This window comes from Xenopus laevis, chromosome 9_10L (genome assembly GCF_017654675.1).
Source record: "Xenopus laevis strain J_2021 chromosome 9_10L, Xenopus_laevis_v10.1, whole genome shotgun sequence".
Classification (NCBI taxonomy): Eukaryota; Metazoa; Chordata; class Amphibia; order Anura; family Pipidae; genus Xenopus; species Xenopus laevis.
The window spans coordinates 30,055,766-30,116,713 of record NC_054387.1 but is presented as its reverse complement, the minus strand read 5'-3'; the positions used below and the strand labels follow the sequence as shown (position 1 = coordinate 30,116,713).

The following is a 60,948-nucleotide window of genomic DNA, read 5'->3' as shown; positions in this document are numbered from 1 at the left end:
TTAAAAACTATAAAAAAAATTATGAAAACCCAATTGAAAAGTTGCTTGGAATTGGCCGTTCTATAACATAATAATAGTTACCACCCCTTTAAAGGAACTTGTATCAAAAATATGTTCCTTGCTTCCATATAGTTGTGTTTGGCGCGGCTCAGTCCTTCCTGCTTTCCATTCTGAATAGCCAGATGCCAGAATTCTGGGGGGGGGGGGGGGGGGGTAGGGTAAAGAAGGTGCCTATGAGCAATGATGTGCAGAATTGCACTTTGATGACTGCACCTTGGGTAAGTGAATGAGCCATATTATCGATTAACTTTTTATGTAAGGCTTGCCATACAGCCAGAGTTGTGAACAGCAGGATATGGCTATATAGAAGCTTGTAGAATTTCTGCAGTGAACACAAATGTTACCGGTACAGCTGCATTTTTTAAGTTCACATACAACCCTTTTATTGTGTTGTTACTGGCCTTTAGCGGCTATTCAAGAAACATTCACATGTTACCCTGTGAAGTGAATGAAAAGAAAAATTCTTGAATAAACATGACATAAAAAGGTGTAGAACAAAGACCTATTTAATTATTTCTTCTTGTTAACAAGTGTATAAAACATTACAGTTAAATGCTCAATATACATGGTATATTCAAAGAAGTTCACACTAGCTCCATATGAAATTTCTGTCCAAGCAGGTATCTTCATGCTCATGACCCTAAAAGAAAGAAAAAAATCAAAATAAAAACACAATATCCTAAATATAGTATGTAAAATTGACAGCACCTGTAGCCAAATACCCGCCTGCTGGGCCCTGTACATTTAACGTTACTGCATTTGTTACTGTGAGTAACATGTGTACAATGTTTTAGTAACATGATGGCAAAAAGTACAATTTTCAACTTTTTTTTGTGGCTTTTCACTTAGTATCTATTGAAAATGATTAGTATTAACTGGTATTTAAAGGAACAGTTCAGTGTAAAAATAAAAACTGGGTAAAAAGGGTAAATAGGCTGTGTAAAATAAAAAATGTTTCTTATATAGTTAGTTAGCCAAAAAGGAAATCAGTGGAAAGCAAGAGAGCTAAAAAGCAGGAAGTAGTGGTCATTCAATTATGTTAGATATTCAGTCACTCCAGCCTTTCTACATTACATTTTTGTCTAACTATATTAGAAACATTTTTTTATTTTGCACAGCCTCTCTTTACACACTATTTATTTTTATACTGAACAATTCCTTTAATTCTGATAGGACTGTAAAAAGTATGTGCCTATTATATAGTTACATTACACAGTTTACAATTCACTTCGAAAATCCCCATTTGAAAAATCATAGTAGTACTTGTAGTCATAGTTTCAAAGATGAAAAAAAGTGTATGGACATAAGAAGATTCAAAAAAGAAAGACATATACAAAATATCGTTGAAAAATGTTTTTGAGAACTTGCCTTTAAATATTCTGTTTTAGAAATCAGAATAATGTTTCAACCTGGAAAGAAAGCCAAACATACATTAGTATTTTTGGTGGCAGAACGGATATTTGTACATGAATTGTCAGTTTAACACATTTTGGATGAACATGGTATTGTCAGATACAAAGGATCACACACACTTGGGGTGTGTTGCATAAACAATTGGCACAGATATAGAGCACAGAGCAACTGCTTTTAGAGATCAATTAAGTTTGAAAGTTTCAATTGGATTACTCCTAAATGCTGCTATTTTTTGTTGCTTCTTTTTCTTACCAAAGACCACTATAATTCACTTAAATTTCAAAACTACCCCCCCCCCAGTTACTAGGTTAATTAACCCCATTTATCTAGCCATCAGTGCCCCCCCCATTTGAAATTTGAATATAGGCATAAGAGAAAGGCACTTTTTTTTTTTTTTTTTTTTTTTTTTTAAAAGTAAAAATACAGAACTGAAAATTTGCAAAGAATAGAAAATTCAATGGCATGGTAAAAAAAAGTTATTAATCAATCCCTTTAAGCTGTACAGAATTTGATTGATCATCCATAGTTTCCATGTGTAAAGCCCATAGGGACCAGTCTTGGCAGATTATGTTATCTAGGGCCACCATCAGAGAGGAACAGGGGGTACTTTTGTACCAGGCCCATCTGTGCTACACTTTTCAAAATAGCTGGGCCCTCCTTGACAGCCTCGAAGTCATGAGAACCGACGAAGTCCCGGAGCCGCGAACGGAGCCAAAGTCCCGGAGCCGCGAACGGAGCCAAAGTCCCGGAGCCGCGAAAGGAGCCAAAGTCCCGGAGCCGCGAACGGAGCCAAAGTCCCGGAGCCGCGAACGGAGCCAAAGTCCCGGAGCCGCGAACGGAGCCAAAGTCCCGGAGCCGCGAACGGAGCCAAAGTCCCGGATATTTTTTTAAATATTGTCTGGGGCTACCAATGTTTTTTTTTTTTTTAAACTTTTACGATGGGCCCTGGCACAAGTTTTTTTTTAACTTATAAAGGGACAACATGTTTCGGCCTCGTATGCCCTTTACCTTGGGCATGCAAGGCCCAAAACATGTTATGTAATTATGTAGTCTTGGAATAAAGCTTGATCACAGCAGACCTCCTTCTGAATGCTCCTCAAACCATTGCTTCATAAGTTAACAATTGGGTTTGCGGTAACCCTGATAAGGATTGATGCACCCACGCTTTATTTAACAAATACAGAGTGTAAGAATATTTTTTTATATTTCCGGCTTTTTATAACTTGTGTGTGGGAGGGTGTTTACCATTTTTTGCGCGGAGGTGTGCCCTTTTTACTGTGGTGTGGGCGGGATCTGGGGTGGGGTATGGGGGCCGGGGTGCGCAGGGCACAGTATGGGGCCCTGAGATATCTAATGACGGCCCTGATGTTAACACAATAAATTCTACCAGGCACTTTTCTGCATTTTTGCAGGAGTTAAGAATTAGAAATGTTTCACATAAAGCAATTTGAATAGGCAGTCATACAAAAGATATTTTCGAGTTGTTGTCCACGTAGGAGCACAATTCACTATTGTTGACAAACTTTCCATGTGCCATTGCCCTTGAGACTATATAAAAAGCAATGTTTCAGACATTTTATTCCTTTGGGAAATAAATGCAACGCATTAATGAGCAACCCATTTGGCTTTATAAAGATATAAGTAAACCTTAAAAAACTACAAGTAATTGGAGGAGGGGCAGATTTTTTTTTGTAGCTGCTTACGTCAAAGGAAGTGGATTGGAAAGCAATCCAACTATATAGAGCACATTTTAAAGCACATTTGCTTGTATCTAGTAAATAGAGGATCCACTTATACAATGCACACACCGAAGAAGTACAGTAGGTTAATCTCCAATTGTTGGTAATTCTAAAAGAGAAAAAAAGCTAAATAAAATCTGTTTTAATACAGTTTACCCACCTGTACAATAAAGCTTCGCCTTTGTTGTTGGCTATAGAAAAGTAGCCACTCCGTGGTGAGAAGTCCATTGCACGGGGCAGATGAATGGATTTTTTATGTTGTACTGGAAAGTTTGAGAAAACACTAAAGGAAGGAATATGCACCTGTAGGCCAAAAAAAAAAAAAAAAAAAAGATTAAGTCTGATTTTTGGTGTAGACTTTAGAGTTAACCTTAACTTCTATATCATGACAATTAAATAACTACCTATTTGTTTCATTTCAACACATACATAGCTTTATTTAAAAAAAAAAAAAAAAAGGTAAACAGATGAACAGATGTGAATTTATTTATATTCTTACACTTAGTGGGAGAGATACTTTAAAGGTGTTGTTCACATTCACTTGTTCTAGTTCAGTGGTTTTCTGATTGTTCCCCAGAAACACTTTTTTTCAATTGCTTTTCATTTTTTACAGTTTTTCCAAGTTTAATGTCTCTGTTTTTTCAGTCTGGCTGCCCAGTAATCCATGTGCAGACTCTGAACAGTTACAATATGCTACATTAGCAAGTAGTGTATCAATTCTAACAGCTGCTTTAATGAAAGGGATTCTACTCAGCAGGGTCAAATAAAAAAACGTATCAACTAAATGTATCATTTCGAACAATTACAGAGTCAGCGACCGGCCTTCCCAGGGCTGCTTTAGAAAAGACATAAGAAGTTGACAAATTAAGGTTAAAGGGGACCTGTCACCCTTAGAAATAATTCCAGATTATTTTTTTATGATCTTAGTTGAACAAAATAAAACTTACACTACATTTATTATTTAAATTTTCTTTCCTTCAGTCTTGGAATTACACAATCACAGCATGCAGGCAGGATCCATTTTGTGAACACTGTTATTAAGGCAAGTTGGGTATCAGCTCAAAATCTTGTGTATGCACCTGAATGGGGGACCTAATGCCCATACACAATTATAGAGTGTGAGGAGGAAGGAGGGATGTGGGGAGAGCAGTGACATTTAGGAAGTGCTGAATGGAAAGTGAAAGTAATTGACTGGCCCATCTCTATGCCACAGGCATAGAGGCAGGGCAGGTAACATTTGATTGACAGCTCAGATATTAAAACAACTTTAACAGGTATAAATGCTTTAATGGAAAAAAACTATGTGGGTTCCATGTTTAATTTGCAAGAGGCTTTTGTTATAAAGCTTTTTATGTGTAGGTGACAGGTCCACTTTAAACTTCTATATTAGAAAAACGGTCACACGTAAATAATAGAAAGCAATAGATAAAAAGTCTTTATTTCTAGTGAACTATCTGAAAACAAATAAACCCGAAAAACGTTTTGGAAGGTGAACCACCCCTTTAAATGGATACCCATCTCTGTAAAATTAGCAACAGCGGTATTCTCCATCACTTATTGCAACTAGTAAACAGAATGTCCAACACAAGCCCTGTTGATTAGGTTCATTTAAAACATTTTTTTTTTATTATTTACAACGGATCATTGATGGGATAAAATTACCAGTTTTACAGCATCATCAGTCTTATTGGAGGCCACTGCCAAAAGTTCAGTTTGTGGATTGAAAATTAGCGATGAAGCCGTTGTCACCAGGTTCATTAGAGCTTTCAGTGGCTTGGGGTTTGTTTGCTGCAAGCAGTCTTCATGGTTGTATACATTAACAACACCAGAGTTTGACCTGAAATTCAAATTAATTGTTGTACCTGTTCCACTGGTTTTAGAACACACACACAAGTTTAGATATTGACCGTATGATATGGAGGAAGGGGGTAAGAATAAAAAATACTTTCAGTAATAGCCTACATATTAGTCTGTGTCCTATCCCTCCATTAACCTTGATGCTAAATAGTGGATTCAAGTTGCTTTTTTCAGTCTATATTAACGTTTCATCATTATAAAAAGACCGGAAAAAGAAGTTAGGTGGAAAAAGTAGGCAGGGGTGTAAGAAGAAAAGGGGGGTGGTTAGTGATGGGCACTCCTGTCTCAAAAAGATAAAACATTTTACAGCAAAGGAAATTAGTCTGCTTTAAAGCACCGTGCTGCCTGTCTTTGAATCAGCCAGCCCACCGTTCCAGATCTTTTCTAACTAGGCAGGAGGATTCAGATTGCCAACTCACTAGGGCTCGTCCAAGTTGTATTGGAGCCTTGCCATTTATTAGGCACAAAAAAATATTTTAGAAGAAATGAATGATCTCAAACAAGAAAAAGTGAACATACCCACATGATACATATCGCCCATCTCTAGACAAAGCGATTGATGTGCCACATATACTGCCATCATCAGTAAACTTGTTCAGACATCTCCTACTTTTCACATCCCAAACATACACAAATCCATCATCTGCAGGAGATAAAAAAAAAAATTTAAAAAATTATAGCACTTTAGAACACAAATTTTAACGGTTTTAAGTTCTAGAACTAAGAGTAGGCAGAAGAGAAGCAACAGAGAAGCCTAGCCTAATTTGTAAGAAACTGAAGTGGAATGTGATTTCAGTTTTTGATTTTACCATGCTTATTCAAAGAAATGTTGAAAACCAAACATAATTAAAATAGGTAATAAAGAATGTTCAGATCAAGCCCCGTTCATTGAGCTAATGTTGAAAAGAGGGGTAGACTGCCTCTTTAAATGCATTTTTGCTATGCCAGGACAATGCTCTTGCATGTGAAAATAAGACAGATATGCGACATAGTGTACATACCTGAATTTGAAAACAATTTGCTGCTATCTGAAGAAAAAACAGCTTTCACAGACTTCCCATTCATTTTCATACTTCCTATAAGCTCCTTTGTCTGTAAAGAGAGTCACTGCAATTACTAATGCAATAATGAATGGTATTGTTGACTGACTACTTAAAAGCAAAAGAGCATTAAAAAAAAAAAATGTTTTTTACATTGAAATATTGAACATTGAGATTCTGTTTAACAGTCTGCACTAACTCTCATTGGCAAATCCCACAACAGCATGGGTGTAGATGGACAAAGTAAACTCCCGGCATACCATGATGACAAAACACACCTCTTATCATATTAGAATATTAATGAGGCAGAGAGAAACAAATGCTCTAAAATCAGTGCCTCCTCTTTCTGCATTTATGCTGCTACATAGAAATGAGTGGAGCAGAGATCAGCCTGAAAACTGCTAAAGTAGACAATTTGAAGGTGATCTCGGATCTGTGTAGCTCCACATAAGCATAACTGTTTTTTTAAATGCTACACAGATTTCAACACATCCGCTGCTCTCTGTCTCATTAATATTCATTAGCCCAATAGACACGGAGGGAGAACTAGTGTGCCCTCAGCATTTGTTTCCAGTAATGCACTAAATATTATTGAGATCATCAATGGGGAACAAAACTGAAAATGTTTCTGGTAGGCATACTTTAATTGAAATTGAGTTACCTTCATAGACAGTAAATGTAAGTACCCTGCTGATCCGTTTAGCAGGAGAATAGAGCCATCTGGAGATACTTCAAATTGCTGAATGGCTTTCTCTTCGAGGCCTGTAAAAAATAAATAAATAAAAATAAATCAGCAACAGTTATTAATACTCAGCCCATGAAGCAGTTTTTGGATAACTGGTATATCTACTCCAGCTGGAAGTCAGCTTTTAATTTTACAGAGAGCAAACTTGCTAATGAAACTAACAACCTTACATCAGGTGCCGCTGTCACATCAATAAGTACTAAAATAAAACCTCTACCTCTAATCCTGGGCACAGGAATAATGTTTCCTCCCATCATGTCGTATATGTAAAACATTTTACTTCGAAGTCCTGTAGCTATAACCTGTTCGCCATCAGCACTAAACTGTGCTTTGTAAATGGGGAACTTTTCCAAATGAATGCTTTGGATCTTCTGATTGCGCTTTCCATCAACCTAAAGGGACAATAAACAAATTAAAATAAACCAGAAATAAAATCAATTTGCCCTGGTCATGTAGTTGGATCAAGGCACTGATGCGGCCTTTGATCAGACTGCTGGCATAGCAGCAATTACAGTACGATCATTGGCACAAGGACCAAATTATGGGATAAGCACTTCCCCACTTCGTACAGTGAAGAGAGATTTAGTCGCGTGACACCAAATCGCATCTTCTTCAGGTGACTAATCTCCCCGAAAAGCCTTCCCGCCGGCTAGAATCTAAATCAATGGCGGGATGGCAGTCGGAGCAATTTGTTTTCTGAAGTAGCCCGAAGTTTCCTCGTGAGGCTACTTCGGAAAACGAAGTGTTCGGAGTGCCATCCCGCCGGCGATTTAGATTCTAGCCGGCGGGAAGGCTTTTCGGGGCTTTAAGTCACCCAAAGAAGAGGCGATTTCTCACCGGATGACTAAATCTTGCCGAATCTTCGCATGTGCACTTACCCTTAAGGTGGCCATACAATATAAAAACCACTTGTTGTCGTGATCACCAAACAAAATATTTTGCTGATCCCATAGATTGGTCCTTGTGCCAATGATAGTAATAATAGTAAGTTTAAGTAATCATTTATTCAGAATCTTTAATAAGCCACAGTGATTCAAGCTATAGTAGCAGAATAACCTGCATGGCCTTCAACTGGACACACATTGCTTATGATGGGAGTTACAAAGACTTCTATCCAATAAGTTTGTGCCCTTATATGCATTGTACCAATGAGAGAGATCAAAAAGGAGATTTTGTGTACTCACTGTTAAATCTTTTTCTCTTCAGTCACTTGGGGGACACAGGGACAATAGGGTATAGCTAGTACCATTAGGAGGCAGGACACAACTACAAAAAAGACAACTGGCTCCTCCCCCACTGGCTATACCCCCAGCAGGCTGGAGAAGAGCTCAGTTTGTACCAAAGTCAACAGGATATGACATAACGCAATGAAAACTTTACAAAAAGCCAATAACTGTTAACAAGAAAAAGGTAACTTGTCTGACGGAAGTGACAGCCTCAATCCAGGGAGGGAAGCCCTGTGTCCCCCAAGTGACTTAAGAGAAAAAGATTTAACGGTGAGTACACAAAATCTCCTTTTCTCAAAGTCAGCTTAGGGGACACAGGGACAATGGGGACGTACCAAAGCTGTCCCCTAAAAACCGGGTGGGAAAAAAGAGGCTTATGTGGTGTCAGCCATCGCGGCCTGAAGCACTTTTCTGCCAAAGCGAGTGTCAGATGCCGCAAAGGTGTCAAAATGATAGAATTTAGCAAATGAATGGACAGAGGTCCAAGTCGCTGCTTTGCATAGCTGGTCAGCTGTGCAGCGCCCTTTCCTTCTGATTTGCTGGAGACGGGCAGAAGGAAGGAACCACGATCTCTTGGTTTATATGAAAATCCGAGACCACCTTAGGTAGGAAGGATGGTATGGTACAAAGGACCGCTCTGTCTTGATGGAAGACGAGGTAAGGCGACCTGTAGGAAAGAGCACCAAGCTCAGAAACCCGTCTTGCTGTAGCAATAGCCAGGAGGAAAACTGTTTTCCAGGTCAGGAACTGAATGGGCACCGACCCCAGGGGTTCAAAGGGAGGAAGTTGAAGGGCCCGGAGCACTAACGTGAGGTCCCAGGTAGGTGCGGGAGCCCTGACAGGTGGAGTCACATGAGCCACTCCTTGCATGAAGGTTTTTACGTCAGGAAGCAGGGCAAGTCTTTTCTGGAAAAGTACTGATAGAGCCGATATTTGAGATTTGAGGGAACCCAAAGACAGTCCTAGTGATAGACCTTCCTGCAGGAACTCCAGTAGGGTTGGTAGAGAAAATAGCCGGAAACTAACCTTGCGAGTGAAACACCATTGACGGTAGGTGGACCAGACCCTGTGATATGCCCTAGCTGAAACCGGCTTCCGAGCCGCACACATGGTGCGTGCCACGGCTCGAGAAAATCCCTTTTGAATCAGAATCTTGGTCTGAAGAGCCACGCCGTCAAGTTGAGGTAGGTCGGGTTTGGATGTAGGATTGGACCCTGAGTGAGAAGGTCTGGAAGAGGAGGCAGAGGCCACGGTTCTGCGACGGAGAGGTTGAGAAGGTCCGTGAACCATGCTCGTCGAGGCCACCTCGGTGCTATGAGGATGAGGGTGGACCTTTCCCGTTGGAGCTTTCTGATCGTTCTGGGAATCAGAGGAGTGGGTGGAAAGGCATACGCCAGATGAAAGGGCCAGTTGGCTGTCAGAGCGTCCATGTTTAGGGCTAGTGGGTCTCTGTAACGAGCTAGGAAGTTTGGTACCTTTCTGTTGTGCCTGGTCGCCATGAGGTCCACCTCTGGAATGCCCCATCTTGAAGTTATCTCTCGAAATACTTCGTCCTTTAGTGACCACTCGCCTGGGTCCAGGGATTGCCTGCTTAGGAAGTCGGCTTTCCAGTTCAGCAGTCCCGGTATGAAGATGGCGGACAGCTGTACGCTGTGAGCCTCGGCCCACTGGAATTGATTTTTATCTCGCTGAGAGCTGCCCTGCTCCTTGTGCCTCCCTGGTGGTTGATGTAGGCCACCGCCGTGGAGTTGTCCGACTGTATTTTCACCGCCTGCCCCGTGAGGTCCTGCTGCCAATGGATGAGGCCTAGGCGAATTGCGCGGATCTCGAGTAGATTGATCTGCAACTTATTTTCGGTGAGGTTCCACTGTCCTTGGGCCGACCTGACTTCCGTCTCCAGGTGCTGAGGATGTTCCACTGGAGCTCCCGGAGATGAAATTGGGCGAAGGGGACCGCTTCTATGGTGGAAACCATGACACCCAGTACCTTCATGCAGAACCTTACGGGATGCTGTGGCTTCTGCAGCAGTGATCGAACCAATGCTTGGAGATGAACAATCTTCTCCTGAGGGAGAGAGATCCTCTGAGTCAGAGTGTTGAAGTTCATGCCTAGAAAGTTCATGGATTGACTGGGGATTAGGGAGGATTTGTGTAGGTTGAGAACCCATCCTAATTCCCGTAGCTTCTCCATGGAGACCTGGAGTGACCGCTGGGCCTCCTGGGGGGAAGGCGCTTTGATCAAAAGGTCGTCCAGATACGGGGTGATCGAGAGCCCCTCGTTGCGGATCAGTGCAGTGGCAGCCGCCATAATCTTCGTGAAGACCCGGGGGGCTGACGTGAGGCCGAATGGTAAACTTGTGAATTGGTAGTGGAAATTTTGGAAGGCAAAGCGTAAGAATCTCTGATGAGGAGGGAAAATGGGAACATGAAGGTAGGCGTCTTTTATGTCAAGAGACATTAGGAATTGCCCTGGGGACATCGCTGCGATGACAGATCGGAGGGATTCCATTTTGAATTTTCTCGGACGAATGAGCTTGTTCAGTTCTTTTAAGTCTAGGATCGGCCGGACTGAGCCGTCCTTTTTGGGGACTATGAACAGGTTTGAGTAGTAGCCCCTGAAGTGTTTGTCCGGGGGGACGGTAGTAATCACTCCTGCTAGGAGAAGGTTGGAGTTGGCCCCCTGAAAGGCTGTACGCTTGCCTGATTCTTGAGGAAGTCTTGACATGAAGAATCGGTGAGGTGGGATAGATGAAAACTCTAGATGGTAGGAACCGCGTCTGAGCGGAGGCCCCTGCGCTGTTGTCAGGGAATCTCTCCCTGCTCGTAAGACTTAGAAGAAACACGGAGCAGGAAAAAAACCCTTCCCTTACCTCTCCAATGAGGTTGCTAGGGGTTGAAAGGGATCCAACCTGCCCTCCATAGTTAGGGGAGGGAGAAGGGAAGGGGGAGAGGGAGCCCCCTGGGACTTACCTGTCCTGGAGACCGCTCTCCCAGTTCTGTCTGCCGGCCAGCCTGGTCTCCTCCTGTGAAGGAAGGAGAGGAAGTGGCTGAGTGGTCTGTGTAAAACACCTGTGACCCCAGAGACAGATCCCACGTTGGAAGGTGCCAATGAGGTACTTTACACAGTGTAAAGGTTCAAGCAACCCCCTGGTGTCAGCAAAGCTGAATAGACAATAAGTATAAAAATAAAAAATTCTTCTGTCCTAACCTCCTGAGGACACAACTAAAACTGAGCTCTTCTCCAGCCTGCTGGGGGTATAGCCAGTGGGGGAGGAGCCAGTTGTCTTTTTTGTAGTTGTGTCCTGCCTCCTAATGGTACTAGCTATACCCCATTGTCCCTGTGTCCCCCAAGCTGACTTTGAGAAATCTGTATTATCTCAGAGTTAGCAGTAGGTAAAATATTTTCTTCCTAGCCTGTTCCATTTTGGAGACCATAAATTAAAGTATATACAAGGTTTCTTAGTTCCTTAGTTTTTTCTTATTTGTGGTTTGAGTTATTTAGCTTTTTATTCAGCAGCACTCCTGTTTGAAGTTTCAGCAATCTGGTTGCTAGGGTCATCATTACCCAGGTAACCATGCATTGATTTGAACAAGAGATTGGAATACGAGAGGGCCTGAATAGAAAGATGATTATTAAAAAGTAGGTATAACGATAAAGTTGTAGCCTTACAGAACATTTGTTCATCAGATGGGGACAGGGACCCCCATTTGAAAGTTAGAAAGAGTCAGAAAAAGCAGGTAAATAAATTAAAAAACTTTAAAGTGGACCTGTCACCCAGACACAAAAATCTGTATAATGAAAGTCCTTTTCAAATTAAACATGAAATCCAATTTCTAATTTTTATTAAATCATTCATAGATGTTGTAAACTCATTTAAAAATCTCAGCTGTCATGGGCATAGAGGCGGGGCATACAATTACTTTCACTTTCCATTCAGCACTTCCTAGATGTCACTGCTCTCCCCACATTCCCCCGTTCTCTTTACCATTTAAGTGTGTAGCCAGGGCATGGGGATGTACATCGGGTCCCCCATTCTGGCGCACAAACAAGATTCTGAGATGATACAAAACTTGCCTTAATAACAATGTCAACAAAATGGCTGCTGCCTGCTTGCTATAATTATGAATTCCCAGACTGAAAGAAACAAGATTCAAATAATTTATATAGTGTAATTAAAGTTCATTTTGCTTGACTAATGTGATAAAATAGGTTTTTGAATAATTTGTTTGGGTGATGGGTCCCCTTTAAGTAAAAAAAATCAAAGCAAATTTAGAATGGGTAATGCTAAGCAATTTTTCAAACATACTAAAAGTTGATTTAAAGGTGAACCACCACTTTAAGTTACCTCCCTTACCTGGAATAATGATACTGAACGGTCAAATCCTGCAGTCATGACAACTTGTGCCAATGGGTGAAACTGGACAGTTGTTAGCGGTACCGGAGTCATCCTTTCATTGTTTGCATTCAAGCATTGTCTTATCTGTAATAGTTTGAAACAGTTATTTACATACAAAAAAAACCCAAAGCAGTTGCATTTTATTGGCATATTTGAAGAACACAAATAAAATACATGGCAACCAAAACTGAATGGTTTGCCTTCAGAGAACTTAGTGCACAAATAAAGCCTTTAAGAGAAACCAGTGTTAACGAGTAAGGGTTAATTTTCCATGGCACATCAGCAGTAAAGTTAAAGCAAGACTTCTTTGCAAGGTTTATGAAATTGAAAAACCCAACATACTTCAAGGTCTTTTCTCTACTAACTGTAACTGAATAAGTAAAGACACAGACACTTACATTTGTCTTCTTTGTAAATCACAAAACATAACGTTAGGAAAGTGAAATCTTACCTGAATAATACCTTTAGGAAGGTAACTTGATTGGGCCAGTAAATTACCAGTCTTACTCAGCAAGTTATCTTCATTTTCTTCTTCACTGTCCTCGTCTGTGAGAAAATAACATCATTCACTGAAGGTTTCATGTTTTATATACCGAGAAAATATAACAGACCAGTACATAAGCAGGTAATCTATTGCAAAAAGAATACAAGCAAGTTGTTTTTTTGCGAAATATAGGATGGGGCAAAATGGTAAACTGGTTACAAATTCCCCACTCAATTCATACTATTGTACATATCCTTTTTCATAAATAATCCTTTTGGGTTGTTTATAACCCTTTCGATGCCAGAGTATCACTCAAATCCTGTAATATCAGACAGAATTGTTTCAGAAACAGTCCTACATATCACGTTTCTTTCATTGGTTTATAATCCCATCAAATACACTGAGGCAACATGGTGGGGACCCCAGTTTGAATCTAGCGAGGGCTGCATCTAAAAAGTGTATGTTCCTGTGCTTGTATGGGTTTTCTCTAGATAACCCATTTACATTCCACAGTGCAAAAACATGCAGGTAGATTAACTTGCTCTTAAAAAATGGATAGTGTGTATGAATGCAAATGTGTAAACTGCACTGGGGAAGGGGCAGATATGAATGATATATAATCTCTGTAAAACAGTGCAGAATATTTAGCAGCTGCATTCATTTTATTATATTAGTTATGGATCCCAATACCTGGTTATGTGTATTTTCACAGATTAGTTCATTTAACGCTCTTCTTGGATAACATCATGGACAACATGAACTTTTCTACAACTACTCTGTCTTGGGGTACGAGACCAGGAAGGCAGAATTGCTTTCTAAATACTGGCAGATTTTTGCACCCATTTTCATCATGTGTTCAATACTTATTCCCTGTGTTATTCCACTTTTTTACGCATAACAATTTCTGGCCTTATTTGTTTTGATTTCTTTGTATATGTGGATTAAATGAGTTGTTACCGACATCTAACATAAATTTCAAAACGGTTGACGTGTTCAGTACTTATTTTTCCTGGTCTGTGCGTATATATTATTTTTTTATATATATATATATATATATATATATATATATATATATATATATATATATATATATATATATATATATATATATATATATATATATATATATATATATATATATATTTTTTTTTTTTTTTTTTTTTTTTTTTTTTAAATAGTTATTTACTTGCCTTCTTTTGATCGCCTCTTCTTACGGTCTTGGCAAGCCCAGGAAGGCACTCCTCCCATAGCTTTCTGAAACCTTTTAAGAAAATTACAGAATTATTCTGGAGAAAGGAAATTATTTCAACGTATAGCTGGTATATGTTCTCTGCGCTTCCCTTAAAGCTGGCCATAGATGTAAAGATTTTTAAAAGATCCGTGAGACCACGATTATCTCGAAACGATCGTACGAATTGTCCATCAACTAAAAAGACCATTTCAGGCGATATTGCCAGGAAAACAAAGGGTAGCTGCCTGCTTGTCCCTGCAAACATAGATAGATTGCACTGGGGCCGATAAAGATTTTTTTTTAATCTGGCCGATCAATTTTCTGACAGATGTCGACCGAAAAATCGATCGTTCGAATCCCACTAACCGCACGATAATTTTGACTTACTGTTCTTGCAGCCTAGTTTGAAGCTTTTCCTTGGTAAGAATCTTTTCAGATTTACTTTTCATCATATCTTTGCGATATCGGTGAGTCATCTCAACACTGAAGGGGAAAAGATGCAAATCAGCAAATCTTACTACAAAACACTTAAAACTGCCCTTAAAAATAATTTAAAACACACACTCCTATTTCAAAGGAAGGACTGCATTTAGTAAATGGTTTTTAGCTTTACTATCAATAGAAAAACTTGATCAGTTTTGCTAAAAACAGTTAAGCTCACTACAACCAATATTATATTTGATAGTTTCCTGTTCTCACTGTTCATCACAATTCAGCTGTTTTTACCTGTGCTAAAAGCTTGGCTCTGGTAGGCAGTACTATATTAATTCCAAAGTAATGATGTGATTTAGATAAGCATTATGCAAAGCCACAGAACGGAACACAAAGGCTAGTTCTCTCATTTACCCAGTAGCATCATAACTAGAGGAAACAAATATAGCCTGCACTGAGGAGGAAATGGAGAATACGTGTAAGTATTGCTATCATAAACCAACTCACTTTTCTTCATCCTCGTCTTCTTCATCCACCCAAGCTGGTTTCCTTGCCAAAGGTGCTGCATTCTTACTTGTCTCTTCTTCTGAGTCGCTCTCTAGAAGATCTCCACTTACAGTATGCCTTGCCTAAAATAAATTCAAAATGTATAAAACTGACAGTTCTACTAATATATCTTAAGAGAATTTTGGGTGTTCTTCAGGATAACAACAGAATAAGATACTATATAATGTAATTAACCAAAAACGTCTCTTGCGTATGTAATACAAAAAGTGCCACATCTAATTGGATAAAACCAAATAATATTTTCACAATTATTAGACCCTGGATTGTTGTGCCTGTCTGCTTAAGAGTGCGGATGTCTCAGTGATTCTCTTTAACTTTAAAGCTGTGGATTTTACACTTCTGCACATCAGAGCAGACGATATCTGGGGCATCACGATAGCGGCGCCAGGACAGTGCACATTTCAGCTGACAGGAATGCCGTTCTAGTCGCTGGGGGGCCTAACACTTGCACCCCCCAAGTGACCCAACAGACAGGCAACCCCCCACCCCAGTGAATAAACATTTCCTAATCCTTTTATGCGGTGCTTTGTGGAAAGTTGCTTAAAATTACATTTACCATCATTATCCAAACTTAAATTTTTAGTTTACATCCACAGCTTTATAAACGTACTGTGAGACAATTCAGTGATATGCACACTTTTGACAATATACAACAAGAAATATAGATGAAAAAGAAATTGGAGTATTACCTTTGAATGACCAATAAGCCTTTCCACAAGTTCATCTTCACCCCCAAAAATGAATTCTTCTAAAATCATTTCTGTCTCTGGTTTGTCTGCCAAAGCCTTTAAATGTTTGGCTCTCAGTTCCTCCTCCTCTCTCAAGTTTTGATCTTGTTCTGGAGATTTATCTCTTTGTCTTTTCTTATAAGAAGCATTTTTGCTTTCATTTGTATTCTCAACAGAAAGCATTTCAACTGCAGGATCTGTAAAATCAGCATTTTTCTTTATTCAAGAGAGTCGAAAACAAAACAGCATAAAAGTTCCATAAAGAAAGTAATATCATGTTGATAGGTCCTCCCCACCAGTATTTCCAATTGCCCTTCTAATAGTGCAGCCATACAGAGCTGGGTAAAGTGATCACAAATAGATGTATTTCTGTATATTTTGATAAGGACTTTTACTGGTGTAAAGGTCTGGAAAAGATGTGATGGCAACATCACAGATATCTATTACCCTAAAGGAAACTTGCCCTTTACTTCATATGGAGGAGAATCCCTAATGGTGTATACAAAGGAAAAACTGGAGACAACATGTGCCAGGTAGGGTTGCCACCTTTTCTGGAATAAAATACCGCCCTTCCTATATATTTATCTTTTTTCCCTATTAATAACATTGGGATCAACCATCATTTTTACCGGCCAAGTGGCAACCCTAGTGCCAGGGCATTTCTTTAGCTTTCCCAAATGGACCGCAAGAGGCAGCAGTAACTTAGTTCATGGAAAACCTAGAGTACTTAATCCAAAATTAAACACACAGCTGTCAAATGGGGAGGTCAATTGACAATTGGGGCTGGACTACATTTTAGGAGTAGCTCTGAGATGTGTGTCGGTGATGCGCTAGATGCCTGGTATAGTACAGACGTTTATCACTGCTAGACACAGGGCCTAAAGGTATCATTACTAGTTAGGGTAACTTTTATTAATTATAGAATGTATTTTTCTTAGTACTTTTTAAAATTAGTCTTCCAGCTTTTCAGCTTTCAAAGAAGAGTCACTGACCATGGCAGCCCAAAAAAAACCTATTGCTCTGTGAGGCTGTAATGCTATTTTTACAGATTATGTTTAGAATTAGGCTCTCTCCAAGTACTGTACTAGTCTCTCATTCAAACCACTCTGGTTGCTCAGGTTACATAAACCAGCTGCTAAAATTCCAAACCATAGAACTGCCAAACACAACAAGCCAATAATTCAAAAACCATCAAAAATAAAAGCTGAAGACCAACTGCAATTTGTTTCAGAAGATCACAGTTTAGAGAATACTTAAAGCCCGTGTAAAGGTGTCTCACTGCCTTAAGCAGAATGCCCACAGATGAAAAAGACAGGAATTATCAGAGGTGAATGCTGACAGCTAAACTGCAAATTCTGCCATACAACAATTCAACTGAAATGATAAATAATCACATTTGCAGCAGAGATTTTTAAGGAATGAACTGTATTTACAGGGCTATGATCGCAGCCTTCTGGCTAATTTGGAATATTCTGCACGTCTGTTTAAAACCAATCTCAGTCACAGCTGGCGAATAAAGGTTTAACAAGGTAACAGCAAGTACATGCCCCTTAAGCCTCAACAATGTTAGGAACCGATGTAAAACATGTACAAGACAATGTTGACTTCTACAGGTTACTATTAATAATAAAGCTGAACGTTCTACTCACTGCGCCCAACGCACGTGGAGCTTCCGGTAACCTTTGCCCTTTACAACCCGGAACTATATGTTTATAGCGAAAAAAAAGGGGCAGTAATATAATTTGCCTTATACCTTTCGAGTGCGCTTACACTTGTATATTCGTATAGCTTACTTCAACCCGCTGCGACTCAACACGTTTTTGTGCACTTTCTAAAGTTTAAAGTACTTCCGCAATACCTACAGGCCACCGGAAGCTACGGCGCCTGAGGCGTGCCAAACTGGCTGTTTCGCGGAGGCACGGCCCTCACTATATGAGCCCGCAGCCAATCGTTGCATGTCTAGCATTGCGCCTGCGCAGAAAGGAGTTTCTGGTTTTGTTGATATTTTGAAGGAGTTCATTGTTTTGCTCTTTTTTAGTCTCTAGTTTCTTGCATTGTTCCAGCCCGCTGACACCGGGGGCTGCGTACACGATTTCCTCATGAGGGTCTAATGGAAAAAACCAAGGATCCGGTAAGTAAGGGGCACGGGATGTGTGAAAGTGCTGCTGCCCTCGTTCCTTTGTTGTCATTTCTGTATGGAACGAGGCCTTGTGATTAGTGGTGGATAGTTTAGGCTGGGGCCAGGTTACCGTGTGTTTGTAATGTGTTTCCCATTAAACCTTGTGTGCTGGGCAATGGAGTCTTTGAGAAGAGGCTAGAACAAGACAACATGATATAGGCATGTTCAATACAACACTCCAGCTTCTCAGCCTGAATGCTGTTTCTACACTGGCATTTCTACACTGGCATTTCTACACTGGCATTTCTACACTGGCACTTGTAAACTGGCACTTGTGTGCAGTCACATTGGCCAGTAAGGTAAAGGTAGGAAATTAGCACCAAAGCCTAATTGACTGCATTTATACAAGCTTTTCATTATGTCTGCCGCTCTTTATACGTTGTTCTCTATTTAATAAAGGGAAACGGTTACATTATATTTTTGTGTTCCTATATTGTGAATATAGTATTCAGCAACACATGCATGCACAACATATGGTACAGATTGCAGGTGATCTCTAGCTGCTCGTGAAAGTGTGGGGAGGTTATATGCAAATATGCAGAAAAAAATTAAGCAGCGGAGTGTGCGAGGTTATAAGGCAGTGATCCCCAGCTAGTGACTTGTGAGTAACATGTTGTTCATAGACCCCTTGGCTGTTGCTCCCAGTGGCCTCAAAGCAAGTGTTTACTTTTGAATTCCTGATTGAAGGCAAGTTTGGTTTGCATAAAAATCATGTATACTGCCAAACAAAGCCTCCTGTAGGCTGGATGTCCACATATTGACTACAGAAGCCAATCAGAGCCCTTATTTGACACCCCCAGGAACTTCTTGCATGCTTATGTTGCTCTCCAACTTTTTTTTTTTTCCATTTAAATGTGGCTCACAGATAAAAATGGTTGGGGACCCCACTTATTAGGCCTTTGTACTCCTACAGGTTTATGAGGGGAATTCATAAATGTAACCATTTTACATCAGTTCTGTAACCCATAACAACTAATCTGCAAATGACTGAGCAATTGGCAGTTTAAAGTGATGTGTTTAGCTTCTCACTGGTCATTGCTTCTAAATGCTGTTTTTATGGACATAAGGGATGAACTGCACACAGCACAGGAACATCTGGCTGGGTCTATAGCCGGAAACTCCCTCTATACAGGGTATTGCTATAACAATAAATTAATGTAGATCATATGTATGCTGTATATTCAAAGCAAGATAAATGTTGTCTCGTGTGACAACATGATCTTGTTTGGCTCGGTGCAAAAACTTAAACTTTGCTGTGTTAAAGGTGGCCATATAAGGGCCAACATAAGCTTTTGAGAAGCAAGTTATTGGACCATGTATGGGGACTGGGGATTGCTTACCAGGTATTTGTAGAGAATTGATTCCCATTATGTGTCGACCACATCAAAAATTGTTGCAGTCCATGCCAAAAGGATCTTTGTAGGTCATCTGTTTGATGGCTAAATCAGGCTGAGATTCATTTGTTTGACAACCGCCCCAAACAGGTGGGTCTCATTGTGTATGGCCATCTTGCAAAAACTTAACTGCTTTCACAGAGTGTAATCTCAGTGCTTAGCTGAGCCTTGTATGTCAGATATATGGTTGAAAGCTAAATTTGTGTACTGTACCAGTGCATGCATCTATGTTTGTGTCTAACATTCATATTTTTTGTCATTATAAGACCTTGACAAGTGTATTTAGCCTGTAAAGTAAGTTGTAGAGTTGGTGATTCCACAGTTCAGTACTTGCAAATGGTGCTGGCTTTTGTTGCTTTCTGTATGGGATACAAGTCATCTGGTTACTAAAGATGCTTGATGCCAGGGGAAAAAGGACAGCCTTTCTTTTTATTCTATAAAATGTGTCAACCTTCAATGAAACATGCATGTAGAAATCTCTGTATTCATAGCCAAAACATTGCCTAAAAGAGCAGTATACACGTAAAAACACCTTTTCTAAAATAGAACACTGTAAATAGGTCTTGTGTTGAAATTGCACTCGGGATGCTTTGTAGATAAACTAGTTAAACAAGGAAGACAACCTGTTGTTCTTGTAGAGTTGGGTGGATCCCAGAACAATCTACCTTTCTGAAGAACAAAATTAGCATTTCTAGAGGAGATTTCGTAATTTTTAATGTGTAATGACAAACAATCTCCATTAAATAGGGATTCTTGTAAATATGCATTGCACAGAGCCATTGTAAATTGTATGAAACCCATTGTCAATGAAGTGTCCTTAATCTCCCTCCTGATAATAAATGTAAGGCAGTATACCTGTAGATATGCAGGGATCTCGGCACAGGTGTGAATTTTTCTACTATCTTAAATGTGCAGGGCCAAGCAGGAGGGTCTTGGCTGCTGTTAGTTTCTAGGGTCCCTGTAGAAATCTTCACAGTCAATAAAAGATTCCTAACAGCAAGTACAGATAGGCTTATGTACTGGTCTTTTCCAGAAGTCATGTTACCTTTTTTTTAGGCCGATCGTTCTTCACGTTCTGAGAGAAAGCGCAGAGACTCATTCGGAATGTTTGACGGATATGATAGCTGCAGTGAGGATACCAGCAGCAGTTCCAGCTCGGATGAGAGTGAAGAGGAGGTTGCTCCCTTGCCATCCAGTCTGCCCATTATCAAAAACAATGGCCAGGTTTATACATACCCAGATGGCAAATCAGGAATGGGTACGTAAAAATATTTATTTACATAAGAAAGGGGGATTGTGCAGTGTGTACAGCAAGTTGGAAACATTTGCACTTGGTTCCAGTCGTTTTTTGAACATTTAGTGCTCTTTCACTTGAGAGGTATTTTATCTGGTTCATTTTTGGTGTAGTTCCACTTCTGGAACAAGATTTAGAGCTCAAAATGCAAATATTTCATGATTTATATAGTGAAAAAACTGATATGGAAAGCCTCTATATTCCACCAAATGCAAAGTGACTAAATAAGTCTTTCTACTCCTAATTACCAAACTTCAAAGCTTTTCTAAACATAGCAGTCTTTATAAAAACACATGAAATCTGAAAAATCGTGCCAAAACTTTCACTTTGCAACTCTCTATAGCCCATATAATTAGGTACCAAGAAAAAACAACTTCCTAAATATGAATGCTTCCTGTCCACCAAACTGCTTGATGCCCATTGTGCATAGGATCACCAAAGTATATGGAGACCCCAAAATGTGCATATATATTTAATGACATTTTTTTCTTCTGCTAAAAAATATATTGCCTGCATCTTGTGTGATATAAGTGGCAAATAATGAACCCCATAAAACCTAGTATGTATCATCCAACCCTCCCTAACACTACAGGTACCCTAGAAAACCATGTATTTTCAGAAAGTACAAGTTCTGCTGAATCTAAAATGGGTGAATATGTCTTTCTACTCTCTCTACCAAGTCACAAAGCTTTGCTATGTTAATAGTTTTGATAAAATATCTGAAAACGGAATAAAACCTCTAAAAATGCAACAACACCAAAAATGTGATATAGTCATTATATGTACACTTGTGTGTACACTTGGCTAACTGTGTGTGTGTGCAAGTATGTGTGGGCGCTGTGCGAACCCCCCCTCTGATCCCCCAAAAATGTGTGTGTAAATGTATGTATGTGTCACTTAATTGTGTATGATGGAGGCTGAAGAGAGGACCATCTTCCTGAGCAGGATCTGGATGGGACAATGGTAGGAGGGGCAGGAAGATGAGGCCGTAGCAAACATATATTTTCCACATGTCTGCTGCTGCTTAGGGGCCACTAGGCGATGGCACACCCGGGGTCACTCCTACACCTCCCCCCTCAGTTGTTGCTTAGGGGCTGTGGAAAAAGATTGTACAAAATATTGTAGAATTTACATTCTGTGGCACTTGAAATCTGCCCGTGCATGGCCACTTTGTCGTCGCTCTCCAAATGATCCTGTCCGCTAAACAATGAACGATTCAACCATTCATGGTAAGTGATATGTGAGGAGACTTTGTCACACACTCTGTGTATTGCCACCTTAGAGACTGTTTTATACTGAAAGTAGATTCAAAAATCTGTAGCACTTCAAGATAAATCTGAATTTGATTAACTGTTTTGTTCCTTGACTTCATTTAGCAACATGTGAAATGTGCGGAATGGTTGGAGTCAGAGATGCCTTTTACTCTAAAACAAAGAGGTTCTGCAGTGTCTCATGCTCGCGGAGTTATTCCTCAAACTCCAAGAAGGCGAGTATTCTGGCCAGACTTCAGGTAATCCATATCGTATAGGTGGAGGTTTTTTCTTTTTTTTTTTTTTTTTTAAATATTCCACTTCTTGTAAAATGGATTAAACATTTTTTTTTTTTTTTTTTTTTTTTAGAACAGTTTACATAGTTGGCAACTTCCCCTCCTCTCCCCCCACTTAGGGGCCCATTTATTAAACCTAATTTTTTTTTGGTGGGGGGTTGTCTTCCAGTTTTAAAGGGGTTAAAAAAGCCTCACATTTTCAGAGATTTATTATACCCCAAAGCTGCTAAAAATCGAAATAAAAAAAAAATATTCTAACTAAAACCTGTCGAGGCCATGCAGAAGTCCACCCTTTTACAATTTGAAAATGTCGTGATCTGCGCTGGTTTTCATACAATAATCCGAAAAAGTCTGGGATTTTGGGTGACAACTCGAATAAATAGTACAATTTTGGCATCCAACTTGAAAAATGTGTACGATTCGAATTGTCGCATGACTTTTCTCGCATTACTTTTGTTGAGCAGATTATTTGATAAATGAGTTAAATTCGTGGATGGGATTTAGGTCGACTTTGTTTTAATAAAAAAGAGATAAATTTGAGTTTTACTAAAAAAAAAAACCCTTAGGGTTTGTGTTTTAGATTCTAAAGTGTTTAATTCAGTTTTAGGATTACTATATTTATTTAGCTAATAAAGCACAGGTAGATTTTCTTGATAAAATCACTTGATTTTTGCTTGTCTTTTAACTCCAGTGAAGGGAAATAACCCAGGGCGAGCTTACATTTTAATGTTGGTTTTAATCTGGAACATAAAAAAAATTCAAATGTTTTCCTTTCTTCTGTAGGGTAAACCACCTACAAAGAAAGCTAAAGTTCTCCAGAAGAAGCCGTTGGTTGCTAAATTAGCAGCTTATGCTCAGTATAAAGCTACTTTGAAGAACCAGTCGGTAAACAAAGCACGTAAGTAGCAGTTATGTTATACTATAAGATTTCTACACTGCGTTCCGTTTTGGTAACTTGTTGTTTGTCTTGCAGCTGTCACTGTGGAAGGATTTAGCTGGGGAAACTATATCACAAGCAATAACGTTATTGCTGCTCCTGTGACTTGTTTTAGACATGTAAGTATGTTCAACAGGATAAAATAAGTTGCTCTATCTTTAAATATCTATTTGCTAAAACCATAACAATTTTGACCCTACAATTTGTTTTCCTCTAACTTAAAATTAATGGGAGAAGCCATAATTTGTTTTGTTGGTCCTTTTTAAGGTGTAATAAAATATTACTATATACTGTATATGTTACTATTAATTAATTTGTATCACTTACTTATAAGGCACCCATGGGAAATTGCTGGGGGGATATTGCAGAGGGTGTAAGAATTGAAGTCCCAAATACAGACAGCAATCTTCCTACCAAAGTGTTTTGGATTTCTGGAATAGTCAAGCTTGCAGGTGAGTCTATGGTGCTTTTGTGGAAGATTGGGGGCCTTTTTATTATAAATGAATTGCTCTTAAATAGAACATCTGGTTCTCCCTAATCCATGCCTACAGTTACACTGTGAGCAGAAATAACATTCGGTTTCGGAGCTGTAGTGCTGCTTGGCATGTGAAGGGGTTTTTCTAGAGATCATTGGTCTGTGGGGTGTTTGTTTCCCAACTTATATTTCGGCCAATAGTACATAGGGTAATTGCAAGATTCTTGCTGCCTTTGTGTTTTCTAGCTGGGCAGGCTGCAAAATGCTGGCAATTGCCCTCCACTAACTAAAAAAATAGTAATCTAAACCTGGCAGGCGCACTTCTAGGTCAGCTGTTTTATCACTCCGAAAATTGGCCATAAGTGTTGTGTCCCACAAGTTGAATTACCTCATTAAAATTATGATGAAATGTCTTGTATATCTCCATCTCTATCTCAGTGGCCAACTGAAAGCTAGGTGGAAGTGCAGAGCAGGATTTAAAGGAAAATTCAGGGTTTTGTTAGACCAATGATATATGGTAGGACACCTCCCTAACTGCACAGAAATATGTATATTAAGCACACAAAAATGTCTCTGATATTTTACAAGGGGTTAGTTGACATCTCTGTGGATCATATTTGAATTACTTGTGGAAGCATTTATATAGTTTGGCACTATATCCATAACTGCTTCTATAGAGGTGCATTGTCTCTAGATATAACATAATTGCTATCCTGCTAAGAAATTTCATTTCCAATCGATTTTTCTTTTCTAGGGTATAATGCATTGCTAAGGTATGAAGGCTTTGAGAACGATTCCAGTCTTGACTTCTGGTGTAACATTTGTGGACCTGACATTCATCCAGTTGGCTGGTGTGCAACGAGTGGAAAACCACTGGTCCCACCACAAAGTAATGGCTAGTAAATGTTCTGTTTTTAAGGATATGCAGTTGTCTTATGAAATAGGGCTAAAACACGCACATAAATAAACTGGCTTCTAAATACATAAACTGTAGGATTTACATATAGCACAATGCTGTCCTGCAATAGTTTCCTTTCCTGAGCACAGATGAAAACCTGCAAAGTTTATGATGCAGTCTATGGATTTAACAATTATATATTTCTAGGTGTAAAGTTTACTGGATTTGATTATTTTGCCTCAAGCTGTTGCCTTTGTTATTAATGTTCTGTTGAATTATTTGCCATTAATTTTAATTGCCTTAAGTTACATCTTTTTGGTTCTGCCTGTTTCTCTAGTTTATTTCAACTTTTTCTTACAGGCATTCAACATAAATACACAAACTGGAAAGCTTTTTTAGTGAAACGATTGACTGGAGCAAAGACTCTCCCACCAGACTTTTCTCAAAAGGTAACTTATCATAACTAAATAATTTATAATCGCTTTTTTATTTGGAGGAACAGTGTATAAACTTAAAAGGGAAATTACTGTCGCTAATTGTGGGCTTGAAATATTTTATTGCTGCTGACATACTACATTAAAAGTTTGTTCACCTTTGAGTTAAATTTTATTATGATGTAAAGAGTGAGATGGGTTGCAATTGGTTTTCCTTTTTTATTATTTGTGTTTTTTTAATTATTTAGCTTTTTATTCAGCAGTTCACCAGTTTTCAATTTCAACTTTCAGGATGCTAGGGTCCAAATTACCCTAACAACCATGCATTTATTTGAATAAGAGACTAGAATAGAAATGGGCCGAACTAGAAAGATGAGTAATAAATAGCAGCAAAAATAATAAATATGTAGCTTTATTGGGCATTTGTTTTTTTTTTAGATGGGGGTCAGTGACCCCTATTTGAAAGATTCGGAAGAAAAAGGCAAATAATTAAAAAAAAAAAAAACTATAAAAATAAATAAATAAGACCAATTGAAAGTTGCTCAGAATTGGCTTTACTATAACACACTAAAGGTTAACTTAAAGATGAACCACCCCTTTAATTCATAGAGTAAGTCATTCTATTTAGATTGGTCCCTCAAATAATGTATTTATGTAAGCAAAGTTTTGTTACGGCTTCATTAAATCATTTAATTTTTTAGCCGGATGCCTTTTGAATTCTTATTTGTCTGAAATGGTTTAATCAATGAAGAAGTGTTTCTATCTGATGTGTACTTTATCTGATTCTGCAGGTATCGGAAAATATGCAGTATCCTTTTAAACCTTCCATGAGGGTAGAAGTAGTCGATAAAACACACCTTTGTCGGACACGGGTTGCAGTAGTAGAAAGTGTAATTGGAGGCCGATTAAGATTGGTATATGAAGAAAGTGAAGACAAAACTGATGACTTCTGGTGCCACATGTACAGTCCCCTCATTCATCCCATTGGCTGGTCAAGAAGCATAGGGCACCGATTCAAAAGAACTGGTAGGATTGTTGTATTTATTGTTCTGAAGTTATAGTATATGCCTTAAAGGGGATTCAATGCAATATGCCTGAACCAAAACCAGCATTTGGCTTGAGATGCGGACTGATAAAAGCAGCTTTGCAGTATTCAGATTTAGCTTAATCCAGGGAGGGATGATTTATCTAAATTCTAAAATCAAATTTTCTAATTTTTTTTAATTAAAAAAACTTCAAATGTCGATTGTATGCTTATTTACCGGTATGGAAAAACGCCATGAAATCACATTCTTCCTTTTCTATGACTCTTCTAGTTTTAAAATTAATCACAAAAACTCAAATTAATAAATAGCTTGAATATTGCTAATACAACTCCCATTGACTTCTACATGAATTTGCCAGCTTTTAGAAGGCATTAAAATATTCCATTCATTAGGGATACTTGTGTCAAAAGATGCTCCATGCACTTTTGTATATTTGCCCCGTACCACTTGGTTTGCCATGCTCCTCTTCCAAGGCAAGGCTGATTTCAGGATAATAGATATATTACATAGCTAGATATTGTAATTTCATAAAGGGAATCAAAAACATAACACGTTTGTGGGATGTACGCATTCCTGGAAATTACAGGCACTGTTCTATTATCTGGAATGCTTGGGACCTGGAGTTTTCTGGATAAGGGACCCTTCTATAATTTTGATCACTATACCTGAAGTTCATTTAAACGTGACATAAATCCGGTAGGATTGTTGCCACCAATATGGATTTATGCAGCTTAGTTACCATCAAGAACAAGGCACTGTTTTATTAAAGAGAATCCTTTTTAAGCAAATAATTGTACATTTTAAAAGGGACTCTATGGGAGATGGTGTTCCTGGATAAGGGATTCCATGCCTGTACTATTATGCATTTGTGACAATAATTTTCTCTTTTTAGATATCTTAAAAAAACAGGAATCAAACTATGATGCACCATCTCACCTATTTATAAAGGTAAGCCTGTTCATTAGAATTCTGACTTTTTTTTTTTTTTTTTTTTGAGCTGTCATAACCCTTTCCATGTCCTCTTTTTCTAATCTCATGAAATCTGTTTGTATTCTATGGAAAGATTTAATATTAAAATAGTAAAAATAAGAAACCAAAGTTTAGTGTATGGTCCCTGCATTATATTTGTGCACAGTGATTGTATCCATTTTGTATCCACAATTCCTATCCACAGCAGTAAATTAAGGGAGAATTTCACTGCATACAGCCAGGTTTCTTATAAAAACGGTACACATTTTTATTTAAAGTATATTGGAGATAGGTTTCTTTTTCATTAAAGAAAGTAAAAATTGAATTTTATTTTTTTGCCTTTACATACCCTTTAACAGCAATATATCTGCCAGGGTTTTTTTTTTTTTTTTTTGTGTGTGTTAATTATTTTCACATTTTGATTCAAACCTTTTTTTCTGAAACAGGTGAAAGACGTTGAACAAGGCAGCGAGTGGTTTAAAGAAGGGATGAAACTGGAAGCGATTGATCCATTAAACCTTTCAGCAATATGTGTAGCAACAATCAGAAAGGTCAGTCCCTTTTTACAGGACAATAAGAAATTTGAAAGTGATCCTACGTTTAAATTTACCTATATAAGACCGAATAGAAAATAAAGACCAACTACCAAATTAAATTGCTGTTGCATAGAGCACACCATAAATCTAGTCCCTTCAGGGAAAATTTAAATTTATAAAATAATGTCCCCTTATTTAAGAATTGTATTTTCAATAAATTGTGGTACTTCCCTATATGCAGTGTTTTTACTTTTATTGAAGTGTAGTATTTAATGCCCACTATAGTGAAAATGCAATTTAGCACAATCTGCATCCAAGGCATCCCCTCTCCTAGTACAGATGGTGGAAGAGTGAGGGTCCCGTTCTAAGTAATGCAGCTGAATTTAGTGACAAGTTTCTATAAAGAAATACAATTTCACTGCCAATTAAGTGATGTGGTTTTCCTGCACACACAGGTGCTAGCAGAGGGATACCTAATGATTGGTATTGATGGTTCAGAAGCAGCAGATGGTTCAGATTGGTTTTGCTACCATGCCTCATCTCCTTCAATATTTCCTGTTGGTTTCTGTGAAATTAACAAAATAGAACTAACTCCACCAAGAGGTAAGTGTTTGTGCATTTGATTTTATGTGTGGTTCTCGCCTATAAATATAACAAATAATATATTTTCTTGTTGTATTATTAATGTACTGTAGCCTGGAAATGAACTAAAATAATAAGATTCAATATCTTATCTGCATTTATCCATTTGTATTAATTAGTTTGGATAAATTCAGAGAATGTCCTTAATTTTATTCTTTTCATGTCATAATTATCTGATTTAACCATTTTGTTGGGGCAAATGAAAAAGATCTACAGGATCTTGGCTTTCAGCTAGTTTTGGGCAAAATGATAATATAGCTATACAGGTATATAGGACCCTTTATCCAGAATGCTTGGGACTTGGAGTCTTCCAGATAATGTATCTTTCTGTAATTTGGATCTGCATACCTTAAGTCTGTAAACATTAAATAAACCCAATAGGTTGGATTTGTTTCCAATAAGGATTAATTATACCTGTATCTGTATGTCCTGTAGAGTTACTTGCTTCTAAAAATATATGTACATATAACAAGACTATGGCCTTTTTACTATGCAGGTGGAAACATTTGTAATACATTGCAAAGGGCCCCCTCGGGGTTCCAAACACAACATTAGGTAACTATTGGTGTACATACCGATATATATTTGTTTTGCAGGCTACACAAAACTACCTTTTAAATGGTTTGACTACCTCAGGGAAACTGGATCTATAGCAGCTCCTGTAAAACTCTTTAACAAGGTAATGTTGTGTTTACAAGTAGCATGATGTATGCCAAAACTCAATCCAATCTGTGCACAAAAGAACAAGCTTTATGAGTAACAATAGGCGTTCAGACATGTTTGTAAAAGGTCCTTGTTGTTTTCCGGTGCAAGCAGTCACTTTTGGCTTTCTTGGCAAGCCGCCACTCCCTTGTCCTCCCATGGAAAATGGGAGACTATATTAATTGCAAAAACTTAAAACATTTTAAATTGCATTTAATTGTTTCTTCTAAAGCTAAACCCATTAAATCAATATAATGCTTTTTAGTAGTTAACTGAGCTGCATATCGCTGACGTTTCTGAATTTAATGTGCTGTGCTTTATTTTTATTTTGAATACCAGGATGTTCCTAATCATGGGTTTCGTGTTGGTATGAAGCTTGAGGCTGTAGACCTTATGGAACCCCGGCTTGTGTGTGTTGCCACAGTGACACGTATTATTCATCGCCTGCTGAGGATACATTTTGATGGCTGGGAAGATGAGTATGATCAGTGGGTAGACTGTGAATCTCCAGACCTCTATCCTGTTGGTTGGTGCCAATTAACAGGATACCAGTTGCAGCCTCCAGCACCACAATGTAAGTCAAACATTCTCAAGCGAGTCTAGCGTTGTCCGTGCTAATCTTCCACTTATTCAGATAATAACATTACATAGTAATTTGGGCTGAAAGACCTGTCCATCAGCTCAACCTCCATGTGAAGCCTCATAAAGGGGTTGTTCGCCTTCCAAAAAGTTTTTTCAGTTCGATTGTTTTCAGATTGTTCCCCAGAAATAAAAACTTTTTTTCAAATACTTTCCATTTTTTATTTTTTACCGTTTTTTTTTTTTTTCAAAATCGAAGTTTAAAGTAACATTCCTGTCTCTAGTGTTTGAGTCTGGAATCTCAGTATTTCACTCTAAACTGTTACAATTTTGCAACATTTAGTTGATACATTTCTCAGCAGCATCTCTGAAGTGTTAGCAACTATTGTATCAATTCTAACAGCTGCCTTTAATGATTCTGCTCATCAGGGACAAAGATGAGACATGTATCAACTAAATGTATACATTTGGAACAGTTTACAGGGTCGGCGACCCCCCCCCTTCCCAGAGCTGATATATATATATATACACACACAGTGGTGTGAAAAACTATTTGCCCCCTTCCTGATTTCTTATTCTTTTGAATGTTTGTCACACTTAAATGTTTCTGCTCATCAAAAACCGTTAACTATTAGTCAAAGATAACATTATTGAACACAAAATGCAGTTTTTAAATGAAGGTTTACGTTATTAAGGGAGAAAAAAAACCTCCAAATCTACATGGGCCTGTGTGAAAAAGTGATTGCCCCCCTTGTTAAAAAATAACTTAACTGAGGTTTATCACACCTGAGTTCAATTTCTGTACTCACCCCCAGGCCTGATTACTGCCACACCTGTTTCAATCAAGAAATCACTTAAATACTGTAGGAGCTACCTGACACAGAGAAGTAGACCAAAAGCACCTCAAAAGCTAGACATCATGCCAAGATCCAAAGAAATTCAGGAACAAATGAGAACAAAAGTAATTGAGATCTATCAGTCTGGTAAAGGTTATAAAGCCATTTCTAAAGCTTTGGGACTCCAGCGAACCACAGTGAGAGCCATTATCCACAAATGGCAAAAACATGGAACAGTGGTGAACCTTCCCAGGAGTGGCCGGCCGACCAAAATTACCCCAAGCGCGCAGAGACAACTCATCCGAGAGGCCACAAAAGACCCCAGGACAACATCTAAAGAACTGCAGGCCTCACTTGCCTCAATTAAGGTCAGTGTTCACGACTCCACCATAAGAAAGAGACTGGGCAAAAACGGCCTGCATGGCAGATTTCCAAGGCGCAAACCACTTTTAAGCAAAAAGAACATTAAGGCTCGTCTCAATTTTGCTAAAAAAACATCTCCATGATTGCCAAGACTTTTGGGTAAATACCTTGTGGACCGAAGAGACAAAAGTTGAACTTTTTGGAAGGTGCGCGTCCCGTTACATCTGGCGTAAAAGTAACACAGCATTTCAGAAAAAGAACATCATACCAACAGTAAAATATGGTGGTGGTAGTGTGATGGTCTGGGGTTGTTTTGCTGCTTCAGGACCTGGAAGACTTGCTGTGATAGATGGAACCATGAATTCTACTGTCTACCAAAAAATCCTGAAGGAGAATGTCCGACCATCTGTTCGTCAACTCAAGCTGAAGCGATCTTGGGTGCTGCAGCAGGACAATGACCCAAAACACACCAGCAAATCCACCTCTGAATGGCTGAAGAAAAACAAAATGAAGACTTTGGAGTGGCCTAGTCAAAGTCCTGACCTGAATCCTATCGAGATGTTGTGGCATGACCTTAAAAAGGCGGTTCATGCTAGAAAAGCCTCAAATAAAGCTGAATTACAACAATTCTGCAAAGATGAGTGGGTCAAAATTCCTCCAGAGCGCTGTAAAAGACTCGTTGCAAGTTATCGCAAACGCTTTATTGCAGTTATTGCTGCTAAGGGTGGCCCAACCAGTTATTAGGTTCAGGGGGCAATTACTTTTTCACACAGGTTTGGATTTCTTTTCTCCCTAAATAATAAAAACCCTCACTTAAAAACTGAATTTTGTGTTTACTTGTGTTATCTTTGACTAATAGTTAAATGTGTTTGATGATCAGAAACATTTTGTGTGACAAACATGCAAAAGAATAAGAAATCAGGAAGGGGGCAAATAATTTTTCACACCACTGTATATATATTATTTATTTATTTGAAACTTAAAATAAATATTCACGGTCACACATAGGAAATAGAAAGTAATTGGAAAAAGTCTTTATTTCTGCTGAACTATCTTTAAAACAACTAGGTGCTTAAAGGTGAACAACAAGCATGATGGTTATCACACTCGTCCCTGTATTAAATTTTTACTTAGTAGCCCTGTATTTTCACATGTGTTAAAAAGCCATCCAACTTCATCTTGAAGTTATTTAATGTATCTGCCAGTATAACCACTTAAAGTGATACTGACACTAAAACATTTATTTCAAAATATTAATCTACATGGAAAGTTACCTATAGGTCATGTTGATCATTTTTCACGGATAGGTCTGCTTTTGTAAGTAATTGTTACTTGAAGTTCCTAAAACCTGACTGTTTTGCCAACCTGACTGTCTCTTCTTAACCTGTCAGTTAGAGCTTCTAATGCTAACGGACTACTGCTGCACAAATATGGCAGCCCCCTTATAGGGAAAAAAGGGGGTAAGAAATGTAAATGCATTAGCATTTCTATTATAAATGGCATTCAAAGACCATGTTATGATAGATATTGATAAAGCTTATTTTCTGGTGTCAGTATCTCTTTAAGGGACTGAATTCCAAAACTTTGCAGCTGTCACTGTAAAAAACAAGAACAACAAAAGTAAACTTTAATATTAAAATGGAACCTCTTGTTCTGCTAACTGGAATGGATGCCTTTTTGTCTGCTGGGAGGACCTACTGGTAAATAAAGCATTAGAAAGTTTGTTATATGGTCTGCTTAAATATGAATTCATAGATATCATATCTCCCCTTAAGCAGCTTTTCTCCAGTGTAAACAATCCCAGCTTAGCCAATCGTTCTTAATAATTTAAACTATCCATAACCTTAGTTAGCTTAGTTGCCCGGCTTCAAACTCTTTTCAGTTCATTAATATCCTATTTGAGCACAGGAGACAAAACTGTATGCCATATTCCAGATGGGTCCTTACTAGTGCTTTGTAAAGGGGAAGAACAAATGTCTCTACCTGCAGATTTATCCCATTTTTAATACAGTTTAAGGGTAGGACTAAGCATTCGACGGAAATAAGGTAAGTGAATGCATTCTCGGATGAAGTCCCAGCGTTGATCCGACGTGACTGTCAGATGCAGACGCATTTCTATCTCTCGCCTTATTTCTGTTGCATGCGATTTGTCACAGGCGTTTTGTTGCAGTGCGACGGATCGTGCCGAAAACGTCCGTGTAGTCCTACCCTTAAACCTTGTTTGGCCTTGTGGCTGTAGCGAGCAATGCCAGTCAGCAGCTGAAAGTACCCCTATCTATGTACAAACAATACAAAAACCAATAGACCTTAGTTTATGTGGCACTGTATCAAATGGTTGAACAAAATCCAAATCCATCACATCTACTGAAACCCCTCTGTCCAAATCCCTACTTACTTCATTATAAAAAAAAAACAATGACATCTGTCTGACATGTAACCATCCATTATAAAACCAGGGTGATTTACTATCTTGAATGTGATCCCTTAACAAATCTTCATATGACTTGCACACCACAGATGTCCAACTTCTAGGCCTATAATTTCCAGGCTGAAATAATAATCTGTTTTTTAAATATTAGATTTACATCACATTTCCTGCTATCCATTGGTACCATACATGATGAAAGTTGACGTAAAACTGTACTCTAAGATTTCTAAGTACTTCATTATGTATTCCATAATGCTCTGGTGCTTTGTTCACATTTATTTTTAGTAAACATTTACGTACCATGTGCTATTGAGCTGATCTAGAGCATCTGCCAGTATAACTGTCTTGAGGACAGAATTTCACAACTTACCAGAAAAGAAGATTTAGTGTACTCACCGTTAAATCTCTTTCTCTTCAGTCACTTGGGGGACACAGGAACAGTGGGGTATAGCTGTTACCACTTGGAGGCAGGACACAACAATAGAAAGAGTAGAACTCACACCTCCCTTGCTGGCTATACCACCCCCCCCCCAGCAGGCTGAGCCTAGGTCAGTTTGTACCAAAGGAATCAAGTAATTTATAGTAAACTGAATATTAACATAACTAGAAGGTGAACTTGAAGTCTGTGATTAACCGTGTCTGATTTAGTAGTGATACCCCCTATCCAGGGAGGGAAGTCCTGTGTCCCCCCAAGCTACTGAAGAGAGAGATTCAATGGTGAGTACACTAAATCTCCATTGTCTGCTTGGGGGACACAGGAACAGTGCGAACGTACCAAAGCTGTCCCCTAATTGGATAGGTTTAAGTGGCAATGACCACCGCGGCTTGAAGAACCTTCTACCTAAGCATGTGTCAGAGGCCGCAAAGGTGTCAAAATGGTAACATTTTGCAAAGGAGTGGAAAGATGTCCACGTGGCTGCTTTGCATAGTTGTTCTGCTGAAGCTTGGTTTCGGAATGCCCAGGAAGTGCTCATCTCTCCTGATGGAATGTGCCTTGAACCTGGGAGGAGGGGTCTGACCCAGTGAGGGGTATGGTCTGTTTGATCCAACTCAATATAGTGCCCTTGGATGCTTGTGGGGTCCCAATGGTAAGACAAAAAGAGCATCTGACTTGCATATGTCTTGAATTTAAGTGCCCGGACTTTGTCCAGTGAATGCAGAGCCACCTCCTTGGCATTAGATGGTGGTGGACAGAAAGTTGGAATAGTAATGTCTTGGTTTAGGTAGACGTCTAAGACCACCTTGGGAAGAAAAGATGGAGTCCGGAGCACCGCCCTGTTCGAGTGGGAAAACAAGGAAGGGCATCTTGCATGATAGGGCGCTAAGTTCCTATACTATCCTTGCAGATGCTAAAGCAAATAGGAATATCGTCTTCCAGATGGGTAGTTGCATTGATACAGACACCATGGGCTCAAATGGTGATTCCTGAAGTGCCTATAGAACCAGTGTGAGATCCCATGTTGGAGCTGGTGCCCCAGGGTTGGATGAGCTATGTGAGCAACTCCCTGTAGAAAGGGCTATACGTCGGGTAGTAAAGCTAGACATTTTGGAAATAGGACCGAAAAGGCAGAAATCTGCGATTTGGGGAAGCCTGGATCGCCCCACTTGTAGGAAATCCAGTAGGGTTTGGGATCGAACATTTTTGAAAGTCCTTTTCCTGTGTACACCATTGCTGAAAAGTGTTCCATACCCTATGGTAGGTTTTTGCCCGAATTACCTTTACCACGTCGTCTGAGAACCTTTTCCGCTTCAGTATCTGTGTCTCAAGAGCCACGCCGTCAATTTGAGGCTTGTTGGTCTTGGGTGGAGAATGGGACCTTGGGAGAGAAGGTCTGGTAGCTGAGGTAGGGTTCAGGGTTCCTCTATCGAAAGGTTGATGAGATCCGAAAACCACATTCCTCTAGGCCACCTAGGAACTATAAGGATAAGCATGGTCCATTCTCCTTGAAGCTTTCTTATTGTTCTTGAGATGAGAGGGAGTGGAGGGAATGCATTGGCTAGCTGAAAAATCCACTCTGATGTTCGAGCATCTGTGCCCAGAGCTAGGGGGTTCTGGTACCTGGCAAAGAAGTTCGGTACTTTCGGATTCTGTCAGGTGGCCATGAGATCCACCTCCAGTCTTCCCCAAACTTCCTCCTTCAGTGACCATTCTCCTGGATCCAGAGACTGCCTGCTTAGGAAGTCTGCTTCCCAGTTTAGCATTCCTGGAATGTATATGGCTGATAGTAGGGTTTGGTTGTTTTTCGCCACTGGAAAATGAGCTTGATGTCGTTGAGATTGTTTGTTGAATACCCAAGAAGCTGATGTTAGACCGAATGGGAGTGCTGTGAACTGGTAGTGCCGGTTTTGAAAGGCAAATAGTAAGAATTTCTGATAGAGAGGGAAAATGGGTACGTGCAAGTACGTATCCTTTATGTTAAGAGAAACCAGGAACTCGCCCGGAGACATAGCCGTGATGACGAACGGAGTGACTGCATTTTGAATTTGCGTTGTCGAATTATCTTGTTCAACTTCTTTAGGTCTAGGACTGGTCTTGGGAATACATCCTTCTTGGGAACTACGAACATGTTTGATTAGTAACCCTTGAAGAGTTCTCCGGTAGGTACCGAACTGTCACTTCTGTGTGAAGTAGGTCGAAGATCATGCCTTGAAAAGCTGTGTCTTTGGTGTGTTCCTGAGGTAGCCTGGACATGAAGAAGCGCCGTGGAGGAATTAAAGTGAAAGCACAGTGTCACAATTTCGTGAACACAGACGTCTTGAGTGAGAGAGATCAGGGCATCTGAAAAGCAGCGTAATCCCCCCCCCTATGGCCTGACGGTGAGGGGAGACTGTCATGCAGAGGTGGGCTTACTGTGGTCTTGGTAAAGGGCTTGTGACCTTGCCAGGAGGATCTGGTCTTACCTCCCCAGGAACCTCTACCAAAGGACGACTGGCATGGTTGGGAAGCTCTTGCCTCTGTGAAAAGAACGGTTGCGGGAGTAAGGTGCTCTTCCCTCCTGTAGCTTGGCTTATCAGTTTATCAAGATCGGGGCCGAAACAGCAACTTTCCCTTGAACGGAATAGTCAAGGAGTTCTTAGAAGAGATGTCTGCGGACCACAGTTTGAGCCAGAGGGATCGCCAGGCCGCGACCGCTAGTGCAGATGTTCTACCTATCACTTGGGTGGTATCCAAGGATGCTTCGCATTTAAAATTGTTTGCGTCTTTGATCTGTGAAGCCCACTGTGACCGCTCGTGGTGGGGTGTCCCCGCTTGAATTGCGTCAAGTAGCAAGTCTGACCAAAATTGGCTCCGCTCCCTCTGTGTCTTACGGCCAGTCGCTTCTACTCCTGTGAAGGAATGTAGAGGTTAGGGATACTGGATGATCTGTGCCAAGACTCCCCTTAGACCCTGAAGACAAGCCCTCATTGGGAGATGTCCATCACTGATCACCCACTCAGTGTAGGGGTTTTGAGCAACTCCTGGTGTTAGAAAAATGACTGTGGTGAACATAAGTCACCAGCACATCCTAACCACAACAAAAAACTGACCTAGGCCCAGCCTGCTGGGGGGGGTATAGCTAACAAGGGAGGAGCCAGTTCTACTCTTTCTATTGTTGTGTCCTGCCTCCTAGTGGTAACAGCTATACCCCATTGTTCCTGTGTCCCCCAAGCAGACAATGGAGAAAATCCTTTCTGCGTCTTAAGATAGAACCTCCTTTACTTCTAATGTGAATGGATACCCTTATGTTCACTGAAAGGACCTACTGGTGAATATAGAATCTATTGTATCACCCCCTTAGGCAACTTTTCTTAGACACCCCAACTTAGCCAACCTTTCTTAACCTTATAAACTTCCATTCACTTTATTGGCATAGTATCTCTTTGGAAATTCTGTTTCATTAATTTCCTTTTTAAGGTTTGGGGACCAAAACTGCACAGTGTATTGTAGGCAGGGCCTTACCAGCGCTATCCTCCTTTTAATACAGGGAAAGACTCTGCTACTGACTGACATTGCTTCACCTAAGTTTATTATCCTCCAGTATCCCCAATTTCTTCTCCCTTAGCATCAAGTCCCACTAATTATATGTTATCTAGGTAGGCCATTCAGACCCTGCACAAATTATTTAGATTCTGTGCCACATACTAGTTTAACTTGAAAAAACAAGTGGTTTTAACATTTTTTTTAAAAAAGTTTCGAAAATAGGAACTACTCTAGTAATTATGTGGCACTGCATCTGTGCACCACCAGACATTTCACTTCAAGAAATATATGTTGTAGGCAGCTGTTCATTAGCAGTAGTGTGTGGACGGTTAATTTGATTTGATAAATAATTATATTTTTTTCTTTTCTAGCAAATAAAGATGGCCAGTCAAATGTCTCAAAACAAAAGAAAAAATCGAAATCGCAGCCATACAAAGGACACAAAAAAAGTATGTATTTTATTTTCTTTCATATATTCACAGTAACATAAAATAGTAGATTAGGCTGAAAAAAGACTCTCATCCATCAAGTTTGCCCCCCTTTTGTCTAAATGAGCCATTCTCACTACTAGTTCACTATGTTACTACAATGGAATCCACATATTTTTTACTGTTGCCTGACTGGCTACTTGCAGACAATAATTCTACAGATATTTTGTAATGGTCCATTTCCCTCAGTTCTTGATAGGGAAACAAAGCTGTCACAAAATATTACCAGGTAAAAAAATGCTTTCTTCTGTCATTGGATATTCCTTGTTTCTTTTTATTATAATGGTAACTGCAGCACCTTTTTTAATATTTTGTACTTTTGTACTTTATGGGGAATGACAAGACTGCTGAGACCAGCAATAAGCATAGAATATAACTGTCCCAGATAAGGCTCTTTGTTTAATCATTTGCTACTGTAGTAGCTGTGGTTTAATGAGTTAATTTTAACCTTTCCTTCTCCTTTAACATTAAAGGAAAACTATACCCCCAAAATTAATACTTAAGCAACAGATAGTTTATATCAAATTGAATGACATATTAAAGAACCTTACCAAACTGGAATATATATTTACATAAATATTGCCCTTTTACATCTCTTGCCTTGAACCACCATTTCGTGACTCTATCTGTGCTGCCTCAGAGATCACCTGACCAGAAATACTACAACACTAACTGTAACAGGAAGAAGTGAGGAAGCAAAAGGCAGAACTCTGTCTGTTAATTGGCTCATGTGACCTTACATGTGGTTTGTATGTGTGCACAGTGAATCTTACGATCTCAGGGGGCGGCCCTTATTTTTTAAAATGGCAATTTTCTATTTATGATTACCCAATGGCACATACTACTAAAAAAGTATATTATTATGATAATGGTTCATTTACATGAAGCAAGGTTTTACTTATGAGCTGTTTTACTCAGTATCTTTTAATAGAGACCTACATTGTTTGGGGGGTATAGTTTTCCTTTAAGTAAGCCTTATCAGAAAGTTCCATCTAAATATACCAGTAAACCCCCAATGTAGTGCTGCTCGGAGTCCCCTGTCAAAAGAAACACTGCATTTCTTTCCTTCTATTGTGTACACATGGGCTTCTGTATCAGACTTCCTGCCTTCAGCTTAAAACTCATTGCCCTGGGCAAGAGCATGCTCAGTTTGCTCCTCTTCCCCCCCCCCCCTTCTTTACTGTAATCTGAGCCCAGAGCAGGGAGAGACTCAGGCAGGAAGTGATGTCACACCACATTAATACTGCAGCTGCTATCCTAAACAAACATTGAGTTTCTAGAGCTTTTTACTCTGGTATGGTAAAACATTCTACAGAATAAATATAGCATTATAGCTTGCACTGTTTACAGCTAATCTATTGGCAATAAAATGCCTCCGTAGCTTTTCTTCTCCTTTAAGGGCACAGGAAAATCCGCAAGGAAGGGAGAGACTTCCACAAAGTTTGTGAAATAAGATCAGATAAATTATGTTGCTGAAAGTGTTCAGAGAACGGACTATCCAATATATTATTCCAGCACAGGGAAGTGTCTCTGCTCTGGAGCCTTTTAACTAGAGGTTGAAACATTGGGGCATATTTATCAAAGAGTGTAACGAAAGCTCTGCCAGAATGAAGTTCACTTTTTTTTTTATCACTTGTATGAGATTTTTTAGGGATATATTGAAAATGAGAGTTAACCATTGATAAATAATTACCTATAAATCCCTTACACATGAATAGAGAGCAATGGAGTTTATTCTAGCGAACTAGTTTACCTTTTGATAAATATGCTCTATGCGTTAAGACACTGGCACTTTAGGCTTTAGGTTTCCAATTCACTGAAGCATTTTCTCTTGATTAAGTTGAGATTACTTGGCTACATAGTTAAAGGGGACCTGTCACCCTAAGAAATAATTCCAAATCATATATTATCATGTTAGTCAAGCAAGATAAACTTTACTTGCACTACATAAATTATTTCAGTCTTGTTCCCTTTAAAGGAATTGTTCAGTGAAAAAATAAAAACTGGTTCTCTTGGTTTACACTGACTGGTTACCCTGGTTACCAGGCAGTAACCAATGAGAGACTTGAGGGGGGGCCACATGGGTCCTATCTGTTGCTTTTGAATCTGAGCTGAATGCTGAGGATCAATTACAAACTCACTGAACAGAAATGTACCATGTGGCCCCCCTTCAAGTCGCTGACTAACTCAGAGTTATAGAGCTGAAAAGCAGGAAGTTGGATTCTGGCTGTTTTATTAGACATCTGTTCACTCCAGCCTTTATACATTACATTTTTGGCTAACTAACTATATTAGAAACATTTTTTATTTTGCACAGCCTATCTATTTACACAGTTTTTATTTTCACACTGAACTGTTCCTTTAATCTGGAAATGAACAATCACAGCAAGCAGGCAGGTGGCATTTTCTAAACACTGTTATTAAGGCAAGCTTTGCGTTATCCCAAAATCTTGTTTATGTGCTAGAATAGGGGGCCTTATGCACATGCTAGTGCACTGGTTACAGAATTAGATAGTAAGGAAGGAGTGGGAATGTGGGGAGTGCAGTGATATCTAAGAAATGCAGAATGGAAAGTGAAAGTAATTGCCTGCCCCGCCTCTATTCCTAAGGCAAAACATCATTGACAGCTGAGATATTTAAATGCATTTATAACCTGTATAGCTTTAATAAAAAAAATGAATTTGGGTTTTATGTTTAATTTGAAAAGGACTTTTATTATACAGCTTTTTATGTCTGGGTGACAGGTCCACTTTAAGTTGGGTTGAAAAAAAGTTTTATCAATTTCAACCCATCCAATTGAAACCCAGTGCACATACTGTACATACTCACACCGACCCCTCCATACACTCACATGAACTATATATACCAATATCTACTAATTGTAGATTTTAGTATCACTATAGCCTTGGATATTTTGCTTGTCAAAGAAATCATCCAAGCCCCTCTTAAAAGCATTAACAGAATCAGCATCACAACATCACCCTGCAGTGCATTCCACTCTGTGAAGAACCACCTACGCTGCTTCAAATCAAAGTTCTGTTACTCTAGAACCCCTTCCTATTAACCAGCTTAGTTGCATGTCTCTGCACTCTCTCTAGCTCATTGATATCCTTCTTAAAGAGATACCGACACCAGAAAATAAACTTTTTTTTTTTAATATCTATTATAACATTATCTTTGAATGCTATTTATAATTTTGCCATAAAAGTATCTGCCTGATGTTTTTACATTACCTTTCTTACCCCCTTTTTTTCCTATGAGGGGGCTGCCATATTTTTGCAGCAGTAGTCTGTTAGCATTAGAAACTCTTAACAGGTTGAGAAGGGAAAGTCAGGTTGACAAACCAGTCAGGTTTAGGAACTTCAAGAAACAATTACTTACAACTATCTGCGAAAAAGTTCAACATGACCTATAGGTAACTTTTCATGTAGATTAAAATTTTGAAAATGGCGTCTGTATCACTTTAAGGACTGCAGCCCAAAAACACACTGGTGAGGCCTTACCAGGGACTTATAAAGATGATAAATTATGTTTTTGTCCCTTTGAGTTAATGCCCTTTTCACACAAGACAGTACTTAATTTGCTTTAGTAGCCACAGAATGACACTGCCTGGAATTAGACAACTTGTTATCTACAAAAACCCCTAGATCATTCTCAATTGACCGTTTTACAACTGCCAATTCACATTGGCAGCAATACTAAGGCATTTTCAGGTGTTTCCAACCCCATGTGCCATTGCCCTAAAAAGCAAACTCCTATGCATTTTTATGTCGGCAAGCAGGAGCATGAGCACTCAAACCAACCCTCATGGTCCTGCCCCAGTGTGTCCTGCCTTGAGGTCAAATTGTCTGGTGTGCAATAGACTTTCAGGGCAGAGACACGCACTTCGTTTTCCAATGTTGCCTAAAGTTGCCCCACGAGGAAACTTACGGCGACTTCGGAAAGCCAACTTTTTTCCAATGACTTTCTATTTTCTATGTGCGACCATTTTTCTAATATTGAAGTGCGAAGTGTCATTTTTCACCTTCTAAAGCTGCCCTCGGAAGGGGGGTCGTCGACCCTGTAAACTGTTCTAAATGGATACATTTAATTGATACATTTCTTATCTTTGTCCCTGCTGAGCAGAATCTCTGGGTTTCATTACAGGCAGCTGTTAGAATTGATACAATACTTGCTAATACTCCAGAGATGCTGCTGAGAAATGTATCAAATAAATATTGCGCCTGAATTACTGAGCTGCCAGACTCAAACACCAAAGATGAAAACCTTTAAAAACAACTGAATTGAAAAAAGTGTTTGGAAGGTGAACGACCCCTTTAAAAACAGACCTTTGAGTAAGTAGGGTTTATAAATCTAAGGGCAGAGACACTCGGTCAGATTCGGGAATATTAGTCGCCCGGCGACAAATTTCCCTCTTCTTCGGGGTGACTAATTTCCCTGAACTGCCTTCCCGCCGGCTAGAATGTAAGTCACCAGCAGGATGGTACTCAAAGCACTTTGTTTTCCGAAGTCGCCTGAAGTTTCCTTGTGAGGTGATTTACATTCTAGCCGGCGGGATGGCAGGGGAGGCAGTTCGGGGAGATTTGTCGCCCCGAAAAAGAGATTTTTCGCTGGGCAACTAATCTCCCCGAATCTGACCTTGTGTCTCGGCCCTTTAAAGAGACAGTAAGAACATGGTTTTTTTTTTTTTGTTATTTCTGGCACTAAAGAATATGAAGCCAGTTTCACTTTAGCACTTACCCAAAGACCTTCAATGGAGCGGATTAAACGAATTAAAGTCTCCTGAGGTAAATAGGAGGCTCTGAACAAATTGCCTCATTTATTAAGAAAGGGGGAAGGCGAGCTCTGTGAGGAAGCTCTGTGGGAAGCTTGTTTATTGTCTCTTGGCCCATTGCCTGAAAACAATGGTCAAGATACTTGTGGAGCTTACTTTTTTCTATTGATCAGATTGGACTGATTCTACCTTGTGTATAGGTATGTTCCTAAGAATCTGGGCCATAAAGCAAGACAGGACTGCTGTTTTGCTAGAGAAACAGATGTCTAATGCGTACCAAAAAAATTCCCTTCCCTGTACAAACCTAATAGTTTTCTTGGTAACCATTTATTTTGATTAACTTTTCCATTTTGGAAGCCATGGCCATCCTCTTCTTAGCAGGATTGGTTATAGCCGTAATACAATTTTACATCTAATTGATTCTTATTTTCACATTAACTTCCAGATTTCAGAAAGCCTGGTAACAGGCCCTAAGTTGGGCACCCTGTAGCTGAAGTGTTGAAAGCTATTTTTTTTTTTCATTTTTTTGGCACTGTGAGAAATATTTCTGTATTTATTTCTGAGAAATATTTTTGTATTTTTTTTCTTGTGTTGAAATGCAATAAAATCGGTCTTTTACATGACCTATTTTATAGTTGCTTGAAATTAATTGGCGGTCTTTGTACAGGTATAGGATCTTTTATCCAAAATGTTAGGGACCTGGGGTTTTCCTGATAAAGAATCTATTTGTAATTTGAATAAACAATAAATAAAATTAAAAAAGAAAACATACCTTAAACATGAAACTAACCCAATAGGATTGTGTGCCACCAATATGCATTCATGCAGCTCAGTTATCATCAAGTGCAAGGTACTGTTTTATTTATTATAATTATTATTATTGAGTAAAGGGAAATTATTTTTTAAAATTAGAATTATTTGCCTAAAAGTAACTCTATGGGAGTTGACCTTCCCATAATTTGGAGCTTTCTGGATAAGGACTTTCAGATCAGAGATCCAATACCTGTAATATATTCATTTGAGATGCACTAACTGATGCATTTTTATGTATTCATGTTTCTTTTTTTATAAAATGGCCTAGCAATCTTATTTTTTTTTTCTTTTCTTTCTTTCTGAAAAGCCTTCCTTTCACTGCAGGAGTTGGGGTTTTGTCTTCCTTCTGTACAGGAAGTACATAATAAAAACAAACTTGCCTTCTCCCTAATCATAACTATACAGTTAAATGCAAAAGTTTGGGCACTCCCAACCAAATGACATTAAGTTAATTTTGTAACTGAAAACTATTACACAACTACTCCAGGAATCACTGTGCTTAAAACAACATATTTGCAAATGTTAAAGGGGATGTATTGTCATCCGATTTAAAGGGATTCTGTGATGGGAATCCCTAAAAGCAAGTATCATTAACAAAAGCATTTTAATAACTACAGTTTCCATAAGGGCGTTTTGTCTCTCTCTAAAATGCCTTCTTTCCTGATATTACATGAAATAATATACATGAAGCAGTGTCTACTAGTTGGCCTATGTGTTACCACTTGTCCACAGTGTTTTATTTTGGAAGCCATGTAGAAGCAGTGACAGGTAGACAGGGGCTATCTTGACCACCGTTGGTTTTCATGGACCGCAATGGCAGACAAAGCACCCTCCCCCCATGTTTTGTAGTCTTTAGGCTAATGGCAAACATGTTGGTTTATCTGCTGGCGTATTTACTGACCATTGTAGGATCAGCCTGCCGGCAAACAATGACAATGACTGCTTGCCATTGCTCACAGGACAAGTTCTCTACCAGCATTGTGCTGTTCAACAGGATAGAAACATGCAACTCCTATCAGTTCAGGTAGCTGAATCCTTGTCTGATGTTTTATAGTTAAATTGAAAATGGAGTCCCTGTGCATTCAGTACTGGAGCACGTTTGATGTGTTTTGAAAACAGCATGTTTCCCATGCGACTGTATCCCTTTAACCTAACTGGTATTTCCAGTTATGTAACATGTTGACTGTTCTATTGTTGGGTACGCTAAACTGCCTAGATTGGCCTTTTCCTTCTGGAGATTGCTGCCATGGATTGGGGGATGTATTTCTGGAGGGGTGGGCGACTGGGCCACCACCACCACTGTTGTTTCCTGCCAAATGACATGCCTTTTATACAGGTTAGTAGTGATGTACAGGTCATAAATCTATGACCCACACCTGATCAAGCCTGCAAACCCTTACTTTTTCTGCAGTCCATACCTGCCAATAATGTCACGGAGGGTCATGGACCCACCACTGACCTCAACAGCAATGCACAGAAACTGAAGGTGGGAGGTATAAGCAATACTGGCACCTGCAACAGCACCCCTTCCCCTTTGTATCTGATACCCACATATCACTACCACTTAGGCCCCTCCACATAGGTCCTTTGCCTTCTTTGGTAGTTTCAAGGCATTATGGGTGTGCAAGAATGTCTTCATGGTATTGACAGTCACCTTAACACAGGGATCCCCAACCTTTTGAACCCATGAGCAACATTCAGAAGTAAAAGGAGTTGGGGAGCAACACAAGCATAAAAAATGTTCTTGGGGTGCCAAATAAGTGCTGTGATTGGCCATTTGGTAGCCTCTTTGTGGATTGTCAACCTACATTGAGGCTCTGTTTGGCAGTGCACCTGGTTTTTGTACAACCAAAACTTGCCTCCATGTCTGGAATTCAAAAATAAGCTCCTGCATTGAGCACACTGGGAGCAACATCCAAGGGGTTGGAGAGCAACATGTTGCTCACGAGCTACTATATTATTATTGGGGATCACTGCCTTAACATGATCACCACCCCCTGCCATAACTAGGTGAACAGCGTTGATTGGAACCTTCTTGTTCATCAAAGTTTTTTGGTGCCTTTTCCCCCAGAGAACTGTAACCAAATGCACAACAGAAAATATAACCAGCACCAGAGAGTCTTGGGGATGCTATCTGTACATGGATAGAGAACCATCTCTTTTGTACAAAGTACCTATAGATGAAAACCTGTCATAGGCACCCACAAGATATTTCCAGGGGGGCAAGAAAGAAGCTAAAATTAACTCAAAAACAACATCAGAGAATAACCACTTGAAATGTTGTTGCATTATGGTCTATCGAGTACCCTGTAAAGCAATATTGGTAGTTCCCTCCAATAACTAGTGTTCAGTATGTATAATAATATAGTACATAGGATGTTCTCATATTGGTGTCGTTGGCTGCCTGATTCTGTCAGCCCCATCGTGTACTGTACATATGAACCAATTAAGTCAGAACCCTCTAACAACTCCATGCAGAAATATTAACCTATCGTGTTCTTAACTAAACCTTAAGCCTACCTACTTATTAGCATTATTCCTGCTACAAACCTTTGCCCACTGTAACAAAGGTGAGCAGGTGTTTGGGAAAACCCGTATTGCTGAACATATGGGCCCTAAGGGATACGTTTTCCACCTTGCAACTACCTCTGGGGCAGTGGTTGCTGATCACCAGTATTAAATAAGATTTTTTTTGTTTTTTTACTTACAAGTTGTCCATCTCCCCAAATCACCATTTATACTAATGTCCAGCAGAAAAAAAATAAACTTGCTGTAAAAAAAAAAAAAAAGCTGCTTAACTTTAAATGGGAGTACTGGGAGTTATTCTTTCTATTTTTTGTATACTAAACATAAGCATGATTTTACGGCACCACAAAGCCTAATCAAACAATGCTTTCAAAGTTGACCACAGGGGGCTGTCATCTTGTAACTTTGTTAAACATCTTTGCCTGACCCTGACCCTGCACATGCTCAGTGGGCTGCTTAGGGATCATCATAAACAAAGCTGCTTGAGTTCTGCATGGTTAGGAAGTAAGGCGGGGGCTCCCTCTGCTGTTCATAAGTATGATTGTTTCCCTGCTGAGCAGTTAGGGACCATCTGACAATTCCTATCCACAGCAGTAAATTAAGGGAGAATTTCACTGTATACAGTCAGGTTTCTTATAAAAACTGTACACATTTTTTAATTAAAGTATATTGGAGATTTCTTTTAAAGTATATTGGAGATATTTCTTTTTCATTAAAGAAAGTAAAAATGGGATTTTATTTTTGTGCCTTTCCTTGTCCTTTAAGATCTATTTTGCTCTGAGAATAGTGATAGAAAAGTGTTGGGGATTTCTATGCCACACGTATACCAGGAATAAAGGCTGTGTTCTCAAAGGGCATTTTTTAAGCTACTGGCAAACAGCAGTTACCTTTCCTAAAGTTGGCCCTGGCTGATGCGCACAGAGCAGAAGCAAGTGGATATCCACCCTAAAATAATTGCTTCAGTAAACTAAGATGTATCAAAATAAGTGGCTGATGTGGAGAGAAGAAAAACTGAGAAACGCAACACCGGATTGTTTAAAAATTCAAAACATCATGGGCCTGACTCGTTACGGGCGCTTCTGCCCTTCATCATAGGTTGGGGCTGATGTACCTTGTCTGTTTGAAAGACCCATTCATTAATCGGCCATGGTTTCATTCACTACCGCTACCAGTGCTGTTCCTAAATAGCATGTAATCAGTGGGATCCTTAGCCTTGATAGTGGGTAAAGCTACTGAGCCATGTGTTTGGAATAAAGGCTTTTAAATGTGAAAAGGTGCTGTGGACCTGTTTCAGATAGAAGTATAGTTAGACATCATCAAACCTTTAGAAAACTCTTTGGCAAAAGTGGTAGGTACAAACTGTGCATGAGGGCGCATTACTATGGAATCGGACTACAGTGCATGTGGAACAGAAGATAACCGATGAATAGGAGATGGAAAGACTAACTATAGGGTATATGGGAGAGAAATGTCGAGAAAGTGTTGGTGTTATCCTGATTCCTCTGCACCAGTGAGATCCCATGAGGAAAACCTAGTGCCACAATTTAAAAATATTAGCCCTGGTTTAGTGGTTCCTGGCCAGTGGCCCTATCAGCTGACGTCTGGCCAGTCAGAAAATCCAGGCGCACAAGGGCTACATAAATGTGATCCTGCAGGTCAACCTATTTCCCACGTTGTTGGCTTATGAGTGAAACAGATGGATCATAGGTATGTTAATGGAGAACTAAACCCATAAAAATGCCATATTTTATATACTAAACGTATTGCACCAGCCTAAGGGTTCAGCTTCTCAATAGCAGCAAAGACCCAGCACTTTAAACTTGTCACAGGGGGTCACCATCTTTGAAAGTGTCTGTGACACTCACATGCTCAGTGGGCTCTGAGCAGCTGTTGAGGGCCCTAATAATCTAATGCTAGACGAGGGCTGAAATCATCCTACTGAGATATGCAGGCCAAAAATCAGCCCATACACAAGCATTAGTGTCCTCTCCCGGGTGCTGGCAGTCAGGTGATTTTGGTGAAGAAAAAGGAGAAAAAGTGCATTCATTTATGAACAAAGTAAAGGGTAAAGGACCAAAGACAGACCGTTTTCAATCCAAGTACACATATTATGCTTCAGGCTAATATTCCTTAATTTAAAGTGGACCTGTCATCCAGACACAAAAAGCAGTATAATGAAAGTCCTTTTCAAATTAAACATGAAATCCAATTTCTATTTTTTATTTAAGCATTCATAGCTGCTGTAAGCTAATTTAAAAATCTCAGCTGTCAATCAAATATTGTCTGCCCCTCCTTCTATGCTTTAAGGTGGCCATACACGGGCAGATAAAGCTGCCGCTATTGGTCGTTTAGACCAATTTGACAGCTTATCTGCCCATGTATGGGGGCTTCCGGGGGTCTTCCCGATCGATATCTGGCCACGATATCGTGATTTTTTACCCGCCGACCCGTCGGAGCCCCTTGGCGTATCGTAATTCTATTGTTCGAATTACCCCCGATATAGCCATGCCGTTAGTTGCATATCGGGGAAACATCCAGTCGTTTGAGTCTATGGCCAGCTTTAGGCATAGAGGCGGGCAGACAATTACTTTGACTTTCCATTCAGCACTTCCTAGATGTCATTGCTCTCCACACATTCCCTGTTGTCTTCACCATTTAATTGTGTAGCCAGGGCATGGGGATGGACATTGGGTCCCCCATTCTGGTGCACAAACAAGATTCTGAGATGATGCAAGGCTTGCCTTAATTAGTGTCCAAAAAATGGCTCCTGCCTGTTTGCTATAATTATGAATTCCCCGACTGAAGGAAACAAGAATCAAATCATTTCTATAGTGCAATTAAAGTTAATTTTGCTTGACTAATGTGATAAAATAGGATTTTGAATAATTTTTTTGGACGATGGGTCTCCTTTAATTGGTAAACTTCTGTGTGGTATTGCATCAAATGCTTCAGCAAAATTTAAGTAGATCACACCAAATGGGGCCAAATGTTAGGCACCCCCAATGACTGTATTTACTTACCTGAAAGCCTGGGCCGGTGCTCCTATCAGCAGAAAACTGCACCGGCCTGGGGTTATTCCAGTGAGCACCACAGAACAATCATCTTCCAGCTTCTTTCTTCTCGCCGGCTATTTCATTCTACTGCGCATGCGTCTGCCCCGGGAAATTTGAAGAAAGAAGAAGCCTGAAGAGGATTGCTCCATGGTGCTCGCTGGAATAACCCTGGGCCAGTGCAGTTTCCTGCTGATAGGAGCACCAGCCTGGGACGTATCTTAGCGGTTGGAGAGTGATGGCCAATCACAGCCTCGCAACCACACAAGCAAAGACAGGCTTCGGTTCTCTATGAGGTCAGCCTAGCTGCTGACTGGTTCATATCCTACAGTGCTGCCTGCTCCCCTGCACAACCTGGGAAAGGAGGGAGCAGAAAGTGGAACGTCAGTCTATATAGAGCTACACTGAGCAGATTCCGTGTAGCTCCACACAGACTGACGCCGTGCCTTATCAATGGAGCTACACAAAGGAGCAGATGATAGCGCATCCACTTTCCGCCACCTGCATACAAAATGAGGAAAGAAAATGACACTCAACTGCTCCACCCAGAAATTTACCTCTGGGTTGATGAGCAATTGAAATGGTTATTAATGGCTGGGTGACTGTGCTGTATTTAAAAGCTGAAGATATTACTGTAAATCAAACTTTTTATTGTGTCCTGCTGAACAATGGAGACTTTGTGCTACGAATGTTATCCAGCTTTTGCTAATTAATGTCCACTAATGAAAAGAGATATCTGTATTGGTGTCTAAAGCTGAAAAACTTTTCATGTCACAATTTGTGAAACCAGTAAATGTAACAACCTTAATTAAACAATAAAATAAGTGCCTGGAACCTGGGCAAATAGACAAATTTAAAGGGTGGTTCACCTTTAAGTTAACTTATGTTGCTACGGCATGTTATAGAAAGGCCAGTTCTAAGCAACTTTTCCAATGGTCTTCATAATTTATTTTTTTTTAATTATTTGCTTTCTTCTCCTGACTCTTTCCAGCTTTCAAATAGGGTCACTGACTCCATACAAATTTATTTTTCTTGCTACTTTTTATCACTCATCATTCTATTCAGGCCTCTCCTATTCATATTCCAGTCTCTCATTCAAATCACTCTAGCGACCAGATTGTTGAAACTGCAAAATCGAGAGCTGCTGAATAAAAAGCTAAATAATGCAAAAACCACAAATGAAAAAAATGAAAATAAATTGCAAATTGTCTCAGAATACCATACTCTACATCACACTATGGGGCACATTTACTAAGGGTCGACTATCGAGGGTTAATAAACCCTCTAATTCGACCCTTGAGGTAAAATCCTACGAGTTCAAATATCGCCCGCAAATCCTATGATCGAGCAATCGAACGATTTTCCTTCGATCAAAAAAACCTTAGAAAAGTAATGGGGAAGGTCCCCATAGGCTAACATTGTACCTCGGTAGGTTTAAACTACAGAAGTATGTAGTCAAAGTATTTTTTTAAAGAGACAGTACTTTGACTATCAAATGGTCGAATAGTCGAACGATTTTTGGTTCGAGTCGTAGTCTAAGGTCGAAGTACCCAAAAAAACCTTCGAAATTCGAAGTTTTTTTACTTCGAATCCTTCACTCGAGCTTATTAAATGTGCCCCTATAAGTTAACTTAAATGTGAGAGAACCTTACAAGCTTTTAATTAATACATTTGCTCTCCTAACGATGATTCTAGCATAGCCATGATCACATCTCACATAGCCTGTTTATCGCTTAGAAAATAAAATGAAGGAAAATAATAAGTGGCCTGTCTAAAACTAAGCTCCGTATTCAAGGGTGTATCCCATCAGGCCATGAATGAGTATGTTGCTAATGGCACATCAGTGGCTTTTATTCTCTTTCCTATTACCCCAAAGAAACCAAGCTGCGACGAATGGAGTACCCAGATGCTTTGCCATTGCAAGCTGTGCAAGGAAGTCATCCTTGTGCCATCAGTCAAGATCTCACAAGCTTTGATAAAACCACAGCAGTATGGCAAATATGGTTGGCATTTACTGAACTACTGACATGTTTTGTGCCCCAATTTATGGCACTTCCTTCTTTTCTTTATATACACTTTTCTTTTTATCACTTAAAAGGGTATGGGGTTTGCCATTATTTAAACAAACAGCTACTTTGGTTTTGTAATGTAAAAATCTACTGCACTTCTTTCTCAAACAGTCTTTCTGTACCTCCCTTGCCCTGTCCAGGTTCACATATTCTGTGTCTTGGGAAGGAAACACTTTAATTTCCATTATTTAATTCCACTACATGTTCTGCCTTAGTTGACATTCTACAGTATTTTCCCTTCCAATGCATGCATCATGTTATTACACCTTAGGGGTCATTTACAACCCCAGGGGGGTGGGAAAAATCGCACCACTTAGTGCTCATTTACTAGCACTTACACATGCGCACACAGTTGTTGCCAGATAAGCGCAGCCCTTACCGTTAAAGGAGACATTTTATGTAAATGAATAAGTATGTGCCAGTGTATTAAACTCTTAGATATAGAAGGAATGTTCTTTAAAAAGTTCTGGTTACTTTATTACAAAATTTCTGCAAAAACACTACTAGTCCCACCCATTTGTTCCACTTCCTGCAGCCTCATTTCCTAGGCTGTGCACGGGAGCCGGCAGGCCCTCAGCACTGTAGGATAGGAACCAATCAGCAGCTAGGCTGACCTGATAGGGAACTGAAGTCTGTCTCTGTGACTGCAGGGCTGTGATTGTCTGTCCCACTTCTACTGTGCGTTTGGCAGGGACCATAAGGACACACCCACCGCTTATTTGAAACACGTCAGGGACTGTAGCAGATCTATAGCGAGCTTTAAAGAAAATATTAATTTTTGGCCAGCACCATATAATATACATTGTTGCCTACAAAATTAGGGGGGGGGGTTATTTATCCTCTATGTCTCTACTGGTAAGAACAGGGCCCCCGATGCGGGTTGTGTCTCCTTCCACTTGCAAATGACAATGTCTCATGGCCATCGTTTTTAACAAAATACATCTCTTTGTTTCCTTACTATTTTTATTTTTCTCTCTGTCTTTAGCCATTCTTTTACTTATAGTAAAACCCCAGAGTACCTCCTTCCTAGTGTATAGTGAACTGTACATTAATACATTTTCTTCAGTATGACGTTCAGTAATGTTTCAGGATAACAGACTGGAATAGTATATTTATTTAACTCTACCTTTGTGATGGTCCTTATAGAAAGATGAGTGGTAAATAAAATACATACACACAGTCATCATTTATAAAAACAGGGTGCTATTTTACTTGGGGTCAATGGTTCCAAACCTAAGAGCCTAGCCCATGGAGGGGGAGGGTTGCTGTTCTTGACACCTAGAATTGTATTTCTGTATCTTTTAACATTGCAAGGAGATAAAGGGGGCTTTTACCACAAGATGGGCACTTGAACCTGTAAAGTCCAAAGCTGTCTTTCCTTTGTATGCATGCTTGCTAGGAACTAACACAGAGATATGGAGACTGCAGACTGGAAGAATGAATTTCCTAGCCAAAGCCATTTTATAATACTATATGTGGGATTTACATAGTAACATAGTAAGTTAGGTTGAAAAAAGACACACGTCCATCAAGTTCAACCTTTTTAGTTTTTTTTAACCTGCCTAACTGCCACTTGATCCAGAGGAAGGCAAAAAACCCCATCTGAAGCTTCTCCAATTTGCCTCAGAGGGGAAAAAAATTCCTTCCTGACTCCAAAATGGCAATCGGACTAGTCCCTGGATCAATTTGTACTATGAGCTATCTTCCATAACCCTGTATTCCCTCACTTGCTAAAAAGCCATCCAACCCCTTCTTAAAGCTATCTAATGTATCAGCCTGTACAACTGATTCAGGGAGAGAATTCCACATCTTCACAGCTCTGACTGTGAAAAACCCCTTCCGAATATTTAGGCGGAACCTCTTTTCTTCTAAATGGAATGGGTGACCTTGTGTCAGCTGGAAAGACTTACTGGTAAATAAAGCATTAGAGAGATTATTATATGATCCCCTTATATATTTATACATAGTTATCATATCACCCCTTAAGCGCCTCTTCTCCAGTGTGAACATCCCCAATTTGGCCAGTCTTTCCTCATAGCTAAGATTTTCAATACCTTTCACCAGCTTAGTTGCCCTTCTCTGTACCCTCTCTAATACAATAATGTCCTGTTTGAGAGACGGAGACTAAAACTGTATGGCATATTCTAGATGGGGCCTTACCAGTGCTCTATACAGTGGAAGAATGACCCCCTCCTCCCGTGAATCGATGCCCCTTTTAATACAGCTCAAGACCTTATTTGCCCTTGATGCTGCCGACTGGCATTGCTTGCTACAGCCAAGTTTATCATCTACAAGGACTCTGAGGTCCTTTTCCATAATGGATTTGCCTATTGCAGTCCCATAAGGGTATAAGTGGCTTGGACATTTTTACATCCCAGGTGCATGACTTTACATTTATCAACATTGAATCTCATTTGCCACTTAGCTGCCCAGATTGGCAGTTTGTCAAGATCCTGTTGCAAGGATTTCCTGGGAGAGAAAACACACGCACATAGCTGAAGAGTGTATATGGCCAAGAGAGGTGTTAAATAATCAGCAGAGTTTGTTTACCATGTTATGTGTACAAATGACTACACAAGACAGCAGGGCATCAGATTATACTTGGCTTAGTTCGATTGTCTACACCACGCCACAATGTGGATATACGTGAATATATCAATACAGGACATATAACTGCTGCAGAATTCGTTCAAAATTACATTTTTGATGGGCAATAGTTTGTGCATATACAGGGTATCATGTTAGCATAACACTGATAACTGCAATGCCTAAAAAAAACATTAAAGGTTCATTAATAGTTAATAGTTAATTTTTTTTCATTTCCAAGATATTACATATTTTAAACAATTAAAACTGTTTATATTCATATTCTACAGTCAGGAAGAAAATATTAGAAAATACCATAAAACTCTGAGAAAATAACGGTACTGTGATGTTGCTCTGCTTAGAAAATTAAGTTAGAAGAGTCATATGATGTTTGTCTAATCTGCCTGAAGCAGAGCAACATCACGTCACATTTATTGTATATGGTATTTTCCTGACATTCAGACAAAATAACCAGCAGGTGACGCTTTAATCACAAAATTCAATATATTACTTTTTTTTTTGTCTAGTATCTTGAAACTGAAAAACAAAAAATGTAAATTATAAACGAGCTTAGAGAAAGCTCTGAACAATTTTATATTAACATTTCTTTTTAGGTTTTACATATCCTTGGAGTATGTTATAGAATGTCCTATTTGTGGCAGCTTTGCAATTTGTCTTTTTTAAGTTGTGGTCACTGACACTGGCAGCCAAACAGCTATTGCTTTGTGATGCTACAATTTTTTTGTCATAGTCACATTGTATTGCTTATCTTTCTGTTCACCCCCTCTCCCATGGATATTACAGTATCCCGTAATTGCCTCACAAGGAAAACGAAGCGCTCCATGTGCCTGCCCCCAGGCAATTTACATTTTAGCCGGTGGAAGGCAGGGGAAGGCAGATTGGGGAGATTAATCACCGCGAAGAAGAGGAGAAAAAAATAGCATCGGCAGAGGGGATCTGGCCCGGCGGGGGCCCATCAGGGTCTGGGCCCACCAGGTTTTTTCCCGGTGCCCCACCAGGCCAGTACGCCACTGAGTAGAAGTGTCTCACTGTGTTGCAACGGTTCACAATTCACAGTGGTTTTCACTACAAATGACGGGGGGTCCATCTCTCATAGACTCCTTTTTAATCGAACAATTCTAACATTTAAAAATGATTTCCTTTTTCTGTAGTTATAAAACAGTAGCTTGTACTTGATCCCAACTAAGATAAAATTCATCCTTATTGGAGGCAAACCAGCCCTCTTGGGTTTTTTGAATATTTAATTGATTTTAAAGTAGACTTGAGAAATGGTGATCCAAATTATGGAAAGACCATTTACCCAGAAAACCACAGGTCCTGAGCATTCTGGATAACAGGTTCCATCCTTGTATTATCAAAAGTGGTGACAAGGGTGTTTTTAACCAGTATTGGTTTTCTCTGCACTACAGGAGCAGTCAAATATCCCCATGTGTTGACCCTTTAAGAGAATAGTAGGTATCATGGATACTTTTGGCAGCAACTCTATTAAAATATGGAACTGTTTATCCGCCCACACATGCTATGAACCCAAAATAAACCAGTTCATTTAATTCTTCAGTAGAGCTATTGTCTTGTTACCAGCCCATTGTTCTGAGGCCAGGCTGACTGACAAGAATCTGTTTATATTGGGTGGGGGGGGTGATACAAACATCAATTGGCAGGGCAGTAGTAAAGAAAGACCGTAGCTTATCAAAGCACAATTCAGGAGATATTTAACAGATTTCAGTGCAGGTAAATTATGCATTTTGAAAATACCATATTTCCCCATGACAGCATCCCTTTAAAGGTGAACTTACTCTTGGTGACACATTGGGAAATTCAGTGGTTTCACATATTTTGTTTGTTTTATACATCTCAGCTCCCGACTTCCGGAATAGACTCTTATAGTGTCCTACATTTGTGCATCGCCCTCCATAATCCGGGGTTTATTCTTCAACATTCCAATTAAAAGACAACGAAAAGTATAATTACTTTTCAAAATGTTAGTCACCCCCCAGTGATTTAAATTGCTTAAAGCGTAGTAGAGACCCAAAGTAACACATGGGCATGGGGTGGAGCAGGTATTAAAAAAAAAAAAAAAAAAACTTTCTATATACCTTTTAATGGTACAGTGGGGGTCTTTGGATCCATTTCCTCTGCATGAGAAATTACCATCTGTAGTCATGAGATCAAAACTCAAATACATACATACAAAGGCCTCACCCCACTGTATAATCTTCACCTACATGACATCCTTTTTTGTTTTCACAGTGACAACACTGCAGCTTAAGGACGAGATGTTAGATGGAGACGACTACACATTTCTTCAAGGAGCCTCTGATCAGGAAAGTAATGGATCTGGCAGCTATTACATCAAACAGGAACCATAATGCAATGCTTAAGGATTTGTGCATAAAAATTTTAAAAAAATTAACTGCTTCATACAAAAGCTGTATGAAACCAGAACTTACAAATGGACTTACATGCAGGGACACTCTGTGAAGTGCAAAAACAAAAAAAACAACAAAAAAAAAAAGAAAATATTTTGGTGAAAAAAAAAAGATTTTTTTCAATTTATTAAATAACGTTAACAATTTTGTGTTGTATTTGAGGTTTTTGAAAAAAAAAAAAAAGAAATGTTGATATTTTCAAAGTTTACAGTTGTGTGTCGTGGGCAAGAATACAAAAATAATCATAGTTTTTCTGACAGAATTAGCAGGGCTAGATATATTTGTTAAAAAAAGTAAAAAACAAAACACAAACTTGGTACAAAAGGTGTTTTCTCCCCCCCCCCCATAAAAATGTAGTGACTTTTTTTATGTTTTTTAATGCATTACTTGTAACCGGAATCTAAAATTCAAATAATTTAATATTAACAGAATACATTGTTTTAATTACTTTACCTCTACACGCTTCATAAAAATAGCCAAGCTTGTTGGATTAAAGTAAAAGATGCACTTGCCTTTGTTTCGAGGGGGGTTCCCTGGACCCTGCAGAGAAATAGGTGCAGATAATAAAAATAGTGAAACATGCAAAACATTCTATTACAGTTGTGTAACGACAAATCTTCGTTTGTTGTTGTAGTACAATTTCCAGTGCCCACTGTCAAATGTGGTATTAAAAACAACTGAAGGGATGTCAGTTGAACTATTCACCAAAGTCTGTATCTGCCACAACTAGGGTTGCCACCTTTTCCGGAAAAAAATACCGGCCTTTCTATATATCTATCATTTTTCCCTTATTAATAACATTGGGATCAACCATAATTTTTACCGGCCAGGCCAGTGAAATACCGGCCAGGTGGCAACCCTAGCCGCAACTAAAGGCAGCCAGTCCAGCATGATATTAGATTCTGTATACGTCTGCGTAAAATACAATGCTATAAAAGATGTACGTTACAGTTCCTTGCTTAGATGTAATATCAGCAGTTTTAGGATAATTGTACCCTAAAACTAGTAAGGTTTAGCTTGTTCATTGTGTTTTCTTTTTGCATAGGATAACAGGTTTGTATTATAATTGCAATGGGCTACTCCCTAAATTAGAAGAGGAAGCAGAGACAAATAGAGAATCATTTCTTCACAGAAACGTGACATTTGCTCTGTACAGGTGATGGGACATCCCAAAACTGTCCCTACCATCCCCTATTTACTTGAATAAGAAACATTTGTCAGTAGCTGGTGCTTTTCAGCACCTTTTCAAACCTTTAAAATAAGTGACTGTAAACTGAATGAGAGTGCTATTCTAAGCATTCTTTATTGATTTTTTTTCAATTCAAAAATATTAAGGGGCAGATTTATCAAGGTTTGAAGTGAAAATTCAAAAATGTTTATGGCCAAAACTGTCAAATTTGACTAGGGAATTATTAAGATAATAAATTAATAAATTTCCATTGGAGAATTTTGAGTTCATGGGAGTTTTAAATAACTTCCATGAACTTGAAATTCGACACTTGTTAAATCTGTCCCTAAGACTTACATAATATGAATTAATGTTGTTATAACAGAGCAGCCTGCTGGTCAGTTTCCAACCATGAAGTAGTCAAGGAAGTTGTCAGGAGAAAGAAAAAGGGCTGGTCTGATGTTCTTCTGGTTAGCAAAAACACCAGAAACCTCAGATAACTTTTTTTCAAATCTTTCCTAACCAGAAAAACATCAGATGAGCCCTCTTTCCTTCTCCTGACAACTTCCTCAATAGTGATATGCGGACCGGGCCGGAAGCGGGCGGCGTGGGTCACTATTCTTTATGGACAGTTGCTTAGTGACGTGGATCTTGAGGAATTATCAAGAAATGGAACTGAAAACAAAATGAAAGTTGTACGGAAAGGCAGGGAGTTCTTTGACAGCAATGGGGATTTTCTTTATCGTATTTGATACAACAAATGCAAAACTGGCCATTTTGTGTATGCATGTTGATATGATACATAGATCACTATTCTTTAACTACTTTATGGTTGGAAACTGACCACTAGGTGATGCTGTTCATATTATGTATCCCTTAATATCTTGGAATTAAAAAAATAAATAATGAACTTAAAGGTAAAGGAAAGAATTTTTGCACTTGGGGGTGCCAAATGTTAGGCACACCCAAGTGATTGTATTTACTTACCTGAAACCCGAGCCGGTGCTCCTATCAGCAGAAAATTGCACCGGCCCGGGGTTATTCCAGCGAGCACCACAGAACAATCCTCTTCCGGCTTCTTCTTTTGTCAAATTTCCAGGGGCAGACGCATGCGCAGTAGAGCAAAATCGCAAACTTTTTAGTTAAAGTTTGGCTTTTCATTCTACTATGCATGCGCAGCCACGAAAGAGGAAGAGGATCGCTCTGTGGTGCTCACTGAAAGAATCCCTGGCTGGTGCAGTTTTCTGCTGATAGGAGCACCGGCCCAAGGTTTCAGGTAAGTCAATCACTTGGGGGGGCTGCATAACATTTAGCACCCCAAGTGCAAGAACACTTTCCTTCTCCTTTAAATTGCAAATGTGCCTAGAATAGCACTCTCATCAATTTTACATTTCACTTTTTCTAAAGGGTCAGCATGGTCTGTTTCATGTGCTTCTTTCCACCTCAAATGCACCAGAGAAAAAAAGGCCTGGTGTGCCATCAGCCTGATAGTCTTCAGTCACACAGGGAGTTTAGGAGGTGTCACTTTAAGCAATTACTTTGAATGCTGTAAAGTGTGCATTTTAAGCCAAGGAGTAAAAATATTGCCAGAATTGGGTTTCTGTAACCTCGTGGTGGAATGGCAGCCCTATAGCACCACAGAAATGAAGGTCTAAAGTTCCTACACCACCTGCCCTGGTATATCCTAAGCTTCCATTCTTCTAAAAGCTCCTGTTGTGTATTGGCCAGTATAAGTGCTTTCATAGAGAGGCAAAATTGTTATTCTGGTTTTATACTGCTTTTCATTGCTTAAGGGCCCTTACACACCAGTGTTTGAACATGCGCCTATGGAATGCGAGTGAAGTGAATCAATTGCATATATTCCGTTTTTATATTATTGTTATATGCAGGTGCATTTTTGTAAGCTCAAACTGCATTTTCCGTATATGAACACCAAATAGCATATTGTGCAATGAATGCCAAAGGCAACAGTGCCAAAATGCAGATCTGATCATGAGCAGAACCAAGCAGAGTAAAATTGAATCAAACCTGCACCTATCTGAACTCAAAGCATCTCAAACGTCCACATGTAAGGGCCCTAATAATCAGCAATGTGTTTATATTGTGAAAAATTTCCCTGTAGTTTTCCCATAGAAATGTGTTTTTGGGAAATTGTAATGCCTAGGTGCTGCAAATATCTATTAAGCGTCAAGAGAGTGAACCAAATGACTTGCCTTGACGTGGGGCCAAAGCATTTATGGAACATATGGTGTTGTAAATGCTGCGGTGCTCAAACAGTTGCTGCAATCAAAACTGCAGTCTTATTTTCCCATTCCTGTTATAGCAAAGAATAGTTATGCCCATCTTTATTGTATTAAGCCCTCTCCAGGCTGTGGTAGGCTAAGGTAAACAGTGGGTATTGAGCCTTTAAGATCAATGATCTCTAAATGAAGTCTACGGAGATTATATGATTATTCTGCTAGTTATAAAATCATAGCCATAAAGCAAGACAAAACTGTTGGGGTTTGAAGAAGTTTCTTGAGACAGGTGCATGGGTTCTGTGAACTACCGTCCTAACGCAAGCACTAAACTAATGAGTTTTAACTTTTCAATAATATAGTAAAAATAAAAAAAAAACCCCAGAGCATAGAGCATTTTTATATTGTTTGGCTGAGCCACATGATAACAGATCTAGGCAGGCAGGCATGTAAAAGGGGATTTTGTAAGCTGTATTTTAAAAAAAAAAAAGTCATTCTGAACCTGTGAACAGTTTTGCCACATACGTTATAAAAAGTAGAGTGCTAGAGTCTAAAGAGGGGGAACATTTTTTATTTTTTTTTTAAAAATCAATTTTTTGGGGAAAATTGCATTTTCTCTACGATTCGAGGTCAAAAAAAGTTATTTTATTCTTAAAACTCACATTTTCTAGAATTATTAATGTAAAAAAATACATATTAACTACTTATTTTAGAAGTCAGTGTGGGGTGTTTGTATTTTATTTTTGTGAATTATAAAACAGTAGTGATTTTTAATGCCGCTCTGAAAACAAATGGAAAAATGTGATATTTGTATACAATCGACACAATCACATTCCATAAACAAGTATTTTTTTTTGCATGCAATGAAAAGGTCTAAATCAAATGATCCCCCAAATCCATAAGAAATAAATGCAGAAGGTAGAAAGCAAAACCACTTTTAACTCTCTGCAGGTTCCTACCAGAAAGCAACCTGGAATTTGTCACATCGAGCAGTATAATAGGAAGCGTCTCAACCAATTTAAATGTAAAGAGATCCATTGAGTTTCTGAATTATCTTAGAGTTAAGCTTCAAAACTGGTCCTCATATATAAGACCTTTACTTTTACATTATTGGCTGTTTTACACAAGTGCATGAGCAGCCTGGTCTAACTTACTAACCCATTTGAGCATAGTTCAAGAAAATGCTGTGTATATTGAATTTGTAAACTATAAACAATGTACTATAATAATGTACTTTTATTCAGGCCATCAGAACTGATATTTAGTCAACTTTATTACTTTCATAAGACCTTTAAATGCATGGGAACCTGCTTATGTGCTCAAAACAGTAATATTTTGACACCATTGTTGCTTGTTTTTATACACCCAGAAGGTAAATCTTGGAATTTTATTTTTTTAGAATAAATCTGTAAAATAGACAGATTGATAACAGATCGTTATATAAAACATTCAGTAGGGTGGATCAGTTACCCCAAAGCTGCTAATAAGACACATAAAATAGATCTATATTTAACATACATTTACAATAATTGTCAGATATTTAGCTTTTACAAAAAAAAAAAGAAAAAAAAGCACCAAAACAAGTTTCACTTTTGTTTTTTTAGCTGTTTTTCACAACTGTACAATGTAATTTAAGTAATACAGAAACCT

The 60,948-nt window shown here is 39.1% G+C and overlaps 2 protein-coding genes across 9 annotated transcripts; one reads left to right on the top strand and one right to left on the bottom strand.

Moving 5' to 3' along the window:
* Positions 1-550: 550 nt before the first annotated feature.
* utp18.L (UTP18 small subunit processome component L homeolog) lies at positions 551-17,822 on the bottom strand. Of its 4 annotated transcripts, none has more exons than XM_018234628.2 (15): positions 17,689-17,822; positions 15,880-16,115; positions 15,131-15,252; positions 14,579-14,674; positions 14,151-14,221; positions 12,928-13,022; positions 12,435-12,560; positions 7,072-7,246; positions 6,771-6,871; positions 6,071-6,161; positions 5,589-5,712; positions 4,875-5,049; positions 3,373-3,515; positions 1,429-1,469; positions 551-700 (listed from the first exon to the last, which is right to left on the bottom strand). In XM_018234628.2, the coding sequence occupies exons 2-14, from the start codon at positions 16,099-16,101 to the stop codon at positions 1,445-1,447; spliced, it is 1,566 nt and encodes a 521-aa protein (XP_018090117.1). In that variant the 5' UTR covers positions 16,102-16,115; positions 17,689-17,822; the 3' UTR covers positions 551-700; positions 1,429-1,444.
* A 30-nt stretch (positions 17,823-17,852) lies between these two features.
* mbtd1.L (mbt domain containing 1 L homeolog) lies at positions 17,853-56,096 on the top strand. Of its 5 annotated transcripts, none has more exon segments than NM_001091820.1 (16): positions 17,853-18,049; positions 20,548-20,749; positions 22,162-22,295; positions 23,115-23,229; positions 23,305-23,387; positions 23,603-23,720; positions 24,498-24,632; positions 25,002-25,090; positions 25,867-26,101; positions 27,014-27,069; positions 27,537-27,641; positions 28,082-28,229; positions 28,865-28,947; positions 29,310-29,544; positions 37,509-37,586; positions 42,845-43,022. In NM_001091820.1, coding segments are annotated over 16 exon segments (1,866 nt in total). In that variant the 5' UTR covers positions 17,853-18,028; the 3' UTR covers positions 42,874-43,022.
* Positions 56,097-60,948: the final 4,852 nt, after the last annotated feature.

Coding starts and splice junctions, on each gene's coding strand:
- utp18.L (XM_018234628.2), bottom strand. CDS start 16,101: ATGCTTTCTGTTGAGAATACAAATGAAAGCAAAAATGCTTCTTATAAG. Junction 12,561..12,927: donor TTCCTAAAGGTATTATTCAG/GTAAGATTTCAC, acceptor AAACTATTACAG/ATAAGACAATGCTTGAATGC. Junction 5,050..5,588: donor GGGCGATATGTATCATGTGG/GTATGTTCACTT, acceptor TTTGAATTTCAG/GTCAAACTCTGGTGTTGTTA.
- mbtd1.L (XM_018234289.2), top strand. CDS start 18,029: ATGGAAAAAACCAAGGATCCG. Junction 20,750..22,161: donor AGATGGCAAATCAGGAATGG/GTACGTAAAAAT, acceptor GACTTCATTTAG/CAACATGTGAAATGTGCGGA. Junction 29,545..37,508: donor GCAGCCTCCAGCACCACAAT/GTAAGTCAAACA, acceptor TTTCTTTTCTAG/CAAATAAAGATGGCCAGTCA.